At 29.7% G+C, this 72,089-nt stretch overlaps 5 protein-coding genes and 1 long non-coding RNA gene across 6 annotated transcripts; 1 reads left to right on the top strand and 5 right to left on the bottom strand.

Moving 5' to 3' along the window:
• Positions 1-16,116: 16,116 nt before the first annotated feature.
• LOC125858218 (kunitz-type serine protease inhibitor DrTI-like) lies at positions 16,117-17,563 on the top strand. Its single transcript, XM_049537934.1, has 2 exons — positions 16,117-16,552; positions 16,974-17,563. Exons 1-2 carry the CDS (start codon positions 16,322-16,324, stop codon positions 17,391-17,393), a joined length of 651 nt encoding a protein of 216 aa, XP_049393891.1. The 5' UTR covers positions 16,117-16,321; the 3' UTR covers positions 17,394-17,563.
• Positions 17,564-40,117: 22,554 nt separating this feature from the next.
• On the bottom strand, positions 40,118-40,986 carry LOC125858210 (kunitz trypsin inhibitor 5-like). Its single transcript, XM_049537925.1, has one exon. The coding sequence runs from the start codon at positions 40,940-40,942 to the stop codon at positions 40,205-40,207; it is 738 nt and encodes a 245-aa protein (XP_049393882.1). The 5' UTR covers positions 40,943-40,986; the 3' UTR covers positions 40,118-40,204.
• Positions 40,987-42,413: 1,427 nt separating this feature from the next.
• LOC125858225 (kunitz trypsin inhibitor 5-like) lies at positions 42,414-43,136 on the bottom strand. The gene has a single exon (XM_049537939.1). The coding sequence runs from the start codon at positions 43,077-43,079 to the stop codon at positions 42,483-42,485; it is 597 nt and encodes a 198-aa protein (XP_049393896.1). The 5' UTR covers positions 43,080-43,136; the 3' UTR covers positions 42,414-42,482.
• Positions 43,137-49,962: 6,826 nt separating this feature from the next.
• On the bottom strand, positions 49,963-51,043 carry LOC125858235 (uncharacterized). Its single transcript, XR_007445722.1, has 3 exons — positions 50,887-51,043; positions 50,725-50,768; positions 49,963-50,247 (listed from the first exon to the last, which is right to left on the bottom strand). It is a non-coding gene; the product is annotated as an uncharacterized LOC125858235 (long non-coding RNA).
• An 11,710-nt stretch (positions 51,044-62,753) lies between these two features.
• Positions 62,754-63,949, bottom strand: LOC125858226 (aspartic protease inhibitor 10-like). The gene is made up of 2 exons (XM_049537940.1): positions 63,664-63,949; positions 62,754-63,176 (listed from the first exon to the last, which is right to left on the bottom strand). The coding sequence occupies exons 1-2, from the start codon at positions 63,941-63,943 to the stop codon at positions 62,869-62,871; spliced, it is 588 nt and encodes a 195-aa protein (XP_049393897.1). The 5' UTR covers positions 63,944-63,949; the 3' UTR covers positions 62,754-62,868.
• Positions 63,950-68,704: 4,755 nt separating this feature from the next.
• LOC125858219 (serine protease inhibitor 5) lies at positions 68,705-69,595 on the bottom strand. Its single transcript, XM_049537935.1, has one exon. The coding sequence runs from the start codon at positions 69,479-69,481 to the stop codon at positions 68,840-68,842; it is 642 nt and encodes a 213-aa protein (XP_049393892.1). The 5' UTR covers positions 69,482-69,595; the 3' UTR covers positions 68,705-68,839.
• Between the last annotated feature and the right edge of the window lie 2,494 nt (positions 69,596-72,089).

The following is a 72,089-nucleotide window of genomic DNA, read 5'->3' as shown; positions in this document are numbered from 1 at the left end:
GCAGGTTCGAGCACTAGTAGCCAGTGTTGATCGAGCTTGGAGTAGACTTATCCGGAGACGGGGGTGAGCACACGGCGTTTTGTACTATTTCAGTCTCCATCTGTATATATAGACTTGTCTTTTTCCTTTCGAGACAGTCTAGTCTTTGTTGTCCAGTTTTGGGACTTGTACTCATTTTGTAGTAGCTCTGTACTGGTGACTTCCAGGTTCTGGGAGGGATCTTTATTTGTATATATGTTTTGGGTTGCTTCCGCTTGTTTATATTGTTATTTGCCTACTCTTGTTTAATTTCTACCCTCAGACCAATTACTTGTTGTTCCGGGTTACGGGTTGGTTTACCTGCTGGTAGGTTATAGTAGGTGCCATCATGACTTGATAAATCGGGTTGTGACAGAACAGCACATACCATACTAAACACAATTTTTATAATCATCCACTCAAAATCAATACACCCACTTTATGGTGAAATTTAGAGAATTTGAGAAAACATGGGTTCATGGGGATTTCTTTCTAAAAACTATTAATAAATCATTAATAACAATATAAACCATCATTTAAAACCCTTTTTATGCAAGAACTCATGCTAGAATCGAAATTAGGACTTTAGGATTTTTGAAGAACTCTGAAAATACTTTGAATTAGCTCTTTGATTGAAAAAGGAATCAAAGATAAAGAGCCCCCATACCTTAACTAAGAATCCCCAAGCAATTTTGAGAAAGAACCACCTTAAAATCGTCAAACCCTAGCTCCTAGTTCTTGACCTTCTTCAATGGAGGATTGCAGAGAAAGATATTTGAGAGGAGGTGGGTTTCTTTCTTTATTCTAATTGGAGTGACTTAAATGAAAGAATTTTGGTCAAAAAATGGGGCTTTATAATTGCTCGGAAAGGCAAAGAATAATAGGAACTCAACTTAGGAAAAGAATTAAGGACCCACAAAGTTAAACTTAAAAGTGTTCACTAAACCCGTCTAAATTCGTCCTTTTGGACAGTGCTTCACTATTTCGGGTATAACTTTTTACTCCAAAGTCGAAATTGGGTAAACTCGGTAGCGTTGGAAAGAGGACTCAGAGACCTTTAATTGGATAGGTAAGGGTCCACCTAATTCATTTTGAGCTAAAAAATATGACCATTTAAAGTTGACCCTTACAACTCACTGGTTCAAATGACTAGTTTCCGGACGTCACGGTCATTTCTCATCATTTCATCAAGTTCTGAACTCCAAACTCACATGTGAGGCTCTATTTTCACTAGTTTGTTTTTAGGGTCGTTACAGGTTTTGCCCTGATTTTTCTTTTTTAATCATATTTGAGTTTTAGTTTTATCTTGAATGAAAGTTAAAGCATTATCATAATTGTTTTTACTTTTCTTGAAAGGAAAAAAATATTTCTCTTCCATATAAGGTTATTATTTAATTTCCTTAAAATAAAAGTTTGGATATCTAAAAATTGAAGATCCCTATTCTCATAGCATAATAATATAGAATCCACAATGTAATCGTTTAGAGACTTTTGTTTATGGAGAAACTCTCTCTATGGTTTTTTATGTTTTTAATTATTTTTTAAAATAAGTAGGCCAATTGGTCGTATCATATAAAAATATATGTTACTTTTAGTATATTTTGTGTCATCTAATTTATCGTCATATGATTTCCAATTGTAAGTTTTTGCGTGACGCCCCAATTACTTTTGAACCCAACAAGTGATATAGAGCCCATGGTCCACTGGTCCAATGTTTGAACAAGATTGAAACAAGTTCAAGAGGTTTCAAATCAATTTGCAATCAATTTGATGATGAAGAAGATTTTTGTCCAACTACACGTGGAAGAAGTTTAAACCATATTTTTAACATTCTTATTACTGCAATTTTTAAAAATAAAAATAAAATATTTTTAAAATCATTTTTAACCCATATATTTTAAACTTTATTTTTAACCATGGCAAACAACAATGATGAAAATTATGTGAATAACGAAGATTATCATGCATGTGTAGAAGACAGATTTATCAAGAAAATCCAGTTAAAAGGGGAGATTTGTTAGAGTTTTGATTTGATTTTATTATCATATTTGAGTTTTAATTTTACCTTGAAGGAAAGTTAAAGTATTATCATAACTGTTTTTACTTTTTTTGAAAGGAAAATATATTTCTCTTCCATATTTGATTATTCTTTCCTTAAAAGAAAAGTTTGGAGATTTATAAATTGAAGATCCTTATTCTCATATCATAACACAATAGAATCCACACTTTTGAAATATATTTACCTTCATGTACTTTTTTGTTACATGTTAGTTAATTTACTAAAAAATATGATGAAGAAGAGAAATGATAATCTTGAATGTGATCTGAAACTAAATATAAATTTATATAGGCAAAATAGAGGAAATAAAAAAATAAACACCTGAGAATGAAATGAAATATTTCTTGCCGTCATATACTTCTTTTTTGTTACTTGTTAATTCATTCACAAAACAATATGATGAAGAAGAGAAAGGATAATCTTGAATATGAATCTTCATGAAACTAAACATGAATTTATAGGCAAAATAAGGAATACCATAAAACATTATAAACTTACAAATTTAAGTTTGGAGGTTATGGACAAAAAATTATGGGAGTTATGAATACTATTAAAAGTAAAAATTAATGAGATGTAAGTCATGGATAATAAATCCTTACGAATAAATAAAAAGAGAAAAATACTTAAAATATAAAATAATATTTTCATTTTATGGTTTGAAGTGAGGCAAACAAATAAAAAAAAGAATGTGAAGAGTTTTTATTGTAAATGTTTCTCCATTAATATAATATTTATTTGTAATAAATTAAGTAATTTACTTTTACAAAACGATAATTAATTTAAATAAGAAAAAAATGTCAAAAAAAGGAGAGAAGAGATGAATGCAAATGGAGGCCATAGAGAGGTGTCACAGCACGCTGTCTATGTTTCTCCTTTATTATATATAGGGAAAAGGGTCTGAAAAATACTTCAACTTTGGTCGAAATTGCTGTTATGATACCAAATTTTGGAAAGGACATTGTATCCCCCTGTACTATTTAATAGTGTATTTTAAAGGTATATATGTTCTACGTGGACATTATAAATATTGCATCATTTTAAATAGTAATGTGTCCACGTGGGCACATATATACCTTTAAAATACACTATTAAATAGTGCAGGAGGTACAAGGTCCTCATAAACTTTGGTATCGTAACAACAATTTCGACCAAATTTGAAGTATTTTTCAGATCCTGTTTCCTTATATATATATAGATTATACGGGCTAACATTTTTGCCATCTTCCCTCACACTTCTTCTTCTTCTTCTTCTTCAAATTTCCATTCACCATTAAATTATCTTAAAAGTCTAAAAAATCACAAAAAAAAAAAAACTTACATGATCTAAAATTAAATTAACCAAAATTTGTTTCAACTACTTTCCCAGCACACCTAACTTTAACTCTTGGGTCGTTTGGTGTGAAGGATAATACCAAATAATTCTGAGATTAAATTATAGTACCACTTAATTTGTTGCTTGATTTGCAAGTCCAGGATAACTTATCCCGGGATTAATAATTAATACCGAGATAAGTTATACCTCCCCTTGGGTGGTATAGTAATTCCGTGATAAAATAAGTAAATGACAAAAATGTCTCTTTCAACCCTTTTTACACATCGCTCTTTACATTCATGAAGGATTTTTGTAAACAAATAAATTGTTCTTAAAATTTATTATTTTGAATACAACAAACCAATTACACTCAATAAAAAATAATCTTAGTATAACTTATCTCATCCTAACTTGAATTTAAATCAAATGACCCTTAAGATCTAGATAGCCTTGGTGATGACAATTTTATAATAATAATTTATTTTTTTTAAAAAAAAAAAGATGTAGATAACCCCATAATATAGAAAAATAAAAGAATAAATTTTTGCTCTAAAAATTACACAGCAACACTGTAGATAAGTTAAATGTATGGAGCAAACGAAATTCAAATTAAACCTATTAATTAGCGATTGAGACGTAATGATTTTTTATATGTACATTGTGAATCACACGTACTTAATGGTCCCATAAACTTTAATGGTAGTTTGGATTAAAGTCACGTGGCCCCTTAGAGATTAAATGATGTATTTTGGATGGATTTGATATTTTCCCTCGAAACACCTTTATCTTTACTCCCGCTCCTGATAGTCCCACATTTTTCTTTCGTTCACTGTTTGAACGCACACCTTGAACAACCACAAAATATTTTCTTTCGTACTCCATCCTGTAGCTATATAATGAAAACAAAAAAATCTCAAAATTGTTACTGAGCTATACAAAAATAGATCTACATCAGACATTACTCAACACTTCTACATATATAATCAACTAGCAGCAACAGTGAAAGGAAGCTACATTTTGGAGCAGCTGGGAATGAAAAATTTCAAGAGGAAGAAGTTGAAAATAATTAAGAAACTACCTTGAGGATATAATCAGTATAGATGACAACAATAACATTAGACCAGTTCTTAGATGGAGTCTGAAAGAAATTTATGACTAGGTTAGATTGATTTAGTGTAGATAGATTAAGAAACACCATGTCTCACCTAAGCCGCTAAGCAGCAACATAGTCTACTGCATTAAATGAACGAAAAAATGCCAAATTTGTATGAGTATCATATGTCAATCTTGGTAACGAAAAAAGAAGAAGAAAACAGATAACAAAGAAACATATTGGACGTACTAACAATCTTGTAGAATGATAGATACTCACAATATTGACGCTAATTGTTCCAACAATTCTAAACCAAAGCTAGAAGATACACCAGCCAAAGTCCAAGATACAACAATGGAGAATGTAATAATAGAAATAGGCATACTTTGCATCCATGTTTTTCTGATAGTCGACTGAGAACATTCTCACACTTGTCAGATATATCAGTCGAGCTCTCTTGTGAAGGGAAATTAGGTACACAAGGGAGGGACTGAAAAAATAGAGACATATGATTAAATTACCGAAACAGAACTTCTGATCCAGAATGATGTCCAAAATCAATAAGTGAAAGCTAGGACATGAAGCTCCTTAGGCAATTTATACACAGACTAAGAGAACCGAATGCAAACATTAAGACATGCAGTTCCTTAGGCAACTTATACACATGAAGTTACTAGGAAACATATTAGTGAAAGCTCCAATTCTACATCCAACAGTTCAAGAACATAATGCAAAATGAAGTTTTGCATCCAAAGTAGAAAACAATGTCTGCAGCCACCACTACAATGAAGAAGGAAAAGATGCACGATCTTTGCTAGGTGAGGCACGAGGTAGAAGGACTATAGTTCCCATAATTTGAAGCCTCTGTATATTGATATATAAAAAATATAAATCTTCATGTAGCAGGTATGTTGTAAAATCAGTTGACACTCCAAGAGACCTAGAGAAAGTAGCAGCTATCTTATCTGTTAATTTACTACCAAGTTGAAACAAAATGCATTAGCACTAAACAGTATTAACAACTCCACCATCAAGAAATTAACTTATCACCAAAGATCATTAACAAGCTCCACAAACAAGAAATAAACCCCTTTATGTTTTAAGGATGATAATTGAATAGCAAGAAGGTAGTTACATAATTCTGAAGAGCAGGAAAAGATAAACGGTAGGAATCAAAACTAGATCCCACAGGCACTATACCATGAGGTTAGAAAGTTAATAATTACAGGGTACAATTCAAAACAAAGCATAGTTGTTGGGGAAGTGAAGTCCAATGATCATAAGACATTAAAATGATCTACACACGCCATACGACCTAATCTAAGTGAATCCAACTACCTATACTGCTTTTACTTTAGCTTACAGCCTTCCAGAACCATACTCTCTCTGACACACATGTTTTGCTTGCTAGGTGCAAGAGCAATCATTGCACAAGGGTAAAATGTATCAGGAAATTTTCACAAAAGTTTCCAGAAAAACTAAAGAACCTTACCAAAATAGGAAAAAGAAAAAAGAACTACAAGAACTTGAAGTAAAATGGCAAAGTTCCTTTTGAGGAACAAAGATGAGATCTTTTTTTTATACGTTAGCAAAACAACCAGCTTTATACCAAACAATAAAGTAAATTGGGCGCAGGCATATACATTCTGCTTCAGAAACAATTCATAAAAGACGCATTTTGAGACACAAATTACACTCCAAGCAAGATAGTTCATGCGTGCATACCCACACAAGATACTGCCTTTTCCACAGTTTACAAATTTTGCATAGTAACTATACTCAGGAATCAGGATAACCTAATAGCAAGGGTAAAACATATAGTGTTGGATATTGTATATATATTAGGATGATTATTTAACTACATAAACAACTCTTATAATTTATTGTGTATAAGAATTCACCTATATATTTTTGCTTCAAAATTACTCCAAATCAACTTTTTATCCATAACTAAAATATGCCAATGAAGTTCCGATTAAACCAAAAAAAAAAAGGAAAAGTAGTTGTCGTGCAAGCAAATCAATTGGCTAGATTTGAAAATTCCAAAACATCCCATAGTAGAATATAATTATTTTTTTATTTAGAGAGAAATATTTAAAATAGTCCGGAACTTGATGTAATTAAATTATTTGTTTCATCCTCGAATTATTGACAATTTTAAAAATATCACTTTATTTGACTAACTCATCTTAAATACACCCCAATCTGTCACATGGCATAAAAAGTGGTCTCAAACTCTTGTAGGAGTGTGAAACTCTTAATAAAAAGTCGAGAAAAGGGTTGAAAACACCCTAAACTTCATGAAAATTTAAGAATGTATTTCACCCATGTAGCAAGATCAGAAATGTATTTAAGTTCAATTAATCAAATAAATGAATATTTTTAAAATTATTAATAATTTAAAAAAGAAATTAATAATTCACATCAACTTTAGAAATATTTTCAATACTTCTCTCTTTTTCCTATTCTCAGCTTTTAATTTGACTGCTCATAAACAATATCATGTACTCTCTGCTTTTAAATTCCTTCAACTTCACCGTCCCGTAGTGAAATTAATTCAATGCTAATTGCTCCTACTATGACCAAGTCCTAAATTACGTAAGTTGAAATGGAATAAGTATACAACATAAAGTCCAATACTAAAAAGGAAAAACTATCTAACTAGACACAATTTACTAGCATATATACTTAATTTATTTTTAGATTAAAAAAACTACATACAATATCACTTTTAATAGTTATATCATATATTTTAAAATATTTACTCAGAAACACAAATTCCTTAAATATGATATTGAACGATTATCTTAAAATTTAAACTGCTTAATTAATGCTAAATTATCAATTCAATTTATTTTTTCTCACCTCAATGGCTCAATCTGTCGTTTCCCTCCCCCAATCCGTATCTCTCACCCTTGCCCTCCCCCCCACTCCCCACCATCTTCAAACACCTCTATCATCTTCCTTTCTTCCTTAATCCACTCAATACATATCTGCATATTTCAAATTCAAAACTAAATCTTGATAATCACAAATATACAAAGAGGTAAAATACTTTTTTTATTATTTTAATGAATCTTGATTTTACATATCATACATGTAACTGAGATAGAGTTCATATTTCTCTAAAGTAAGATTGTAGAAACTTTTATAAATTAGGCTACGACATACATGTATCGTTAATGGCGATATACATGTATCCAGTAATTTTTAAAGCTGAGATACCCTTCAACTAGATTGTTGTACGTTAGAAGGAACCGATGAAGAAGATGAAGAGTACAATAAAAAAAATTACTTAGGTTAATGATTTCATTATTATTTTAGGAAAACTTGTTGGAGTTGATATTCAAGGATCCTGTAAATCTGTTGGGTTGTTAATTAGTCAGCAATTAATCTTTTAATTAAGGAAATAAGTTACACTCCCTTTATTTCAAATTAATAAATCGTGTATCTCGACTTTAAAAACGGTTGGATACATGTATCTCGCCATTACTGATATATGTATCTCGAAGTCAAACTATGCATGGTACAAAAAGATACATATGCAAACTTTAAAGGGAAAAAGCATAGATTTCCTCCTAAACTTGTACCGAAAAGTCAGTTACACACTCAAACTATCATATGACCTATTACACCTATACTATTTAAAAGTGAATTTATTTATACCGCCTAAAACTGACGTGGCAAAATAAAATAAAATAAAAACAAATCATGCGCGTCAGATAATTATTAAAGTAAAAAAAAATTAAAAAACAGAATTCTCCTTATACCCCACACCCCCCATCTCTTCTTCTTCATACCCCACCCTTCTCATTTTCTTCATACCCAAATAAGCTTAAATGAATCAGTAACAAGAAGTAATGTAGTAACAAGTTACTTCAAAAACATCACTTTTTTACCCATAAACCTCCCAGCAAGAAATCAAAACAGTACTAGGTGACTTAAGTTTTGTGGGTTTTGATTTGTGTTTGTTCATGTCATCGTCGGGGTAAAATTTTGGGGGTTTCTCAGTCATGGAGCTATGGTGAGACTTTTTTAGTAAACACGATGAGCGATCGATTGAAAAGGAGAAGAAAATTATTTTCCTATTATTCCTATCTTTTAAGAAACCTCCATGAAGAACATAGAAAAAGGAAAAATAAATGTGTCCGGATCTGAAAAATATTTGCAATTGAAAGCTCAATTTTCATGGTCAATCAATGGAAGAAACTGAAGCAGTTTTCTTGTGGTTCATTTTGGAATGGAAGAAATTCTTTCACTATACTAATCAATTTTGAATTTCGGAAAGTTTTCTTGGCGGCCATTTTAGAAAGCTTCTTCTTTGCAATTTTGCTATGAAGAAGATATAATTATTTAGAGAATTTTACAAATTAATTAGAAACTAATTAATGTAAAATATAGCTAGCAAAAGAAAAGTTAATTAAGAAAAAAAAACAAAAAGAATATAAAAAAAATTATAATTTCTGACATATTGTTGATGTGGCAGCGAGTGTAATACACCACATACTGTGGGAGTGGTGTTACACCTCTTAGGGTGGTATTAAATTCACTTTTAAGTAGTAAAGGCGTGTAATAAATCGTCATAATAGTTTAAGCGTGTAACTAATTTTTCAGGACAAGTTCAGAAGAAAATTTATGCCTTTTCCCAACTTTAAAATACATTTTTTACACACCTCAACATATAATTATAATACATTTTCATACATTTCTCGAACTTGGCTCTCGAGTTTCTTTCTGTTTTTGTTTATGATTAGGAGGCGGCTATTGATATACTATAGATTTAGGTTTTAAATTGTAAAAACTTTGCTGCATATTAGTTGTTTATTTTTTCTAAAAATTAATTTACCCTCTTATTATTCTATTTTATTTTTAAATTACAAACTTATTTACACTTTCTAAAAAAAAATTGTAAGGTTAAAATGAGAAAAAAAAATTAATTCTCTTTTGATTTTATAAATTGACAAAAAATTAGAGATAACTATTTTTATAATATGATCAACTAATATCGAAAGATGGCCAACATGGGTTGTAGTGCAGTGCTGAAACTGGTCCACCATTAATCAGAGGCCTCGAGTTTAAGTCTTTGATATGGAGAAAGTCTTGTTGGAAGTGCTACCCCCAATAAATTTTACAGTGCACAATTCAAATCTAGTCCCAAATTTTCCATTCTTATCACCAACTCTAGTTGCAGTAGAACTGTTGCAGGCCAATAATGGATATATTTTAATGTGCCGACGGGACCATTAGAGACTAGCCATAACTAAAACGTTTTTCCTTTGTACCAAACACACCCATAGGGTGTGTTTGGTATGAAGGAAAACATTTTCCGGAAAATGTTTTCCAATTTTCTCATGTTTGGTTTGGTTAAATGTTTTGGAAAATGTTTTCCAAATCAACTCATTTTCCTCAAATTTAAGGAAAATTACTTCCCTTCAAAACTTAAGGAAAACATTTTCCTTCATACCAAACACACCCATAGTCTCAACTTATTTTCTGATCGACAATGTTTGAATAATTTATATCCACCATTAAAGATAAACGGTGGCCAAGTTTTTTCCAATTTTATCATGTAATCTAGTTAATGTCCAAAAATGAATATTAATGTCCTGAGGGGGACCGCATCAATGAGACAATCCCATTACTAAAACGTACCAAACAAATACGATATACGATGGCATATTTTAGTTGGCAAGCACGTCAATTTCTATGCAGCTCTTGGTGTTTTTTGCGTAAGATTTTTCAATTTTCTCATTTTCTCATATTCGTTATTTTAAAATTTTTGAAAAATATTTTTAAAAGAAAATAAGTTTCTTAAAAGCGAGAAAAATAATAAAAGCACATCTCTTTCTCACTCTCGCTCCTCTCTCTCCATATATAACTGCGGTCCAAAAAACATTTTACATAACTATGACAATTGTATTTTGAATTATGTATTAAATATTTATATTTCATATCAATTATATTTGTGTTATGTATCAACTATATATGTACTTTGTATTAATTGTATTATNAAATTTTTTTTTAAAAAAATTTGAAATATTTTTCAAAACAGTTTTTTTTGTGGGGGTAGGGGTAGTAGGGATTGGGTGGGCTAAAAGAAATCTTGAAATTTGAAATATTTTTCAAAAATAATTTTAATTTAATTTTTTTATGAGGAGGGTCGATTACGGGTATGGGTAGGGTAAGAATGAAGGATGGAGTAAATCTTGTCCTTTGGAATATGTTTTCCTTAATTTTTGAAGAAAAGTCATTTTTCATAAAATTTGGGGGAAATGAGTTGACTAGAAATTTTCAAAACACATACCAATAAAACATGAAAAAATTGAAAACAATTTTTCCTTTGTACCAAACACACCCATAGTCTCAACTTATTTTCTGATCGACAATGTTTGAATAATTTATATCCACCATTAAAGATAAACGGTGGCCAAGTTTTTTCCAATTTTATCATGTAATCTAGTTAATGTCCAAAAATGAATATTAATGTCCTGAGGGGGACCGCATCAATGAGACAATCCCATTACTAAAACGTACCAAACAAATACGATATACGATGGCATATTTTAGTTGGCAAGCACGTCAATTTCTATGCAGCTCTTGGTGTTTTTTGCGTAAGATTTTTCAATTTTCTCATTTTCTCATATTCGTTATTTTAAAATTTTTGAAAAATATTTTTAAAAGAAAATAAGTTTCTTAAAAGCGAGAAAAATAATAAAAGCACATCTCTTTCTCACTCTCGCTCCTCTCTCTCCATATATAACTGCGGTCCAAAAAACATTTTACATAACTATGGCAATTGTATTTTGTATTATGTTTTAAATATTTATATTTCATATCAATTATATTTGTGTTATGTATCAACTATATATGTACTTTGTATTAATTGTATTATGACAATTCGTATTCTACCCATTGTATTTGTCCATACAAATTGTGTTTGTTAATACAATTGATACAATTATATTTGATATATGATACAAATAAATTGTATCAATTATATTTGTGATTAAACTTGATACAACAAATACAATCTGCGTTTATCCTCTCTCAACTGTATTCAATCAAATATAGGTGAGAGATGTATTTAGACAACTATATTTGCATTTTGTATCAATTGTATTCAGACAACTATATTTGCATTTTGTATCAATTGTATTCGTGATACAACGAATACAACATGTATTCATCCTCTCTCCACCTTCTCTCGATCTAGCTTGCCTCTTTCCTCCAAATGTGTAGCTAAATACAATAGTTTTTGTTTATACAATTGTATTTATTTTGATACAAATGAGTTGTATCAATTATATTCGTGATACCACCCGATACAACAAATATAACAAGTGTTTAACATGTATTCAACTTTTCTCGCCTCTCTCTTCTCTCTTCTAGATCTTGCTCGTTTCTCTCCTCCGTCTCCTAGTCTCTCTCGTCTCTCTCTTCCCCCAAACATGTAGCTATAATTCGTAATTATACAAATTACAACTATAAATCTCTAATTAAGTCCAAACTAAAGTCATTTTTCAAAGGGGAACTTTCACAAATAGCCACTATAATAAACTTAATTATGCTTCATATCTATAGTTTGCATATTTACGGGTTGTAGCTACAATTTAAGATGCCTCGTTTGTATAATTCGCAGGTTTGTATAATTCGCAAGTTTGTATAATTCGCGGGTACATTTGTATAATTCAATTATTTTTGTATCAACTCAAAATAACGAATTTATACAACTACAAACATTAGAAGTGTAAACAGTTATACAAATTATATTATACAAATTCCGAATTAAACCAAAGTTAATACAAATTATATTATATATACAAATTTTGAATTATACAAACGTGCGAATTATACAAGACTAAAAAGCTGAGTCGCGTAATTATGGCTAAAAGTAGATCTCAAACTGTAATTAAGGCAAACTATAGCTATATTAATTAATTAACTGGTATATGTTTGCTTATACACGTAATTTTCCCTTAGATATATACATTTACTTATATATGCATTAATTTTGTTAATGATTAGATATATACATTCACTTGATATAGGTGTCTTTTGTGGAAGCTTAAATCCAAAAAAAAAATCACTTTATTTGAAATTTTTAAAATTGAAGTTGTCTTTGAAAATTTTGTAACATTTCTTTAATTTGTTGCTGCTTAATTTTAAGAGCAGAAATCTATTCTTTTATTTTTCTGTATTTTGGGGTTATTTAGAGTTTTTTTAATTATTATTATAAAATTGCCATCACCAAGGTTATCTAGATCTTAAGAGTTAAATTTAGGTGTGTTGGGAAAGTAGGTGAATCAAATTTTGGTTAATTTAGTGGCTATTTGTGAAAGTTTCTCTATATCTAATCATTAGCAAAATTAACCCATATATATATATATATATATATATATATATATATATATATAAGCGAAGATATAGACATTATAAATGCATCTTAACCATGGTTATAGTTATTAGGATTTTGCCCTGATTTTTTATTTATCATATTTGAGTTTTAATTTTATCTTGAATGAAAGATAAAGCATTATCATAATTGTTTTTACTTTTCTTGAAAGGAAAAAATATTGTTCTTCCATATAAGGTTATTATTTCCTTACAATAAAAGTTTGGAGATGTATAAATTGAAGATCCATATTCTCATAGCATAATAATATAGAATCCACAATGTAGTCGTTTAGAGACTTTTGTTTATGGAGAAACTTTCTCTCTACAGTTTTTTATGTTTTTAATTATTTTTTAAATAAGTAGGCCAATTGGTCATATCATATAATAAAATATGTTTCTTTTAGTATATTTTATGTGTCATCTAATTTATCGTCATATGATTTGTAATTGTAAGTTTCCACATGACGCCCTAATCACTTTTGAACCCAACAAGTGGTATAGAGCCCATGATCCGATGGTCCAATGTTTGAACAAGATTGAAGACAAGTTCAACTGGTTTCAAATCAATTTGCAATAAATTTGATGATGAAGAAGATTTTTGTCCAACTATACATGGAAAAAGTTTAAACCATATTTTTAACATTCTTATTACTGCATTTTATTAAAATAAAAATAAAATATTTTTAAAACCATTTTAACCCATATATTTTAAACTTTATTTTTAATCATGGCAAGCAACAATGATGAAAATTATGTGAATAACGAAGATTATCATGCATGTGTAGAAGACAGATTTATCAAGAAAATCTAGTAAAAAGGGGAGATTTGTTAGAGTTTTGCCTTGATTTTCTTACCATATTTGAGTTTTAGCTTTACCTTGAAGGAAAGTTAAAGTATTATCATAATTGTTTTTACTTTTCTTGAAAGGAAAATATATTTCTCTTCCACATTTGATTATTCTTTCCTTAAAAGAAAAGTTTGGAGATTTATAAATTGAATATCCTTATTCTCATATCATAACACAATAGAATCCACACTTTTGAAATATATCTTACCTTCATGTACTTCTTTTTTGTTACATGTTAGTTAATTTACTAAAAAATATGATGAAGAAGAGAAATGATAATAATCTTGAATGTGAATGAAACTAAATATGAATTTATATTGACAAAATAGAGGAAATAAAAAAATAAAGACCTGACAATGAAATGAAATATTTCTTACCTTCACGTACTTCTTTTTTGTTACTTGTTAATTCATTCACAAACCAATATGATGAAGAAGAGAAAGGATAATCTTGAATATGAATCTTCATGAAACTAAATATGAATTTATTGGCAAAATAAGGAATATCATAAAACATTATAAACTTACAAATTTAAGTTATTGGAGGTTATGGACAAAAAATTATGGAAGTTATGAATATTATTAAAAGTAAAAATTAAAGAGATGTAAGTCATGGATAATAAATCCTTATGAATAAATTAAATAATATTGAGAAAAATACTTAAAATATAAAATAATATTTTCATTTTATGGTTAGAAGTGAGGCAAACAAATAAAAAAAAGAATGTGAAGAGTTTTTATTGTAAGTGTTTCTCCATTAATAAAATATTTATTTGTAATAAATTAAGTAATTTACTTTTGCAATACGATAATTAATATAAATAAGAAAAAATGCCAAAAAAAGAAGAAAAGAGATAAATGCAAATGGAGGTCATAAAGATGTGTCACATCACCGTGTCTATATTTCTCCTTTATTATATATATATAGATTATACGGGCTAACATTTTCACCATCTTCCCTCACACTTCTTCTTCTTTCAAATTTCCATTCACCATTAACATATCTTAAAAGTTTAAAATATCACAAAAAAAAACTTACATGATCTAAAAATAAATTAACCAAAAGTTGATTCACCTACTTTCCCAGCACACCTAAATTTAACTCTTGGGCCGTTTTGTGTGAAGGATAATACCAAATAGTCCTGAGATTAAATTATAGTATCACTTAATTTGTTGCTTGGTTCGCAAGTCCAGAATAACTTATCTCGGGATTAATATTTAATACCGAGATAAGTTATTCCTCCCCTTGGGTGGTATAATAATTCTGTGATAAAATAAGTAAATGACAAAAATGTCTCTTTCAACCCTTTTTATACATCACTTTTACATTCATGAAGGATTTTTGTAAACAAATAAATTGTTTTTAAAATTTATTATTTTGAATACAACAAACCAATTACACTCAATAAAAAATAATCTTAGTATAACTTATTCCATCATAACATAAATTCAACCCAAATGACCCCTTAAGATCTAGATAACCTTGGTAATGACAATTTTATAATAATAATTTATTTATTTTTAAAAAAATGATGTAGATAACCCTATAATATAGAAAAATAAAAGAATAAATTTCTGCTCTAAAAATTAAGCAGCAACACTGTAGATAAGTTAAATGTATGGAGCAAACGAAATTCAAATTAAACCTATTAATTAGCAATTGAGACGTAATGATTTTTTATATGTACATTATGAATCACACCTACTCAATGGTCCCATAAATCTTAATGGTAGTTTGGATTAAAGTCACGTGGCCGCTTAGAGATTTAATGATATATTTTGGATGGATTTGATATTTTCCCTTGAAACACCTTATCTTTACTCCCGCTCCTGGTAGTCCCACATTTTTCTTTCGTACACCATTCGAACAATCACAAAATATTTTCTTTCGTACTCCATCCTGTAGCTATATAATGAAAACAGAAAAATGTCAAAATTGTTAATGAACTATACGAAAATAGATCTACCTTTCGTTATATTTTGGGATAAAAAATGTCCCCACCATTATATATATACCAAGAGACCATAAATATCCTCAAGACTTAACCNATGGTATTTTGGATTAAAGTCACGTGGCTGCTTAGAGATTTAATGATATATTTTGGATGGATTTGATATTTTCCCTCGAAACACCTTTATCTTTACTCCCGCTCCTGGTAGTCCCACATTTTTCTTTCGTACACCGTTCGAACAACCACAAAATATTTTCTGTCATACTCCATCCTGTAGCTATATAATGAAAACAGAAAAATGGCAAAATTGTTACTGAACTATACGAAAATAGATCTACCTTTCGTTATATTTTGGGATAAAAAATGTCCCCACCATTATATATATACCAAGAGACCATAAATATCCTCAAGACTTAACCATCCAAAATTTTAATGATGTGGTGCCACGTGGAACTAATCCCTCCACCTCAGCAGCGTTGCCAACTAGATTTTTCACTAAATTTGGATCATCAATTTTAACTCAAACCCTAACCCATTGCTTCCGACCCAACCCGTTAAAATTAATTTATGAAATTCTTGTCTATAAATTGAGAGGTCGTGTATGAATGAAGTATGTATAGGCAGAAAGCAAATTAGGATAAAAGAAAATGAAGTGCGTTGTTTTGCTAATTTCATTTCTCCTTGCATTTTGGTGTTCATGCACTAGTGCTACAACAACTCCTAATCCAGTGTTGCAGGTGGTGCGTGACATTCATGACGATATTCTCACACCAGACTCCAGGTACTTTGTCGTGTCAGCGATAACCGGAGCCGGAGGTGGCGGAGTATTCCGTGGCTTTGGAGCTGGTCATGATGCTAACTTCGTCTGTCCCTTTCAGGTTTGTTAAACTATATATAATCGATCATCACTATTAAAAATTTAAACATTGAGTATATTTTTAATAATTATTTATCTCTTATTTGCGTGAAAATGTTCTGGACCTAACTCAACTCCATAAGCGATGAGATATAAGGAGACCCCAAGGACTGGACATCTAGAGCATGAATCAACAGTACGGGTTCTACATCCAATAAACCAAGAAACATAAGTTGTAATATCATCATGATAAGAACTTAAGAGTTTAGTCGTCATAATTCAACCTAAAAAGTTAAGTCATAATTAGAAATTCTCAAGACCGTAAAAGAGATTCTTTTCTAATTTAATGTGAAATATCTAATGCATCCATTCTCCCAAACCTCCACTCGTGGTATCACATTGGAAATGTTGTATATTCAATTTTTATCTTTTGTTTGTTACAGGTGTTGCAGTCTGGGCGAGATTTGTACAGAGGTATGCCAGTGATTTTCAAACCAAAGGCAGCGAAACAAGTAGAAATAACTGAATCGAGCGATGTTAACATTGAGTTCTATATTGACAATCCAAGTGGGATTTGTAACAACACAGTGTGGGAAGTAGAAGGTTTCCCAGGACATGATATGCCAATGTACTTGGCAACAAATGGGGTAGCTGGAAATGTTATGAATGTGGCCTCATGGTTTCAAATTAAGAAAGCTGAAAGTTACTGGTATAAGTTGATGTTTTGTCCTTATGGAGAACACATCTGCACTGACATTGGCATCGACTATACTGCGGGAAGGCGATTGGCCATAGGAACAGGCAATACCTTCAATCTTGTCTTCATTAAGGATACTAACATTGGAATTAAATCGATTGTATAATTTGGTTAATTTCGACCAAATAATATGTATCGATCCTTTTCACTGTATTATTTTCATCATGTTTGTACCTACTTGTATTGTCTAAAATAAAGCTACGCATGTGTCATGTGTAGCCTCTATCGTTGTAAAAGTATTGCTATCTTAATATATCCTTGTGTTTGTTTTTCTTCCTTCTCGACTCAAAATAATACATAAAAAAATGTACTTGATATGAGTAGTAGTTGGGAGGACAATGGGTTAAAGTAGTTGATGAAAAGGAAACAAACAGAAAGTGGTAAAATGGACTTCATGTTGGAGAGTAGGGGTGCAAAATGGGTGGGTATCCGTTCGATTAATACATTTTAAAATGAGTTAATATCACAAAAGGTCACTCAACTTTGAGAATTTATCTAGTAAAGTCATTAAACTTTATTTTGTATCAATAAAATCACTCAACTTAGGTGTTTGTATCAATAAAATCATTCAACTAAATTTATAATTAATTAAATATATGATATTACCTGCAATTAGATCCAAATTCATTCACAATTCTATCAATCAACCCAATTAAAAAACCCAACACTTGTTTACTTAATTATATCGTGCTCATTGGATTGACAGATCTCTTAAACTTGTCTTTGTTTTCATCTTGATCTTTCATAGCCTGAGTGAGAGTGGATCCAAAGAAAGATAACTAGCAGTAATCTGCAATGACAGGGCTGGCAATAAGCTAATAAACTTGCCCCCTTTTAACCACCGTTTGTGGGTTTGTAGATTGATTAGTGGACATACTTGGTAGAGCAGAAGCTTATACATGTAATTGCACTCTCTTTAATAGGGAAATATCATGTAATTGCACTCTTTTTAATATATGTAAGGGTGTAGCAACCTCTATAAATAGCACTTTTTTTTTTTCAAAAAACCATCTCCAATTGGTTGAGTCATTGAAGGGGTTAGGTTCGATCCCTACAGGAAAATATTTTTCATAACTTTCCTTAAATCCCATCACCTGAAATGAGTTATTCGGAATCCAATTTCTGACCCTAACTGTGACCTTGATCCAAAACCCAAATTTTGACTTCTTGACCTCGATTTAAGACCTCTCATTTTCAAGAAAAAAAATTCAACAAAAAATAATGAAAATATTGTCCTTCATACGCATTTTATACTTCATCTCTTTCTTCCTCCTAGCTCCCCCTGTCTTCTTCCCCCAAAACAACAATAAACACTAAAACAATTTAAAAAAAGAAAAGAAGAAAGAAACAGATCTGAAACGGGAAAAAAGAAGAACAAATTTGAAAAAAAAACATATTGAAAGTGGGAATGAGACTTTAAAATAATTTTTTTTACATAATTAAATGTCACATATAATCAATTAATTATGTGTTTGTCACATCATTAGTGAATGTATTAAACTCTTCTTAATGTTTTTGCTAATTATAAAAATGTGTTAAAATAATACGATAAAATTTTACTATAAATATTTAAAATGAACAAAATCTACTTGAGATGTATATAACGGTGTGAATTATACCGATCCAATCCGTTTATTCGCATCCTAAATTGGAAAATTGTTATACAAAAAAATTTCTACAACAACAATAAACAAGGACACTTCTACTTCAATTCAATATACTACAATTCATGACTCCTAGTCAAACCAACATATAATACACATTTGCATTCATTACAATAGTATTCTTGAACGTTTTTAGATCTTTCCTCTTCAACTTAATTATGTCTACTGGGCATGACTAATAAAAATTAATATGCAATTGATTAAATTGAGAGACATCAGAGGGAGTCTGCTATGAATCAGTCCAAGCCCAATGTCGATATACATAGGGATATCAGACAACCAACTAGTGGGCAGAGAAATAGAATCAGAAGACCTTCACAAAGGTTGATTTGAGAATTAGGTCCAATTAACAATTGGTTTAGAAGGTCACACATTTAGAAAGAATAGTTAATGCTTATTATAACCATGCTTAGGCAAAGTATGTATCGCTCATTCTGGTTTCTCTAGGTCTAGTTCCTCGCCTCCATCGATTAGAAGAAGATTTGAGAAATGTAATTTTTTTGTTAGCTAATTATTTGTTGTACTCCCAGAAAGGAACTTGTATAGGCTACTTCCTTTCCTTTAGATTATTTGATCAATCTCTTTTGCTCGTTAGAGGCAAGGTCCATGTCTAGTATTTCTACTTATATTTTACATACTCGTAGGCTCACAACCTATTGGTGATAACTTTTGATTAAAAACAAAAAAAAAGTCCATCGATTAAAATGAGTTCTATCTTTACAATCCAACTATTTGTAAGAACAATGTGTGGAAGGTGGAAGATTTCCAAGGAAGTGATATCCCATTAATGTTTTGTCAACGAATGGGGAGGCAGGAAATTGAGTCCGGCTCCAAAACACAGTTTTTGAATTCTACAAATCAAAACGGATTCTCTAAAAATACATATCAAAACAGATACTTCGCTCATTTATGAGTGAATTGTGACTAAAAAATCTAATTCTGATGGACGGATGCTGTAATAATTTTTTTTGATTTTGGAATAACTGACAAAGTTAACTTTGTTAGTCACAGTTCATCTATAAAGGAGTGAAGTGTCAGTTTTAATCTGTATTTTTAAAGAGGATCTCTTTTGATTGGTAAAGTATCAAAATATCCATTTTGAAGACGAACTCAATAATATACTACATTATATACTGGAAGAAGGGAGCCAGCTATATCATTTACTAAGATTATCTATTTAATTTTGGTTGGTAGAGTTATATTGTAGAAAGACACTCCAATAAATGCACGTGAATTACCCAATTTAAATATTTACAGCCTAAATTGGACCACTATTAACTAGAAATGTATAGTAATGTCCCGGGACCACATGGGATTATCCCACGAGTAAAATATGCCAATTAAGAACCATCACAAATTTGTTGTCATGCAACCACATCAATTGCTACCACTTATTATTTTGGTAGGTGCAGATCGAGAATAGTTCTTAAAAATAATGGTAAATCATTATTATTTATTTTGAAAAATTCATGATTGTGAGATGGGGATTTGTTTAATATACATGATATATAAAACTTCAATTTTAAATATAAGCTTATTTAGAGTAAATTTAAATGTTGAATTTCAAAAAACAAAAAAATATTAGGCGAAAAAAAAAAGTAAGAGGGTAGGCCTCCACCCTTCCATTTCTTGAATAGTTAGATACTCGAGATAACTATAAAAAAAAATAGAGGCCTTTGGTGTCCCCTTCAGTTAAAAGAACCTAGCTTTTTTATTCATAATCATTAATATTACGTGGAATACAAGAGGATTGATAGAACGACGATCCACATTATTTAGAAAGCGAGGTTATAAGCATAGATAATAATTAACTATGCATGATCAGTCTTGTTAATTTTTTTGAAACCCAATGGATAAGGCTTGTTTTTGAGAGCTAGACGGCTAATTCCACTATCGACGGTTAATCCGATATATGCACAATCAAAGTGGCCACATTCTAGACGCATTAATTTACTAGGACAATACCTTAACTTGTAAGAATTAGGTCACATATTTCTCAATCTTAAACCAATTCTTTATGATTTCAGGTCCTGGAAATCTTAAGTTACAACAAACCTAGCTAGGTGGTCCTAGGAAGTAATCACCGACTTTCCAAACAGTTTCGTTAACACATAGCTTTGATGTTGGAGTTGAGAACATTATATTAATATGTCTACATTTTCTTCGACGATATCACCGGAAAGAATATGTTCGATAGTAACAAATTTCACGGGGGTGCCTGATCCAAATTTACCAGAATTATAAGCGGCAACGCCGTTTGGGCATTTGGTATTTCCAAGATCAGCCAAGTATACGTTTCCGCCTCCTTTGAGAACACTCACAATTATGTACTCCTCGTCAATCTTGAGTAGTTTGCCGTCCATGTCTAGCACAAGAGGGATATCTTCTTCATCATCATAATTAGTGGTGGCAAATGGGCGGGTTGGGTCAAATTTGGGCGGGTTGAAAATGGGTCAACATAAAATGGGTAATAATTCAACCCGCTCATATTTGATATGGGTAAAAATTGATTGGGTAATAAATGGATTGGGTAAAATACTAGTTTACCCATATTTTCATGATTGAATAGTACCCTACTTAAGAATTCAACATGGAAAAAATATCTAGCACAAGAGGGATATCTTCATCATCGTCATCATCATAATCATCATCATCGCCGTAATGAATAGTTGTGGAGAGGAGAATCGGATTATTGTCGGAAGTTAAAGTGGTTGATGATTGACAAAAGGAAACTAAGGGAACCAAACTAAGGGTAGTTGAAAGCAAGAGCAAGCTCAAAATATTGATGGACTTCATATTGTTAAACACTTGTGTATTTTGCTTGATGTTAGTATATCTTCAATTTATAGACCACCACATTGCTACAATACCCTAGTTACATGTGATATATAGTTATAATATATAAGTACTCTCTATGATTTGAGTCTCCTTTTGAATACAAAATCGTCTTTGTTAGGGAGCGTTTCACCCTCAATGTGGAACTTTTCGATGCAAAACTGAGTTTAGTCGAAGTCCAATATGAATACCAGATATAGGAGGAGAAACTAAAAATAAAATAAAATAATAATAAAGAAATAAATAAAGTTTTGTTGGTTTTACTTTGGTAAGAGTTGGATGGGTTAGTTTATGATCCATTGTTTAGCTATCTTAAAACTCAGTTCGTCTCAGCCTAAGTAATATTTTGACCTATCCATTTATTCTGGTTTCTAGCTATCAAATAATACATCAATTACAAGGAGGTTGACATTATTATAGTTTGAGAAATATGGAATTACAGAGAAATTAAGAGAGAAATATCATGGGAGGAACATAATTGTATCCACATGATTTATTACGTTAGTATAATTTGATACCAGTAAATTGAACTAAGCCTGCCTATATTTGACAAATGGATCACGCATACATACACATACAAATTAAACTTTTGATTAGAATTAAAGGAAAAATGGGGGTGTGTAACCGTGCAAGAATCTTGTATTCCCTCTATTTCTAATTACTTGTCCACGCCTGTTAAGAAAACAATAATCGACATAGCGAGTTTACCATTTTACTCCTATTAATTATGAAGTGGATAAATTAAAAACTTAAAACTTTCAAAAAAATTTATCTTTTTTCAAAGTAATTAAGTGAGAGTATAATAATTTAAAAAAATTATCCTTTTTTAATTTATCAATATAGACAAGTAATTAGGGACAATTAAAAAAAATTGAAGTAATTAGAGACAAGGGAATACGTACCAATCTTTTTGTTTGCTAATCTATTCAATATATAACGAAAAGAGAAGCATGTGTACGTAGCTGCTAAGGGCATTTTTGAGAAACAAAAAAATGGCTACCTACCTACCATTTTAGATTTTTTTAAGTCCTTCGGGGCGTTTGGTGGCTGGATAAAATAACCCTTAATCATGTATTAGAGTTTGTATAACTTATACGACGTTTGGTAGGTAGATAAGAAAAAAATAATTTATGTATATAATTAATACGATGTTTGATAGGTAGATAAGAAAAAAGTTATTCATGTATATAATTAATATGATGTTTGGTAGGTGGATAAGAAAAAAGTTATTCATGTATATAATTAATATGGCGTTTGGTAGGTGAATAGGAAAAAAAGTTATTCATATATAAAATTAATACGACGTTTGGTTGGTAATTTTGAAATTCACATAACTAATGCATGTATAAGTTATGAGGAAATTTGTTTATTATTTATGCGGAGTAGAAGGTGGAATAATTAATACGTGTATAGCTAATACATGGATAAAATGTTAAAATGAGAATGTTACCCTTATCACTTTCACTTAACCACTTTCTTCTTTTACATAATTAAAGAAATGTTTTACTTTAAATACAAAGTTAAAGAAGGAAAAGATATAATTGTGAAAAAATGTTATACTTTTAAAAATATATAATTTTACTAATTTTTAATATAAAGAACCAGCATCTAAAGGAATAATTTATGCATAACTAAACTCCACATAATTAAACATTGCATAACTAATACAGTAATATTTGTATAACTAATACATGCACTAATACTTGCATAACTTATACTCAGAGTAATATTAAAGATGTTCTATTTTTACAAGTAAAAAATATCAAATAGAAGAAATCAATTTTAACCGACTCTAATTTCTGATTTTTGATTAAATATTATATGTCAAAAGTTAATCTAATACCTATAATATATGCATTTGTGTTGTAAACAGGGTGGACATTTGGTTATTTGATTCGATTGTGTTAAAATTTGATTTGATTCTTTGGTTTTCAATTTTAAAAAAATGTGCATTAAATATCAAATCATATTAATTTGGTTCAATTTGATTTTTGCAATTTCGATTCAATTTTATTCGATATTTCTTAAATGATTTTTCGATACAAATGAGATATAAAATAAGAAAAAAGTTATCAAAATATTTAACTAAACATAAGAGTTGAAATAAATACGTTGAGAAGCACCAACTTTTGTTGGTGATAAAATGAGAATAAACCTAAGTATATTTTTGGCTAGCAGTAGCAACCAACACACCCTTTTTTTCTTTTCATTCACTAATATATGTTGCATGCGCCTGTTGGCTGCTACTTCTAGCCAAAAATAGAAGTTGTGCTTTTATATTTAACTATAGTTTGGCTTTAAACTTCTCAAATATCTTTAATGAAATAATTTAATGACATAAATATTAACCTAATTTGTGGACAAACAAATTCCAAGAATGGTCACACCACCTATCGAAGTTAAGACGTCCACACACACATAATATTTAGGCTGTTAAAATAAGGCCTAGGGTCTAAAAATTGACATTAGAGGCATTTCAAATTCGATGATAATTTTATATCAATTCACATAATTTAAAGATATTTTAAACCTTTTTGTATAGCTTTAAATTGACGGTGGTACAATTTTCTTTTAATTTCCACTTAAACTTTAGCTCTCTCTCCTTTTGGTTTTAATTACAGCCTTAAAGGACAATCTGGGCCCCACAATTTACATGTCGAAAAGTTAACGGATCCAACAAGTTTTGTTGGTTGTATCTAGGGGTGAGCATAGTATGATAAGGTATGGTATTTGAAATTTTTGATACCATAATTTTGATATTCAGTTTTTAAAATATTATATCATTACCATATCAATTTAATTCAGTATATTAAAGCTCGGTTTCAGTATTTTACGGTATGGTAATCGGTAATCATAATTTGTTCAATTTTGACTAATATATACTCATGTAATAGAGAATTATGACTTTGACAATTAAAAAAAGATCCCAATTGTATCATACTAACACATTACACAAGTAGAAATATATATGCAAAATAAAGTACAAACAACTTCTTTTGTTAATCAATTATAATTCAAATGCATTTCAATTCAATCAAAATAGAGTAGTCAAAATCTTAACTTTTAAACATTTAGTTTATACTAATACTAGGTTGCATATTTATTTTTTGTTAGTATTTTAGAGTGTGTGTGTGTGCGCACGCGCACGCATCTGTGTGTGTGCGTGTGTGTGCGTGTGTGTGCGTGCGTGTGTGTGCGCGTGTGCGTGCGTGTGTGTGCGTGTGCGCGTGCGTGTGTGTGCGCCGCATGTGCGTGCGTGTGTTCGTGTGTACGTGTGTGCGTGTGTGTGGGTGCTAGTTATTTATGTAACTATATACTTCGGTATGGTATTCGGTATTTCGGTATGTTATATTGAAATACCAAATACCGTATTGAATACCTAAAAATATTAAAATGTATACCATTTATTTTACTCTGTCAGTTCCAATTATGCAGTACGAGTGAAATTTTGAAAGCTAACCAAATTTTTAATATTTTAAATTGATTTTTAGTACTATTTTTGCAAATGCATAACATATAAAAAGAAAAATAAGAATAAAATACTAAAGGTAAATAGAGGAAGTTGAAGGAGAAGGGCAAACCGGTCAAATGACAAGCTAACCCTAAGTAAAATGTAGGTTTTTTTTTTTTTGTAAATAAAATTTATTTTCATTCTCTTATTATATGAGAGGGAGTTTGAGACGAGGGAAATTTGTTTATGTATTTTCGATACATGTGAATTCACTTGGATATAGTATATTTAAAATAACAGAAAATGGCCAAATGACCCCCCATTCTATTAGTGGATTTTCAACTACACACTTATATTTTAGTAGGGTCCTATTACCCCCTTGAACTATTTTATAGTAGAATTATTTGCTCCCTAATGCTGAGTTGGCAAAGAAAGTATAACTCACTTTCTCAAAGAGAGTGAGATGCAAACTTTCTTATTTTTCTTTTTCATATTAAATTTCTGATTTTATTAAAAAAATTTATGTATGCTACTTTTTACTTTTATTTGTCTTTACCATTTTATTTTCTTTCTCTTCTTTCTCTATCTCTTCAACACTCCGTCTGATTTAAGTTGTCTGAAAAAAATATGAAATCACCTCACTGTTAATAATAGTTACTACTAACGCTATCTCCTTTCTTCTTCTTCTTTTCAAAAGAAATAGACTTCACTTGAAAAAATTAGGAGAATACGAGATCAAATTAAAAATCAACATTTTTGCATAGCTAAGTGTTCATAAGTTGAAGGACAAAAACACAAAATTAAACAATATAGAGGAAACTCAGTTGAGTAAATAAAATAACAAAGCATCAAAGTCAAAATTAGTATCTTTTACAGCTAAATTTTTACTACTTCAAGTATTACAACGCACAAAATTGAAGAAACTCAGATTCAAATCAGATCTGAAAGTTGATTAGTGATTACTATACAAGTATATCAACATCAAATTCTTTAACATGAACAACTATTAAATTATTGTGAACCAAATCAATATGTTTACGACTTCGAAAAATCGTCACCTATCAAAGTCATATCTCATTCAAATATACTTCATTTTTTAGCTTCCCAAACTCCGACAATACTCTCATTGGAGAAAACCCATTAAATACCAAACCTAGATATTCAAGATCGACTTGTATAAGAAAATTGAGAACTTCTCTAAAAATAATTCAAACAAAGATTAAGAAACTAAATTTTTTGAGGTTTTAGAAATGGAACTTGGAATTTCCACTTTAATTACAGAAAATTTATAGTCAAAGAAAAGGAAAAAGAAAAGAAGAATGGGTTGAAATAGAAAAGAAAACAAACTTAAAAGGGAAATAGAATAATAATATTTTGATAAAAAAAAAGTACAATATATTTACATGGCATTGCGCGTGCAGCCCACCACTTACTACAAATCTGGGTGTGACCTTTTAAGGGGTAATATATTCCACTTTTAAAATGTCTAGGATGGTAATAGGACCCCCATAAAGTATAAGTGTGTAGTCGAGAATTGACTAATAGATTGGGGGGTCATTTGACCATTTTCTCTTAAAATAATTATACTTAATTTTGATCTCATGTATTTCGAGATACATATAGCTGAGATACATGTAGCTGGTTGTGTCAAAATCTAGTAAGATCCACAATATTACAAACTATAATATATCAAATAATTAGTTCCTAAACTAGTGAGATTTCTATAAGTTTCTCATTATTTTATTATGTGTTTGATTATAAATATTAGTCTCAAAATTCCACATTTGTACTAAATTGGCAAGATTAACTATTCATCTAAAAGACACGATAGCTAATTTCATGAAATATGATCTTTGTCTGTCTCATCTCACCAACCAAACGATTCAATAATGTTTATAAACTATTTTTAATCAAGAGAGAAGTATTGAAAACACCCATAAACTTAGCGTAAATTATTAATTTCACCCCTGAACTATTGACAGCCTTAAAAATACCTCTCTAGCTACTTGACTAACTAAACTTTGATACACCCTTGATCTGCTACATGACATAGCAAGTGTTCTCAAACTCTTGTAGGAACATGAGATCTTAATAAAAATGAAAAAAAATGTTGTAAATAGTCCACCAAACTTGACGAGTATTTTGGGGTGCATTTCACTCATTAGTATGATTGGGGGTGTATTTAAGTTCAGTTAGCCAAGTAAAGGATGTTTTAAGACTGTCGATCAATAGTTGAGTATAATAATTTATGCCGAAGTTAGTGGTGTTTTCAGTACTTGTCACTTTTATCAACAGATCCAAATGAAAGAATTCTAAATTACTTCCTAATTCCGTTAAAATATACACAAATTGATCTTGTCTATAAATTGAGAGTTCCTGCATCAAACTAGTAGAATAAAAGAAAATGAAGAGCGTTGTTTTGCTAATTTCACTTGTTGTTGCATTTTCCTCTTCATGTACTGCTACAACAACTCCTAATCAAGTCTTGAAGGTGGTGCGTGACACTGACGGCAACATTCTCAGATCAGACAACAGGTACTTTGTGGTGTCAAACCGGGGGTGGCGGAGTATTCCGAGGCTCGACCGTAGAAGGGTAGTTCAAGGTGTCCTTGAGCTACCCTTCAACATTCTCAGATCAGACAGCAGGTTTGTTAAACTATATGCATGACCGTCTGATCTTTTAAAATATTAAACTGTTAAAGCATTGAGTACTATATTTTTAATTATTATCTCACTTATTTCAAAAAAGAGATATCTTTCTCTACTTGAATAGTAAGTTAAAATTGGGTGTCATAATATAATGTATACATAAGGAGACTCCATTTTTAAATTTCTAACCAACATTCATCTTTTATCTTTTTTGTTTTTGTTGCAGTACCGCGTGTTTTACTCGAAAAATATAGATAAAGGAAAAATGACTATATTTTCGAAAAATTGATCAAACTTATGGTTTAAGAGAAATCGAATTTCCAAAAGAACAGAGTCGCCACTTAATTTTTTTAGTAAAAATCAAGAAAAAAACTTAAGGTTTTCAAAAGATTTAAAAAGATAAAATCAATTAAAAATAAAAGGGTTCGAAGTTCAATGTACATTCCGAGAAGGTGTTAGGCCCTCGGAATGCCCACTAACTCGCGGTTGACCGGCGATTTGACTAAAAATGATTTTGACTAATTTTTAGAGAAAATATTAACCAAGTAAAAAGAAAATCGCTTTTCATTTATTTATTACATCTTTTATGATCATTATTCTATATATATATATATTTAACTAAGTAAAGAACTCTTTTTTTTATTTTTTTATTTTTATACTTATTACTATTATTTTTCTAATTAATTATTTTAAGGGGACATAAAAAAGAAAAGAAAAAAAAGGGGGGGGGGGGGGGGGGGNTCATTCTAAAGGGAAACTACTTAAGTATCAACAAGACTAAAATAAAGCTAAGTAATAAATAAGTTATATATATAAGAAAGAATAAATATTTTAACCTTTGAATATAAAGAGAAACAACTATTTTCGAAAAACTAATTAAGTTAAAACTAATTCATATAAAGAGTTAGTCACTACAATAACAAATAAATATAAGAGGAGAAAGGAGAAAATTTGAACTCGGGCTTTTGCCCAAATTCAGGAAAAAATAGACTTTGCAACTAACTTTGAAAATTAATTCGAAAAAAAAAAGGATGTAACAAAAATAAATCATTTAACTTAAACGCTTTGAAATAATTTAGAAAGAAAAGTAAACTTTTTCAAAATGGTCAAGTAAAGAAAACTAATTAAGTAAGACGAAATAAATTATCATAATCAAAAGTGGTTCATCTTTAGGGGATTTAATTAAGCCAATTAACAAATCACATAAAAAGGGTTAGAGAGTTAATATGAACAAGTGAATAATGGTAATAACAGGAGAATGCCCGAATTTGGGCCCAATCTATTGGACTTTAAGCCCATTTTCGCCCCAAAGACCTGTGTATACAAAAGGTATATATCGATGTATATAGGCAGTATGTCGACGTGGACAGCCTACTTTGAATTTCCAGCACCTGTATATCGCTGTTCTTTCTATATACACTTGTGTATACACCGTGTATACTGCCTTTTTGGGGCTTTTGGGATCTGAAAATTCAGCTTCCAGCCCTTGTACTTCCCGCAACCTGTTCGTCGGCTATTTTGGACTCGATGGAGATAAGCATTGGGCCGATTAGGCCCAATCCACAAAATGCAAAGAGAGGGGATGGAGTCCGAACGAACTAAAAAAGATTTTCACATGCAACGGAGAAAGAGAAGCATAGTTAGTAAATTCAAATTTTAATGACATGAGAAAAGAATGCATTTAAAGAATAACAATACCAACTCAAATAACGAACAAAGCAAAGCAGGAAGGCAAAATCGCATGAATTAATGTATTAAGGTCTTGGGCAGACAAATAATGCACTTAGTATATATAGGGAGAGAAGCAAAAATGACGTAATTAAAGGATTGTTATCTTCTACTACTCAATGCATTCAAATGGTGAAGAAAGGAGGAATATGTCTTTACGGTGAAATGGACTAGCAACGGACTTCTTATAATATGACAAGTATATAATCCAATGCATGAGTAAAGTAGCAACTAATGCTGATAACTTGGAAAATGGAAGGACTAGAAACAAACTAGCAAAAAAAAAAAAAAACACTACCTCACATTCATACTTCACTGTAAATGGTGAGCAACTCTTAAAAAAAATCTTATGAAATAAAATGACGGCAAAAACTCGATTCAAGCATTTCATACATTAACAAGTCATGGCTCATAAATACCCATTACTGATATTTCAAAGACTAGCATGGTTCATGATGTGACTAGTGAGAAAATACGAACAACAAGTTTACTCAAAATGGCAAAAATATGTACTATTAAAGTTAAACTAATTAAAAAAATTCAAGTTTAAGTTCATGTCATAATTCAAATGAATCAATCAAGTAAATGTAACCACTAGCATTTTCATATTGAACAATATTAACCACAAATAAATCATGTTCAACATATCATCATTGTCTATAATAACATTTGTTAACACATTATCAAATTCAAATAAGCATTCATTCAATCTTTTTTTTCACAAATCCATAAGCATCAATCTAGCACAAATATTAAAATCATGTACCACCTCAAATAATGTCAATATTTTCATATGTGAGTTTCATAAGAAGAGCTTTTCCATTGTAAGAACTTGAGTAGTTCTAGAATCACCAACATATGTAAATTTTTCTTCTTTTCTAATTTGGGAACACAAAATAATTTTAGTTAGCATAAATGTACTCAACATTACAAAAATCTAACACCAAAATTCTCACTTTCACATATTAGTCACAAGATTCGCTTGATAAATGACCACAACAATTTACATCATCCACTTAGTCACATTTATTTTTACTTAGCGGGATTATCATTTCTCCGAATCTTCTTAAATATAGAAAGATATGATGACTTAATTTGCCACACACAAATTCAATAAAAATATGAACATATAATATCATCACATACCTTATTAGCTTGAACTCACAAAGATTTAGTCATTCTCTTATAATAATGATTTATTTGTCTTACCTCTTCAATCTAAAACGAGCAACATCCAAGTGAGATACATTAACCTCAACTAAGTGGGCACCTTTGGGCCAACCAAAATTTTCACTTGGAATTCCACTAAACCTTCTTTCTCTTCCTTTTTTCTTTTGTTTTCATTGCATACATTAACCATCTTAGAAATTAACCATAACACAATTGCTTTATCCAAATTCAACTTTCAGCCTCCTTTTCACTTTCTTTTTTATTTCCCCTCAAATTTTCAAGTAGTATTTTTCGTAAAATTAAAGTATAGAATATCCTTAAGATTGTGGTAAATCTTACGGAAAATACCTTCTGTTGACACCCAATTTTTACCCTCCACAATATAAATTAATCATTTCGAGCTTCTCCAATTTCAAACTATTTAAAATAATTAGTTTTATAAAATTTCAAAAAAAAAATAATAATAATAGTAATAATAGTTTGCAAGTTATTTTTTTTTTAATGTTTTGTCGCCTTTTTATAATCTTTTAATAATATACATGTTTTACATAATTAAGTATATAGTTGGTATATTTTATGAATATTTGAAAATCGTTTCCAAAAGATTTTATTTCTTACTTAAATATTTTAATTTAATCCATGAGTTAATATATAAGTTAGGTTTATATTTTGGGTTAATTAATTTTATAATTGATTTAATTATTTGTTTCGTCATAATTAAATAGCTCGTTAATTAATTAATATAATTCATCTTACTTTATTTTATGGTCAAATTCCCTAAATTAAATTCAATTTGTCTAACTTCTTAATTCCTATAGGCAATAATTACAATTCATGTGGCCATTTTCTTAATATGATTCTAAGCAATTTTAACCTCACCTTAACTCAATTTGAGACCACTTTTTGGGCCAGCATTTCAGCCAAATCCAAGCCCAAATCCCCTCAATTCAACCAATAATTCCAAAGGCCCAAAGATGGGCTGACTTTTCCAGCCCATTTCCTTTTGTTTTTCCAGCAGTCTCATTTGTTTCCCAATTCGCCCAGCCCATTCCTTTTCTCATACATTACAATATTCAGCAACAATTAAAAAAAAAAAAAATTGAAGAAACTCAGAATGTACGACAGTAGCCGACAGAGACCAAATAACCCCAGCTCGTCTTCTTCTTCTTCACGTGACAATCGACGCAACAAGCAGAACAAACCCAGAAATCACGCTGCAAAAATCCCATCCAACTACCCTGCAAAACCCATACCTTAGTAGCCTCAATGTCAAACCCTCACGTCCCCTTTTTCCCCTTTTCAGAGATTTCCAAATCTCTTCACTGATGGCTTTGGAAAAAGGGAATTCGGATTTCAAATTCAATTTCTCACCCGTTTTCCTTCCGAAATTGACCCCATAATTCCTCTATATAACCACCCTTACCCATCGGTGTTGGGGGGGAGAAAAAAAAAAAAAAAGAAGAAGGTGTTTTTGAAGTCGGATTTTAAGGGCAAGAATCTACTGAAAAAAGATTTTTTTTTAAGCCACAGGAAGTTACAAAAGATACACCTAAAATACGATTTCTTAAATTTTTTTTTTTTTTTTTTGGCCTTGTTCGTGGTTTGGCTGGATTTCTCAAAGTGTTGTGTGGTGGAAGAACTCGTCCCTGCTTGTTTCCCGTCCTTGTTTGCTGCACTTTGAAAGGTAATATCTACTTTTTTTTTTTTTTGCTTTGTTATTTGATTTAGAGTAGTATAGGATGAACTTGCCTCTGTTTGTTTTTTTTTTATTTTCGTGAATGCAATGCGTTCTTCGTTGTTTTCACTTCAATATTCTTGGTTGAGATTAGATTTTGTTTGAATACAAGCTTTTCAGCCTGTTTTTCTTCACTGTTTGGACTCCTAATAGGTCATCATATTATCTATTTCATTGCCTTATGTAAATGTGTAAAGTCGGGTTCATAAGTATCGAGCTTAGATTTCTTGTTGTTGCGAATCGCCTGCTCGTCCTGCCTTGATTCCTAATCAATACGCCCTTAAGCATCTATGTTCTTCGCTGGCATGTCTGTGTTACTCCACGCTCCCAAATCTGTTTAATCGAGTATGTTTAAAGCATGGCTCATTTTTTCTTTGTTCCGGTTTTAACATTTCCTTCCATTTTGCTTATTGTTACTTTGATAAAATTTTGCTGTTTTCCTTCTTTCTTCTCTACAATCCCAAAGTATTTGTGTCACTATGTTGTTCTTTGGCTAAATACATGTTCGTAAATGGTTCCTCGAGTTTCATTTTAAAACCTAAAATTTTCTTCTCTTATTTGCTTCGATCTTGCTAAAGATTAAGTGTGTTTTGTGAGTTAGTAAAGGTTTGAAGTGTGATTACTTGGGAGGGTGAAATATGATGGTTTGAGTTGGATTTAATAAAAACGTTAGTTTAGCGATGTATTCACTTTTTCCTTAAATCAGAAAGTTTCATTTATTTATTTTTTGCGAATGTTTAGAAGTTGTTATAAAATAATTACCCCCAAATGTTTAATATGTTAACAGAAAGTTCTGTCAATTATGCTTCTAATTTCAAGTCAACTATAGTGCTAAATGTATGTTTTTCTTGATATTGGTTTCTTTTTTTTTTTATCCTTTTAGACTTTCATGTCTTAGTTTAACCCATTTCGCAATTTTGGATTTTTGTGATCTTAATTATTGTGGAATATTATAGGATTCGAGTTTTGTTTGTCCTCGGAACTATCTCATGCTCTCGGGCTCGTAATTAAACATTTAGCCATAGACTTATTTCACTTGTAGCTAGTTTGTCCCAATCTCTTATCAAATTTGCTAAATATAATAATAATAGTAATAAAATAAATAAATAAAATAAGTTGAAAATGTGGGGTCTAAGCTTAAGAGTTTGTTTATTCTGTTTCTTTTTATTTTTTTGGGGCAATTTATTTGTATTCTGCTTGGCTTATGGCTATTGTTAGCTATTTGTTGCTTTTGTTGAGTTGCAATTGGGCTGATCATCATTATCATTTAGTATTTTTATTTTTATTTTGAGACATTATTATTGACTACTAATTCTCGCCTTTGTGTTGCACGTGATACCGCCCGAGTCGTCTCGGACTCACATCTCTTCTCCTCGCATTTTCCTATCGGGCCATAAAGGCCCAATACCTTGTTCATCGAGTCAGCTAGCAAGAGACTAAAATACAGGTTCCCGGAGGTATAAACAAGGCTGGAATTTGAAATTTCAAGATCGGAAAGCCCAAAAAGGGGGCTGTGCACCCGCTGTATACAGTGGTATACACTGTATAAATGGAAAAAATATCGATATACAGGTTCAAAAAATGAAAATACAGGGTTGAGACGAAATACAGGTGTTCGGAAGTGAGAAATACACGAAAAGAGCTGATATACATGCTCATATACACTGATATAAATGAGCTGTATACCAAAAACGGGTTTTGTTTAAACTCCAAAAAAGTAGCGAATTTGGCCCAAGAAAGGCCCAAATTCAATTTCTCCCTTACGCTTTAATTATTTAATTGCGATTACCTATTATTTGTTGTTTAACTCTAACTTTAGAATTTTTAATTAACTTAGTTGAATTCCCCAAAAGACGAACTATTCATCTGAGTTGTTTTGTTTCTAACAAAACTTATTTTATCAACTCTTGTATTTTCATTTGTAATCTTTAGTCAAAAAATAAAAATAAAAAAAATAAATAAATAAAATAAAATAAAATTTACTAGTTTAAAATAGTTTTTTTCATAAACCAAAAAATGACTCAAATAAAAACCAATTAATTTAGTTTCGTTAAAATTCTTATTACTTGTCTCTAAATCAAATATTTCAATTAAGGTCCCATTTTTCCTAAAAGATAAAATTTGCTATTTGTTTAACTATTTTTTCAAAGTTAATCTAATAGTGTAAATAAATAAAATTTACTTACTTAGTCAATTTCTCAAAAAAGGTTAGTCAATTAATTTAAAATGATTCTCATATTATTTCAAAATGAATTAAATAAATTCTAGTCAATCTAGCTTCTTTGTAAAATTTTATTCACTTGCATTTTAATCCAAATGTTTCATTTTAAGGTTCCTTTCTAAAAATAAAAAATAAAATAAAATAAGATGTGTCATTTATTTAATCATTTTCTCAAAGTTAATATCGTAAGGTATTATTTTTATCATTATTAATAGTCAAAATATATTTTAGTCAAGTCGCAGGTCAACTGCATGTTAGCGGACACTTCGAATGCTTAAACCCTTCTTGAAGTGTAAATTGAACCCCGAACCCTCTTTGGTATTTTCAAATGATTTTTCTGTTTAAATCTTTGAAAATTATAAGTTTTTTTAATTTTCTTAAAAAAATTAAGTGGCGACTCTTTCTAAGTATTTCTCAAATTGTTTTATACTTAGAACATTTTCAAAAGTGATTTTTCTAGAAATAGTCAAATTACGGCACAACACCTTCATCACGAACACTTGTACCGAATTCACCAAAGCATGTACTTCACCTATAACTCTTATAGGAAATTCTCATAGCTTGAGGCGTGTCAAAAGACACTGTCCTTAAGGATATTTCACCCGGTATGGGTGTATCCCCCATGATTCAACAAGCTCTTCTAGTATAAAACTAGGAGCCAAAAACTAACAAAGATTCAAAGAACAAAACCCAACACACCAACCAATAGAATATAGAAGGAAAGATTTACTCTCAAAATATTGTGTTCTCTGCCACTTTGTGATAGAGGAAGCCTAGATTTTTATAGAACCATACATTAGGCCAAAGCCTCCAACGGTTAGACAAAGGAATTAAAGACAATAATGAGGAACAAAGGCAGAAGTTTTGAAGGCCAATTAAGACGAAAACTGCCATATTTTGACCAACATTAATATTGATTTATAGGATAATTAATAGAAAGTTAACACCCATTTAAAATGATGAATGTAGAAAATAATATGAACACTTCTTTTTGAGCTACTAGAATCATTTTCCAACAATAACATCATTGCATAATATCTTTGCGACAAGATCGCAACCCTGTTCGGAAAGGTTTCGGAGTTGATACTATCATACATATAAGTTAAGTCGGTGCAGTGATCCAACACTTGGTCATTGCGTTTCTTAGCAACTCGCAGTTTAAATGTAAAAATATAAGATGAAATTAATGATATTAATAAATATCAAATTTTGTATGGAATATATTATAATTCTTACTAAATTTAGAGAGTAGTTTTCTAATTTCAATTGAATTAACTATGATATTTGTTAATTTAATATAATTTTGACCTTTAAATTTTAAATAAGACATATGTCTCTCATATCTAGACGTTACTTGACGAAATTGTAACACCCCGACTTTTCAAAACGTCTAAATTAACTTGTATCTTCGTGGAAAGATAAGGAGGGTAGGTAATAAATTAAAAATGATATGGTATGTCATATTTTAAGTGTTCAAGGGTTGTATCTCAAGTTTTGAAGTTAAGTAAGTGGAAAAATAAAAGTTGGCGAAAGTTATCGTAAGTTTCTTTTTAAAGATTTCTCTGAAATTTGGGTCAAATGTATTGGATGTTTTCTCCCAATATATAAAGGGTTGGAAGGCCTATTACCCATTAAATCGAAGGCTTACAAGTCTAGTTTGCAACGCACAAAACCCCGTATCAAATCAACATCAGAGTAAAAAGTTATAAGGGTTTTACTAGGGACTGCCGGGGCAGAATTCGGGTCGGATCCGGATCGGATAAAAAATATGGTATGTCGGCTTATTTAACGTTTTAAGCCATGAAAACATTTCATTTCAGTTCCAAACCAGAGAGAAAGCTTAAGAGAGGGTTCCTATGGAGTTCTAGAATGATGAAGGTTAGTTTTTGATGATTTCTACCATTAAACATTGCCCCCGTGCCTAGAAAAGTAATACCTACACGTGGCAATCGTTTTTCCCTTCTATTAGCTGCGTTTGGAGCTGGTTTTTGAAGATATAAATTTGTAGTTATTGGTGTTTCTTCAAGTTTTAAACTTGGTTAACTAAGGTAATCATCTCGGGACTCTTTTATGATTGTTTTTTATGAATTTCTACGGATGTTTCGACAAGTTAGGGCAATATGGCAAATCTGTTGATTTAAGATTAATTATGAACTGTTTATAAGTGCATACCAATTGTGTATATATAGTGTTTGCGAAACTTAGGATATAAGGAACTACGGTCTTTCGAGCGTTCATTGGAAAGGTATGTTAAGGTTATTCCCTTCGTTCGACATATTTCCTTAGAGGTAGTTAATGTTGGTGATCTTGTAGATGTAATTGTTAGTGGTTGACTGATTTGGTGGTTATAAAGCCTCATTTAGGGACTCATGCTCTATTAAGAAAGACCCCAAGTTAGGAACGACTTGGAAATTATTCATACATATTGTTTATAGTTAAATTGATCGCCTTTAGCCTATTCAATTGTTTGTTGTCGTCCTTGGGGCTATTGTGGTTAGTTGTTGAGCTATGAACTGTCTATGGGGGCTATGATTTTGTCTAATAGGACTATGTTATTGCCAAAAAGGGTTATGTGTTGCCCACGGGGCTATATTGAGCCAAAGAGGGTTATGTGTTGCCTACAGGGCTATTTTGACGCTAAAGAGGGCTATGTGTTGCCTACGGGGCTATTTTGATGCTAAAGAGGGTTATGTGTTGTCCACGGGGCAATATTGATGCCAAAGAGTGTTATGTGTTGCTTACGACGCTATTTTAATGCCAAAGAGAGTTATGTGTTGCCTACAGGGCTGTGTTGATGCAAAAGAGGGTTATGTGCAGCCTACAGAGCTATGATGTTGCCTAAGAGGGCTATGTGCTGCCTACGGGGCTATATCGTTGCCAATAAGGGCTATGTGACTTCTTACAAAGACAAAGGGCTATCGATATGGGTATGTAGATTGATTTGGCACCTTCTGGGCTTATTGGGGCCTAAGTAGGTGGTATGTTATTTGTTCCTGCCGAGCTTATGGGGGATTGGTTAGGTTGATGTTTGATCATTCTTGTATTTTTAGATTCAGTAGTGGGTTAGCATGCTTATTTAAAATTTTGGTTTCCTTACGTGATTGCTTTTGGTACATTATGATACTTGCTCATTTAGTTTATAACCTTTCATACTCTCTATAATATTTTGTATTGATGCTCCATTGCCTTGGGGGAGCTGCATTCATGCATCCAGGTCTCGACAGATAACCTCCTCAGTAGCAGGATTCACCTTTATTTGATTTGCTAGCCCCTTTCCTCCGGAGCTGCCAGAGTTGGAGGTTTGTTACCTTTTGTTGTATATATCTTTAAGGGTAGGCTGGAGTCCTGTTCCGCCAATCTTTACTACTCTTAGAGGCTTGCAGACTAGTGTATGGGGTGTATAGCTACGTTATAGCCATACTGGCGTAGGTTGTTGCTTTGCTGAAGCTTGTGGATTGTTTGATGTATTGTATTGATATATTCCTGCTTTTAGTTTTGGTATAGACATCATGGTGGCCTCGACAACCCAATCAGGTTTTCTTTGCTAGTTGGCTATTTCTTTATATGAATTCTTGGGAGTAGCTGTTTCTTTTATGGATCTGTTTACAGGGCCCTTGCCGGCCGAGGGCTTAATTTTAAACTGAGATATACTTGTTTGTCTTCTTGACTGCGTATGGCTGTCATGCGCTAGTAGCAAATGGTTTAGCAGGGTTGGCTCGAGCCTGAGTTTTGGCATTAGGAGTCAGTTGCACCCCTTGAATCTGGGGCGTGACAAAAATTGAGGGAAGGGGTAATGAAGGGGAGCCGAATCCCCAAATATTAAATATTACATAGAGCGAAATACAAGTGATAGAACGCTAATTTAGAAAGCGAGCTAGGTTAGGGAATTATTAACTATTTATGATTCTTGTTTACTTTTGTGAAGCCAAAAAAGGTTCATTATCATCATGATTATCAGTTGTGGGGAAGACAATGGGATTATTAACGGAAGTCAAGGTGGTTGAGGATCGAGAAAAGGCAACAAAGAGAGGGTAGTTGAAAGCAAGAGGAAACTCAAAATATTAATCGACTTCATGTCTAATCAGAGTGTGTTGTGTACTTTGCTTGCTATAGTTCAAACCAAAAAATTGGTCATTTATCTATTATCCACTACTCCATCTGTCTCTAATTACTAGTCAACTTTTGAATTGACACATCTATTAAGAAAATAATAATTGATATAGTGCGTTTACTATTTTACCCATATTAATTATGAAACAGATGAATTAAAAACTTAAGATTTTCAAAAAGTTCTACATTTTTCAAAGTAATAAATTGAGGATATAATAGAGAAAAAATATTATCCTTTTTTATTTATCAAAATAAACAAGTAATTAAGGACAAAGGGAGTGTTAATTATTATTATCTTCTTTGCTATTATAATCTAACTACGAAAACAAACAAAATTCTTGTTATCGGAGAACATACAGAGGAAGATTATTCCGGCGAAGAAAGGCATCGACACATGCAGAGCTTCAATTTTAATGGAGTACCTCTTTAATTAGAGTCCAGTCGACCCTAGAGTATGAAATCCTTTTTGATAAGGAATGTTTTATCAAAATAAGACTTATGATGAGCAAATTCAGACTAGTCAGAGCAGCTCCAATCGAACTGAATATGGTCGAGACTTTAAAAAAAAAAAAGGGTAAGGGTTTGAAAAATATCTCAATTTTGGCTGAATTTGTTGTTGAGATACTAAACTTTCACGAGGACCTATTACCTTCCTAGACTATTTAATATCGTATTTTAAACATATATATTTGCCCACGTGGACATAAAAAATAATGTAAAATTATAAATAGTAATGTGTCCACGTGGACACATATATACCTTTGAAATACACTATTAAATAGTTCAGGGGGTAAAAAATACGGTATTAAATAGTCTAGAGAGGTAATAGATCCTCATGAAATTTTAGTATCGCAAAAGCAAATCCGACCAAAGTTAGAATATTTTTCAGATCCTTATTCCAAAAAAAAATTAGTCTAAAGCAAAATTATATAAGAGTCTATTTCATTATTGGACCACTTGGACACGTGCCTAAGAATGAATCCAGCCAACTATTACTTGATAGGAGTACTATTCTATTCTAGAACAATGTACCTACCTAGTTATAAGGGTAGATAGCATTTGTAACTTCTAGAGAAAATTTATAATGGTAGAAGCACAATCAATAATATATAGTTGTGTGAGGCTCTTACCATTGTAAAAATTTTAGTAATTTGTATATATTTTATTCCTGTAATTTCTTTATTCAGTTAGTTAGTAAGTTTGTTAGATTAGTAGATTCCTATCCAACTATAAGACTACTATATAAATACAATGATAGAAGCACAAGCACAACCAACAATATCTGCAATTTATTAAATATAAAACAATCTTTATCCATTCCAACACAAGAATAATTACACTCGCGTAACTCACATCACATCACCTTTGTAAGATAAGCAATAACAATACACATTACAACATTAATAAAAGACATGGTTGGCAGTCTATCTGGATAATTGCTAGCACTTGGAGGAGCTTTAGTTACGGTAATAACCGACGTAGTATTTTCAAATTTAACTTTCAATGGTTTATCAGAACCAACAAACAAAACCCTTTTGTTGTTAGGTTCAACAATTATTCCAATATCTCCACAAAACGGTCTACATGTTTCACAAACACCAGGACAATACACAAACTTGTAAGCATCCTCGTACTTGTCAATCTTAAACCAATTACCCAAAGTGTCACGCCCAGGATTTCCTTCAACTCCACCAACCGCAACCAAATAACGTTGTGGAATTAATGTTGTGTTAATTGTCCATACCGTGGACATATTATAGGTAAATATAATATCCATAAATTTAACATTCAGATCAGTCGATAATCTGACGATGTTTTCGTTCGAGTCCACCGGTGTAAATCGAAGGCTATTGCCCACGGAAGATTGAGGATTTTGGGTAACAACGAGAGGATCAACTGTGTTCCTAATCCCTGACACATCAAGTCCACCTTCGTTGCTCCGACCCGACACCGGTACGATGAAATACTGCGATCCTTTTACAAGAGCTTTACCAGAAATATCGAGAACCGGTTCAGAAATGTTTTGAGCTTTTACTAGAAAAATATAACTTGTTGACAATATTATTGCAACAAGAAAAGGTCTTAGTGCCATCGTAGTTTGTTGAATTGACTATGTATTTTTAATGGATAAACTAAGCTCAAAGAAGAAAATGTATTTATAGAATAAATTAGTGGATGCAAAGTTTGACATCAATGGTTTCAAGATAAGATTATTCATTTGAATATTCAACTGTCTTTGCAAGTTGTAGCATGCTGTTCAAAGATTTTTTTTTTAGATGTGGAATTGACTGGTCCCTTGATTCATTTTTTTTTTTTTTAAGGCATCTTAAAAAATAATTTGACAAATGTATTTTATAATATTAATTAATGTTATTTTATCATTTCAATTTCTTTTTATATTTATTGAGTGAGAATAAAATTAATAATTAATTATATTTTAATTTTTAATAAAGACGACAAGTAAAATGTTGATCTGAATTTATAATTGTTCATACGGAATTGAGTTGGGCACGATGACGCGTTTCATTGCACGTGTACATGTGGCCGCATTAATTTCATTTGACTTGTTAGTCGTTACTACAATTTCTTCGAATTATTAAAGTTCAGTGGTTTATCTCCCAAATAAATTTTCTGCTCTTTTTTATCTTTTCCCTTTTTAAAATATTAAAATAAGTACTAAGAGAGAAAACCAATTTAATTAGAAATGTGTGTCATTTATGTTTTTTAGTGGTTTTTGGGATATTATATTTAAGCAAATTTAAATGATTTTTTGAATTAAATAATAATTAAAAACTGGTTTAAGTTAATTTTTAAGAATTTTAAAATGTTTAAAGATTAAATTTGAAAATTTATAATTATAGTCCAATAAAATATTTAAAATAAATTTTGTGAGATCTATGATTAAACAGTAGACCTTTTCATTGTATAGTTAACTACAAATCTGTGGGAAGGCAACTAGCTAGTATCCTCATATAATCTTGCACGTCTCAAAGGTTGATTTTGAAGTCATTTTCTTGCACGTCTCGATTTCGTATCTAATTGAGGTCGGCGGAATATATTTTATTTTACTATCTAATAAGAGGCTACAGACACTAATTTTTTTGTTAAAATGTGTGCTTGAAGCCTAAAGTTTTTTTCTTAAATTGTATGAGGTTTATTTCGGTTAGAAGCAAGTAACTTTTGATCGACATATTTATTTTTAGTCGATGGTATTTATTAAAAAAAAATGTATTCTTTTCCTTTTCATTTATTTGTCTAATTTTTCTTTTTAATTTGTTATATATGTAAAAATTATATAAAAAAATATTATAAATTACAACAATAAACCGCTTTAAAATATTTAATTATATATTAAAAATTACAATAATTAACAACTTAAAATAATTTTAAATCATATGAAAAAATTGATAACATCATTTTCTTCACTTTATGCTCACTAATACCATACATTTTAATATTGAAATACACATATAAACCAAACACAAAGGTGAACTACAAGAAATATATATATCAAGGATTTATTCTTAAGAATTAAAATGACAAATCAATATGAAACACCTCCCATAAATTATAACATCATTATTTATTTTCACTATGTTATTATTATTATTATAATACTATGAATAAATTTCTTATGCCTTCCTGAACACAATCTTGAAAACCGGCCGGTTCACGGCCAAATGCCTCGATCCATTTTCAGCTGGTAAAATACCAATATACCCACACAACAATCTTGGACAAATAAAAGAACACCCTGTAGCTCTTGGACAATATTGTAAAGCATAAGCATCTTCATATTTCTGAATCGTAAATAAGCTTGTAGATGTGCCATTTTCCGATCCACCCTTAATTCCACCAGTAGTCACAATCCCATCTTCGATTTTCCAAACAGTTGATACATTACAAATCGATACGTACCTTCGCGCTGCGAATTTTATATTTATGTCCTCATTTTCATCGATTACTAAGCCCGCGCTAGAATTCACCATCAAGAATTTCAACGGGATGCCTACACTTTGCGAATTTTGTGCTTGGAAAACGTCGAGGGGGCAGCTCCCATTTTCCCCTTTGGCTAGCGTTAGGCCACCACCATTGCCCGCGGTAGCGGGCAATATGTAGTAGGTGTACCCCGGACGGACTTGTTCATTATTAGTATCAAGAACCGGTTCGGATTTTATGATTTGAAATAAGGTAAAATAGAGGAAGCAAGAAAGTAATAAAACCTTCATATTGATCAATAGTATGATTATAATGTTATTAATGGGGAAATTGTTTACTATATTTATATAGAGGTGGCTGTCATCATTTTGAATTTTGCCTTTTCATATGTTTGAAAAATTGAATGTCTAATTTTAGTTATGTTGGTAAAGAAAAGTCAAAAGAATTGAATTTTACGGTGCTTTGAACTTTCTAAATATTTGGCATTCCGTAAGGAAAACTACATTTGAATAGTTTTAGCTACGATAGAAAGTCGTATAAAGATCTAGAATGTACATGGATTTAGAAAATAATCCTATGTGCTTTTTGAATTGTCAACTAAAAGATGGAGAAGCAAAAAAAGGAAATTCAATCGGTAATACTTCTTGACTTTTAGGAGTCGCTTGGAATAGGTTTGAAATAGATAAAGTAATTATTTCAGATGGTATTTCAAAGGAATTAGTTATCTCAGTTCTCATTATGTACATAGGATAACTTAACTTATTATTAAAGTATAAATGCAAAAATCAATAATTTCACTATTATCTAATATCTCTAATCAAACATAGAACGAAATAATTATCTATTTCTTATGTTAAACGACTCCATAGTGTAAGGGAAAAGAATAAGACAGTAATATTACTAGATGACTATTCGTACGCACCACAAATTTTAAAAAAAGATAAAGATTTCTTGAACTTGTGATTTAAACATTCTGTTACATATATTTATGTAGTTATACTAAAGCAGAGTCAATTCAATACAATTATTTGCCAAAAGTCAACATATATAATAAGAAATCATAAATATCTTTAACAAATTTCATTTACTTTTTTTTTTTTTTTTCAGAATTCACTCTTTTAATTTCTTTGAATTGCAAAGCTATAAAGTTTTTCTTATAAGGATTGATTCATTCAATATTTCTTTTCGTAAATTTAAAAGAGTAAAAATAAATAAGTTTAAGCTTTAAAATAATATATAAGACCTTCATAAATTATAATAATAATTATTATTATTATTAAAAAAAAAGAGAGAGAGAACAAATGTGTGCGGTAACAAGAAAAAATAGAACCAACCGGATAAGTATATGTAACTAATTAATGAGAAATAAAAACTTAACCTAATTTGCTCACTCATTTTAACGACCCACGCAAAAATCTAAAGAAAAAAACTGAAAATTTTCATTTATGATTATTAAAAAAATTATTTATTATATAAAATTAAATACCATTTCAAGTCTTTTTAATATAGGGATGTAGTTTTAAAAATTTTAAGGTTTTAGTTAAAAGATAGTAGAATTTTGAATTAAATTACTTAAAATTAATTATATACCAATAAAAAAATTTAAAATAAAAATCAAGGTATTGTATTGCAACAAATGTCTTAACATTGAAAGAACATTTCACCAATTATATAATAAAAAAGTACGGCAATCTTTGGCTACAAAGTCATAAACTATAAACACATAAATAATTAATTACATATTTAAATTAATATTTTGGGATCTTTAAATCAAGTGTTATTATCCAGTAATTATAGTTATTAAATATTTCTTACCCATATCACCCATTGACACATTTTTTTGAATCTTTTCTATATACTTTTTTTTCAACTTACATATTTTCCTGTATATGATTTTTGTTACTTTAATTTTAGGTTAAAATTTCATCAAAACTCACAAGAAATATAATTAGCAAATTAAATTGTTATGTTTACCCTATTATTGGGGTTTGATATTAATAACAAGCTATTATATTTGTTTATTTTTTCAGTAAACTTAATAGGAACCTTATCATATAAATATTGTATGAATAATAGGGTGTGAGATATGTTAATTTTCATTTAGCACATTGCATGATGTTTTTCTACTAACGGTGGTGGATATCATATCAAACAAACTATCGGTGATCCACTAAAGTTTAACTATCACGTGATAGATCCATTGGAATTTGAGTACTATAAGGGTGCACATTAATGTAGAGTTGGATTAACGAGGAAAGTTGGATAAATGATGGACATTATAGTGACGATTAATTGCAATAAAGTATAATCAAAACAGTGTATTTTTACTAAAATGGTTAATATTGTAATTTCAAATTCTTTTATATTATTGTAAATCTAATAATTGTCTGTAGCTATTTCAGTTTAGGTATATTGGCTGCTAAGTCTACATCATACCTATGAAATAACCAATTTCTTCTTCTTTTATTTGTATTCACAACTATTTATTATTGATAAATACACGAATTCTCATATATTTTCTTAGAGGACAATATAGGCTAATAATTTTATTTCAAATCTTTTTATTTTACTATTCTAGTTATGAAGGTTTTAATTTTCATTTTTTGCTCAAATTCTTTGAATTTTCTATTTTAATATAGAAATTAGGGATAAGGGTCTGAAAAATATCCCAACTTTGGTCGAATTTGCTGTTGCGATACTAAACTTTCATGAGGACCTATTACCTCCCTAGATAATACCGTATTTTTTACCCCCTGAACTATTTAATAGTGTATTTTAAAGGTATATATGTGTCCATGTGGACACATTACTATTTATAATTTTACATTATTTTTTATGTCCACGTGGTATATATGTTTAAAATACGATATTAAATAGTCTAGGGAGGTAATAGGTCTTCATGAAAGTTTAATATCGCAACAGCAAATTCGATCAAATTTGAGATATTTTTCAGACCCTTATCCCTAGAATTAAGTAATTGAGTGCCTCTAAGGGTGTGTTTGGTATGAAGGAAAATGTTTTCCTAAAAAATGTTTTTTTGGAAAACAAGTGGATTTCTAACTTATTTTTTCATGTTTGGTTGGCAAGTAGAAAATATTTTCTAATGTTTGGTTGGTGAATGAAAAATATTTTTCAGAAAATATCTGTTATTTTTTACTTGAGACTAAAAAATACTCTTTAGGAAAATACTTTTTGATCTATAATCAACCCCGATAATTGATCTAGGACCCGACCCCAACACCGAAACTAGGACAAGACTCTGATGACCGTTACGTTCCAAAATCCGACCTTGAGATTTGACCCAGGACCTGACGGGGTCGCGCACGCGGGGGAGGGGGGGGCCTTGGGGGGTAGGGTGGCATAAAAAAAATGACAAAATTGAAATATTTTTCAAAAATAATTTTTAATTTCTTTTTATGGGGATGGCGGGTGGGGGGGGGGAGGGAGGGGAGGGATTGGTTGAGGTAAAAAAACCTTAAAATTTGAAAAAAAACTCAAATATAGTATTTTTGAATTTTTTATTTTTTTGTGAGGGGAGGGGAGGGGGGGGGAGGGTTTGGTGGTAGAGATAAAAATATATTTGAAATTTAAAAAATTTAATTTTTTTTGAAAGGGGACGGTCGGGTACGGGGCATGGGTAGGGTAAAAAAAAAAATTAAAGGATAAAGTAGAGTTTTGAAAAATGATTTCCTTACTTTTGGAAAGGAAGTCATTTTCCTTAAATTTGAAGAAAATGAGTTGATTTAGAAAACATTTTTTCAAACATTTAAGGCCAACATGTTTTCCTCCATACCAAACACACCCTAAGTTTTGAATCAGAATAATAATCTACTCTCTCCACCAACAATTCCCTCTTTTTCTCCGATCTATCAATACTTTCAACAATTTCAAAAATAACATATATTTTATCTTTTCTTTTTCCTCATTGTCGTTTTCTTTTTCTCATCTTTTAACATATTAAAAACAAATATTCATCGTATTTTTATTTGTCACTTTTAACACATTAAAAAAGAACAAAATTTATCCTTGGACATTAATGTCTTAATTTCAAAATCAATTTTAAGACTTAACAATAAATATCAATTAATATTAATATTATGACAAAATATTTATATCAACCATTATTTCTTTAGCAGTGTGTAAAGATCATAGTAGACTAATAAAGTGAAAGGAGGAAGTAAATTCATTTTGTGTTTCTCAGACAGAGAACTTTATTTCTTTGCTTTTTCTTTTTATTAATGTAAATGTATATATAACTTAATGACTGTATCATGCTTTCTTGAAAATATTAATTATTGTGACTTATTTACTTTTTATGTAGTTTTAAAATATGTAAATTTATTTCAAAAAATAAATAAAAATTTGCATACTCCAAATGAAGTCAAACAACTGACAGAGAGGGAATAATAAGTTTGCAATTAGCTCAACTTGAATCCTAATTTTTTTTTTTATCGGATGTCCACGCCTATATATATCATATAATGTGCATGAAAGAAAAATTCGATTAAAAGGCACAGAAAGGAGTAGCTGATGTGTCGCTTCAAAAAAATTTCTTAAATTTTGTATTCAGTCTATCACCGTCACATAAATTAATATGAAGGAAGTAATAAAAAACAGTTTTTTACGTACACTCCAAAAAGATTAAATGTGTAAATAATCATCTGTGATTGACATATATTTCACATTCATTTGAAATAAAGATCTAGTAATATATATAATTTTAATCTTATGTGTCTTTAGAAGATGAGGCCCAATCCATTAATCTTGAATTGGGTTTTGTCTTTTCGAATTTGGTCAAGTGCACAATTAGCTGTTTTAGGACCCTATTTACATAATAATCAAATTTATACTACTAAATCTTAAAGTTTAACCACTTTAGAGGCACTCAAACATATATATCTTAAATTGAAATTGTCCATAATTTAATGTTAGGTTCTTCTAATTTAAGAAGAAGATAACAAACCAAATTAGAAATCCCTTTAAATCAAGGTTGATTTTTTGAATGTTGTATAATCTTTTTGTCTATCGTAGTCATGTAAAAATTATCATCCTCGTCATTTTTTTTCTTAACAATGTTTTCTTATTTTTAAGTGTTGGAATCAAGATTTTTACTAAAGGAGTTCAAAATCTGAAAAAGTAGACACACAAACTAGTCAAAAGGAGTTCGACATCTATTATATACTATACATAAAAAATAGTTATTTTATATAATTTTTCGCCAAAGGAGATTTGAATGAACTCATGACCATAAGATAGCTCCACGCGCTGCTTATTTAATCCTAACCTCATGTAGTCATACTTATTTTTAGGTCCCATAAATTAATTTTCGTCGTGTAACTCGTGACACCACTTGTTAGGTATAGTAGACCGTAGGTATATAATCAAATAAATTCAAGAAAAAAGTTCTTTATTTCTTTGCCTATCCTTTCATTTATGTATCACAATTGTATCATGCTTTCACATAAATTTTAGGACTTCACGTTTGTTTTTACTTCATCAACGAAATTACCGACGATTTGGTTAATATTTTTTCTGTTTCAATTTATTTGACTTGATATATTCAAAGTAGGAAGGTTATACTAATTAATGTTTGATGTGAATTTAGAAATAAAATCCTTAACGTTTTTGAAATAAAACTTACAATACATATTTAGAAATATATGATAATTAATTACTATAAGTCACAACAGTTAACAATTTTAAATATATTTAAATTATTTGAAAAAAATATGAAAAACTCTATCTCCGTTCATTTTTACTACATATAGTTACATTTGAACTTGACACACTAAAAAAAAAATAATCGATATGGTTATTTTATCATATACCTCTATTAATTAATGTTTGGTAGTAGGCTTTGTAAAAAAATAATCAAGGAAACAAGTAATTAATGCTAAAGGTATAATATTACAAAAAAAAATATTTTTTTAATTATTAAAAGTGACAAGTAAAGTAAAAATTTATTTTTGAAATAATGAATAAAATAAAATGAACCGAGGAAATACTATTTAACTATCTAAATGCTAATAACCAAAACAAATAAATTGAAATAAAAAAATAACAAGTAGGTGCTTTCTTGTTCCCATGCGTGGTCAAAACAATCATTTTAAGAATCAAAATACTTAGTTTCTTTTTTGGAGGTATTCATGACAAGTAGAGTGTAGTAAATTAGATACTATGTGAACCAAATCAAGGTTGTTTTATTTTAGAACACATGATCCTCACAAGATAAGTCCAACTACGAAATATTTTAATCCATAGTGTGGCAATAAAAAAAGAAGAAACAACTAGCTAAAAATGCCGCTACATATAGTGTTTCATCTAGATCTCTTCTTTTTTCTTTATGTTATATTTTCTTATCTATTTATTTCAGAATATAAATATCGTCCTTAATTAATTATATAGAAATATTCAAATACGCAATCGATGAGAGGCAAGGGAGTGAAGGAGAGTTGTTTGCTATAAAAATAGCATATTACTGTTTTATAATAATATCTTAAAACTATAGTTGTTTTCCATAATTAAGTTGGAATTTTTGACTTGTTCCATAATTTTTTCAAATTACATACCTTACACTATGATTACAGAAGAAAAAATACATAAAACTGTTAAATTAGATTTTGAGTCTAACTTACACTCTAAACGCTAGCTTAAAGGGAAGAGAATTGTCCAAACCTTATAAGAAGTTCACTTCCTGTCATTCTTTAATACCCAACTTTGAGTGTCAACATTGAGTGAGATAGGTCTGCTTTGATACCATGTTAAGTTAGATTTTAAATCTAACTCACAACACAAAAACTAGCTCAAAGGAAAAGAAATTATTCAAGCCATTTAAAGAGTCTACCCGTCATTCTTTAACATAATGAGATAATTTTTGCTTGCACACTTATTACATTCGAGATCCACCTAGTTTTTCCTAGAATGTTTATCGATCAAAAGATCGAGAGTGTAGGTAATAAATTGCAGTGAGTTAAAGATTCATATTGATTGAAAAATAGAATGATGGACTGCTTATATAAACTTGAAAAATCCTTCCTCACAAGCTAATTTTTTGAAATTAAGTTAGACTACACTGTCGTATTGTTATAAGTGTTATCAATAATGCCTCTTCCTAAAAAGAAAAAAACATTATGTTCACACAAACACTGTTACATGAATTAGTACGAAGGAAGAAAGGACAATAATGTAGTTCCTAATAAGAATACAAAACAAGCAACATATATAATTACATCTACTTGAGTAGAATAGTACTGCACATATATCCTTCCTTGATAATCTTTATTTCATCTTTTTGTACACATAAACATAATCTTAAAACGTAATTAATTAATTTAAATTTGACCATTGGGAGCCAGGAGGCTTTGGGTCATGATGATTATTTGCACCTGTTCCTGCATAGTCATCTCTTTCCACCAACAATTCCCTCCTCTTCTCCAACTCATGATCCATTAATACCACCTTCAACAATAAATAAATAAATAAATAAATTACTTGGTAGAAATTTGGACATATATAAAATCATTTACAACTTAATCTGACTTAAAATAGATAATTTAGAGTTACAACAAAACATAAACAAAAAAAACCAATATAAGGAGTATTTTAAGTGAAATATTCCCTATGTCCCCAATTTATTTTTAAATTTAAATATTAAATTAAGATGCTTTATAATCACTTAAGTGACTAAAGTTTGTTTTTAGACCATAAATAAGGAAAAATATATCTTTTTAAAATTCTGTATCAAACCACGACAGGAAAAATAAAAAAAATTCAAGTGAAACTCATGTGTTGATACAAATTTCAACTTTTTCTATTATCTTCAGACTTTTTAATTTTATTTTTTTTTCCAATTTCACCCAATCCTTTCCATTTTACCCTATTAGGAAATTAACAAAAAAAAAATAAAAACAAGATTGAAGAGAAGAGAAAGAGAACCTTGTTATGAGAATCTTGATTTTCAGTACTTGTCTTAAGACTTCCTGTGAATTATCACCACACAAGACACATATATATATTAAGGAATTAAAATTAAGTAACATATATGAAAAGAAATTAAAAGCTGATTTTTTTTATAAAAAAAAGGGGTTTATGACTTACTTGAAGAAGGAACTGCAATTGTGGAGATTAGAAGAGAAAATCCCACAAATATTAGCAACAATAAGCTGAGGAAAGAAACCTTTTTCTCCATTTGTTTTTATGACAGGAAAAAGATAGATCTGAGAACAGAAAAATATAACACCTAAAGGTACTGTCTTTTTATAGGAGGAGGCTACTATTTTAATATCTCTAATAATTTTGTAATATAAAAATTGAACTTTTACTTACCTGTCATAATTAATGACCTTTTATGTAGTAACTTTTTTATAACCGCGATTAAATTTGAATCACGTATTATAAGGATCATTTGATAATAACGCTTTCCATATTTAATATTTGAATAAGAAATATCTGGTTAAAAATGACACAGTCATACATAATAACTTATGTGGTACTTCATTAGCAATTACTGTTTTGTTAAGTGTTGTCACCTTATGTAGTAACTTTTTTATAACCGTGATTAAATTTGAATCACGTATTATAAGGATCATTTGATAATAACGCTTTCTATATCCAATATTTGAATAAGAATTATCTGATTAAAAATGAAACAGTCATACATTATAACTTACGTGGTACTTCATTAGCAATTACTGTTTTATTAAGTGTTGCCACCTTATCTGGACAATATTCAGTTTTTATTCTGTTTCAAGCTTAGATAATTAGGTAAATATAATTAACTAATGCTAATAAATGATTGACATGGTAGGATTGAATTTGCCCCTTTTAGAAAAGATAAATAAATGAATGGTTTTATATTTTGTGTCATGTCATTAAATTATTAGTTTATTACTGAAATTATACTTTTGAACTAAAAGAATATATTTTGTGTGATATAATAATACTTGGTACTTTTTGTTATATAAAATACTGAATTTATTACTACTATATTAGTTTCAACAGTTATGCCACTTTTCTCTTATATTATACTCCCTCCGTCCCATTTTATGTGATGCAATTTAATTCGGCACGGAGTTTAAGAAAGAAAGGAAGACTTTTAAAACTTGTGGTCCAAAATGAATAATAGAAATTTGTGTGGCTGTAAATCATTTCATTAAGGGTAAAATAGACATTTTATAATTAAATTGTTACTAAATATAGAAATGTGTCATTCTTTTTTGGACTGACTAAAAAGGAAAGTAAGTCACATAAATTGGGACAGAGGGAGTATTATTTTTTACGATATATGTCCCGTTAATTAATTATGTGGAAAATCCTTTAATTTAAATTTGACCAAACAATATGTCCTACTAATTACGTGTCCAAATGGAAACTAATAAGTGAAATTAGTGCATCTGTACCTAAACTAAATGTCAAGCTACGACCGGGGTGCTTTAATTAGTTCGTATCTACCATGTGGTTCATATTCATAGTAATTATTATACGTTAATGGATCAGATCTCTCAAACTTTAATTAATAAATTTGAATTTTGAAAATATTACTTTTTTGTGATAGAGATATTTTTTTAAAATAAATTATATAAATTTAAATTAGCTAGATTAGTAAATTTTAGTTCTGATGATTTTAAAGTGATAGTGTATATCTAAAAATTAGATAGTACTACCCAAAAAAACTAAATAGGAAAAGATAGAAGAAAAAGAAGAAAATGAAATGTTTACTTTATATTATTATTATTTTATTTCTTTAAAATCATGTTATTTTTCATTTTTTAATTTGTATAATAAATTTTGTATAATAATTAATTTAATATTATTTTCTAAATAAAAAAGAAATAATGATTGAGTGGGTATTTGCCTAACATTATCCGGATAGCTGGTTAAGGTTTTAGTGCGAGACACGGAGACAGACACATTTCCACTCACACACCCAACTATCGGATATTACTATATGCTCCTTTTGATCCTCGCGTGATAGTAAAAATTTCACGTACGACAGGAAATTGCTCGGATGAAAATTAAATTTTATCAATAAAATAAAATTTTATATTTTTTTGTTTAATAATAGTTGTTCACAATATTATTTTGTGATGTTTTACAATGTTTATCTACTTTATGAAATAAACGGATAATTTTATATTTAGTTCCAAACTTATTCTTATCATTAATTATAGTCATTTCTCTATTATATTTTTTAAGATATTATATTTATTATATTCAAATGGTGATATAATAAAATTATTCTTCTATTTATAGTTTAGTTAAAAAATGTGCAAAGTCAATAATTCACAAATATTATTGAACAGACGGAGTATAATCAATTAAATCAACTACATCTCCTATTTAATATTTTTCATGAAAGACTAATGTCAACTCTCACCTGTGACTTTGTATTTTAGAGCTTAATTGGTCCCCTATTTGACCCTTCGAAAGGTGCAAAACTCCAAATACTCTGAACCCAACAATCCATTCTTTTCTTATCATCTAATAATTTCGTATTGAAAAAGGTGTCCAATTTATTTCTTTTTATCTTCTCTGATTTTGATGGGAAATTTGTACTCTATCTTTATTTTTATTTGTCAATTTTGAATTTAGCCCACAATAATTAATATAAGTATTTTATTATAATATTAATTAAATTTTATATAATAATTCAAGAAATAAGTAATTATACTAAGGATAACCCATAGAATATATTGAAAACTACAAATAAAGTGAAATTTTATTTTTATAATAATAGACAAGTAAAAGTACACAGTGAGAATATTTATCTATGTTTGAGTTTATACTAACCTAATTAATTTGATTTTACGGAAGAAATTCTATAGATATACAATTGATAAATATAACTAGAACCGTCAAAATGGGCTTTGCCCATGGGGACGATCCAACCCAACCCGTTATTGGGATAGGGTTGAGATAAGATTTCTTAAGCTCATTTAAAACTAGGGCTTATAAGGCCAATCCATATAAGCCCTTGGCCCTTGAGACTTGGTCGGGATTGGGTTTGGGTCGGCCTATGGGCCAAAACTATTTATATATGGTTAACTTACAATAATATCTCCAATATATGAGCTAATTAATTAAATGCACGTTATGTTGTAATATTATGAATCTTACCAGATTTTGCTACGTCCAGATACATGTATCTCGGATACATGGACTCAAAATTAGGTTAATTTGTTCTAGATACACTCGATTCTAGTGAATTCACATGTATCTAGGATAAAAAAGGAAATCTCGCGCCCTCACTTCCTTCCTATCTTGCTCGCCACTCTCTTATCTCACTCGCATATCTATGATGCATCATAATAGATACATGTATCTCACATATCTAGTATACTAGATATATACTAATTACACTAGGATTTTTTTACTAGTATTATTGAAACAATACCATTTTTCACCATATTTGATTTGAAAATTTTCACATTTTCTTGATGTTATAGAATTTTAAGTTTGCAAAGAAAAAAAAATGATAAAAAGGAACAGAAGAAGGGCTAGCCCTCCCTAGCCCTCAATCCTTCTAGGGTTGGGTTGTGCATTTTCAGGCCCTTCCAAATGAAGAGATGGCCCACATTAGCCCTTCAAAATCCTTGGCCCGTGAGGCTTGGGCAGGGTGGGACTGGGCCAGACCTTTTTGACAACTCTAAATATAACAGTAGACCTAACTTAAATGATTTGTTTTTATTAAATGATGGATTACATCATCTTTTGATATATGTATTTCAATGTTTGATAGTAAAGTGCAAAATAAGGCATTGGAAGTTAACTTGGGCTTTAGCATTCGAACAAACTCAAAGAAGTTTTGATGGACCTTATTCTAAGACTTACTAGGCCCAATAAGATTGAATCAGTTTTTACTCTCTTGTCCTCTGTCAAGAGAAGCCCATACCAATACAACTTCAGCCTAATTAGGCCTATTGACATAAACATGCAAGCCCCTAGATAGATGTGATATTGACGTGTACAAATAATTTTACACTATATAATTTTTTTTCAAAACTAGAATTTATAGTAATAAAAAAAATAGAAATAGTCAGCCACGCTTATCTTGTAATCCTTGATTTTCTCCAATTATTTACCTTTCACGATTTACTCAGATTTGTTATATATTCTCTCCCATAAAGAAAGGTTTTTAACAAAAATAAAACTCTCTTTCTTCTCTGATCGACTGTTCAAACATGGATACCAACAATTTTTCAATTCTAATTCAACACAACAGATGATGGAACGTATCCGATAATTAAACAAACAATGATTGAATTGGTGTTTTTTAATATATTTGGGATTTTTTTCGTATGATCGTTTTTCTCACAATATGTATTACGTCTTTTTGGTTAATATGTATTAGGTCTTTTTAGTTTTTAGTCGTTAGTTTAAATTGTAAGTTTTTTGTGTTTTAGTATAAAATTCATATGCTTTGGTACATGGTCTGGTGCAACGATTGGCTGGATTTAACTTTTGAATAAATAATAAATATTATTAATCATTTTTAGTATATTAATGGGTTTAATTGATAGTGAACATGGTGGAGATGATGTTGTTAAATTGGTATTTTGAAGTATGTTTTTTTTAAAAGTCATTATTCATCGTTTATTTTTTGGTGTGAGTGGTATACATTACGTTGTATAGAGAAATCAACTTTGGTGGCTATTAAACATCTGATCCACTGAATATTTTTTGGTATAACATTAGGTTTAATTGATTAGTGCACTTGTGTATGATTTTGGCCATAGATAAACACCATAATTCACAAAATACTTTTGGTATGTGATCTGGTGTAATTGGTATGTTGCATGTGTTATATAAGACACCATGAATCTATAGTTTGTTTTGGTGTGTGATATATTGTTATTTATATTTTTTTATACCATAATTCTCAAATTACTTATGGTATGTGATTAGGTGTAATTGGTATCTTTTAGACATTGAATAGACCCCAACTTCATGTTAATATTTTGGTATATATATATATTGGCGTATTTAATTGTCTGATTTGGTATAGATAACAAATTGAAGAAATGTTAAATTGAAAATAATCCTTATTATTTGTGATGGTATATTGATAGTGTAGATGGTGTAGATGATTTTGGTGTAATTGATATTATTTATTATGTTTTTATAAACGTCATAAGTCATAGCAAGTGTATTATGTAGTTTGTTTAGGGTTGTTTAATTACAACGAAATTCTGGTAAGTTTTTGATACGTGATTTGGTAAAAAATGTTGGTCTATACAAGAAAATCATGTCTCGTCAGACGTTTTTCAATTCCAGCATGATGAGCAATAAATATTTTTGGTATATCTATTGGTGTATTTATTTGTCTTATTTGGTATAGATAACAATGTTGACTAATCGGTTATAATTAATGATGGTGTACATGGTATAGACGATTTGGTGTAATTGATATTGTGTAGTATGCGTTTATAAACACCAGAAGTCATATCAAGTTTATTATGTAGTTTGTTATTGGGTGTTTAAATACGTCGAAATTACTGGTATCTTTTTTTAATTAATGATTTGATGAAAATATTGGTATGTACACTAATTTAGGTATCGTCAACCATTTTGAATGCCAACATGATTACCAATTTATGTTAGGGTACGTCAATTGGTGTATTTAGTTGACTGATTTGGTGTAGATAACAAAATTGAATAAATAGTAAATTGGTAATAATGCTTATTGATTTGTGATGGTAGATTATTTTGTATAATTGAAAGTGTAGATGGTGTAGTGTAATTGATATTGTGTAATATGTTTTTATAAACACCATAATTAATAGCAAGTGTGTCATGTATTTTGTTTAGGGGTGTCTAAATCCACCCATATGATTACCAGTTTGTATATATAAATGCATTGTAAATAGCAATCTGTGTAATTTAATTACATTAGGAACACCATTCTATTTATTTTGAAAATAGATTATTAATTTGTAATTTAACGCAAATAATTACGTGGATTACAATATTGAAGGAGTGATGTTCTGAACAATATCTAACTTCAGAAATCTCTCTCCAACGTTGTCGTTAGATTTTTGCAAGGTGCAACAATTGTCTTTGGATGTTTCTTGTTTGCGGCCAGGGTACATAGGGAAAGGACCCAAATCTACATCACTAGCTTGATTCACCCAAACTATGCCTGGGTGCAAACATTGAGCAACATAGACAGAATTAATGCTGATACACTTGAAACTATAGAGTAAATAGAGAGTTGATAGCAAATATGGAACTGTAAATCATGAACAAATATGTCTATGTGATGACTACATTTTACTGTAAATTCATAGTCTGAAGCCAAGTGCTCTGAACAAATATACTTTGTGATTAAGAAAATTTTGAATAGAATATACTACTGCATAATTGTTCTTTTTTCAAGATAGTGATCGGTCCTTTTTTTAAGAATTCTTATGGGGCATTTAATGGTATAAAAATACCTATTAATATTCTCACTAAAACAACCAACACAAACATTCACTTTCACTATTCTACACCATAATATATACATCTCCACAACTCAACACACAATCTTAATTATAAACAAGAAATCACGAAAATCACCAATATAATAATTCAATATCACATTTAATACCATAACATCAGCACCTCCACAATTTATCAGAACACAAAAAATAGCAACATAATAATTCACTACCAAAAACAATACCATATCAGCACCTTCATATATTAAAATAGATAAATTACTTCTTTTTACCTAGATTAAATTTAAAAAAAAAAAAGAGAGAAAATTAATGTGTACAAAATAGGTAAGTAAAATCGTGGTTGAAAAAATAAAAAATAATATCATAATTATCATTCCCATTAAATCCGTACATAACCCAAAAAAAAAGGAAAAAATACTACTAATAAATTATTTAATTAAATCTCCAAAATGATTTTCTTTTTGTTATGTTTGTAATTTAAAAACTAGTTTTGTAATTAAAAAGGAGTATAAGCATTTATTGTTAATTAAATCTTAAATAGTATATTCTTGTAATTTTTTCTTAAATATTCTATTTAGCTCTAAATTAATACTAGTATGTTTGGTCATGTTTTTGAAACTACCATATTTTTTATAAGAAATAATTTGTGTTTAGCACGTCAATTTTAAAAGTAGTTTCAAGTAGCAACTAGTATTTGACCAATCTTATTAAAAGTATTTTAAGTGTAAAAAATATATCAAATTATTTTTAATAATAAAGAAGATTTTTTTTTAAGAATAGACTAAAACAAAAAAAAAGTCACATAAATTAATAATCCCTTTGTCAAAATTTATATAATTCATTTTTTAGCCGGTATAAAAAGACACATTTTCTAATTTAATAAATATTTAATGATACTATCAATATTTATCTATATGGGTCCCACTTATTTGCCAAACGCTAGCTTAGTACTCCCTCTAGTACAACATAAATGAATGATTAGGACGTGACTGTTGGGATATATACTATTAACCATAAGTTTAGATATAGTATTTATTATAGAATAATTATTTATTCCGTTATAATAAATATTTTAATAGATCATATATTCGTTTATGGTGTCTATTTACTTATATAGTAGATGATTTATTGTATATAGTTTTAGCTTATACACAGAGGAATAAATCATCGGTTCTTATAAGTATAAATTTTTTTGTTCACAATCTAAGATGGAAATTGGACATGCCATCGGTACAATTGTAGCACAAGATTATATATAATTTATCTTGATTATGGGAACGGTATAGTTCCAACTTCTTGTGCTAGTGCATTTTGTATGAATTGAACATGACCGAGTAGAGATAGTTGCTTTAGACTGACTGACAAAAACATATTCTCTAAACTGTTAAATGTACTTATATTCTTAATCCTAATATAACTATTATGATCTGTATATATTAGTTATCATTTTGATTTATTAAAAGGTGAGATTTGAGATAGGTCAATATGCCTAGTAGATTGGATGATAATAATATAAATTGGTGACATAATAAGTTAGTTGATAGAATTCATGTCTCGATATAGAGATTGATGATATGCTTTTTTTAGAAGCTTATAAGTTTTTATCGTATCAAACCTTGCAAGTGGATTTATCAATACGACGCATGAAATAAGTTAAGCAGTGCTCTAAAGGAAATTAATCATTGAATTAAATTCATCAGTAATTTAATTTATTGATTGGTACTGTAAGCTTAACATATGGAATTACATAAGTGTTTAATGGGGAATTTCAAAATATAAATAGAGGAGTGCAATTACGAATATACAGTGGAATGATTTGTAATTTATTATGGTATGAATCATTCAAATTAATTATTTGGAATTATTTCCATAGTAGGAAGCATGAATAATTAATTTCGTTGTCCCTACAATGCCTATATTTAACTAGAACTCAGAATCCTATTTTCTAGAGTAAAAGGGAAGAGCAATGTGTGTTTCTAGATTTTTCAAAAATAATGTGGCCTTTCTTCTCCCTTTTAGACTGGGAAGAAATCTCTACAAGTAGTGGTTCTTCTAACCTAGACAGGGGCGGCTCAACGTACTTGGAGGCCTAAAGCGAAATTTCAATTAAAGGCGTAAAATCTTTTAGCTAGCAATTATTATATAAATTGTTAACATTACTCTATAAGTAATAAGTTGATAAAACTGCTTATAAGTTTTTTTTTTTTTTTTTGGTTTAAAAACACATAAAATAAGTCAATCTAAACAGGCTTGTAATTCACTTTATCCAAAACATGATTTTTAGTATTGATTCATATTTTTGATAGAGCTCTAACTTACATATAGTATAAAAGGGGTCTAGAAAATTACAATGCGAGAGTTAGTGAAGAGAATGTAAGAAGACAAAACAACATTTTTCTTAATTTCTTCTATTTGATTGAGGTTAAGGAGAATAAAATAATATATATATTTTTTAAGAAAAATACATTTATCTTAGATAATTTTTATCTATAAAAAAAATTAACACATAATTTATTGTGGTAAAAATTAAAGGCCCCCTAAAATTGGGGGCCTGAGGCATATGCCTAATTTTTACAAGTATTGAGCCGGCACTGAACCTAGAAAGAGAATTAGTTTTCTATACGATACTGTCCACCCAAGTATTGAGAGAGTTAGGATATGAACTTGGCATCACTGTAGAAGATCGTAGAATTGCTATCTAATTTGTGGAGTCGGTCAATCTAACTTGTGGATATTTGCCCACACTGCTCACGTTTCAAGAGGTAATTCTTGAATTAAAATTCAAAAAATTTATGTGCTCTAGCATAATTATAAGTGTTCTCGCATAAACATATTGATTATCTATTATTCATATAAGCAATATGATTATAGTATGCTTCCGCTATATATATATATATATTGTTTTCCAACAATGACACCCTTAAAAAAATATTTAAATCCATAAATCAGAGAGTAATAATTTGTCAGTATAAAATAATGCCAACAATTCATTTATATTGAGTTAGAGGGAGTAACCCCTAATGTGTAATTTTCTTTATCGTTTTCCCATAGGAGAATAGTCACAAAGCGTGATTGATTTGCATATTAACGATAGGAAAAAGACAGGAAATAGGACTTACCGAAGCAATATACAAAAGTAGATGGTGACTTTCTTATGATCACATAAAGTTAATTTGTGATGATTAATTACTGAATTATTGCTTCTATCACTATACCTTCGAAGAAATTTAATAATTCACTGATTTAAAAATTGTTATTGTTTTAATGAGTTAATATCTTAAAAGGTCACTGAAGTATGTGAATTTATCTAGCAAAGTCATTAAACTTAGTTTTATATCAATAAAATCACTCAACTTAAGACATTTATCTATAAAAATCACTCAACTACATTTATCATTAAAATAAATTTAATATAACAAATTAAATTATTTTTTAGGCTATATAAACATGAACCCCCTAAATAAATAATGTTTTTAAAAACCATTTTATCCTGTTTATCAATGATTCAGTTGCTTGTCCAACCACAAAGGAAAATAATTAAATTTTGGGTGTAAAATACATATTCATAAGAGATCCACAATCATATTACAACCAGCTAGCGCGTAGCAACATAAATGTAATGAAATTTTATAAATCACATCAAGGAATTGAAAAGAAAAAACGCACGTTATTACTCAATAATTGTTTTGGTGTATACACTATTACTCATTTATTTATATTAATATATTTGTATATGGAGACTGGACTCTGGAGTATCTAACCAAAGTAACCAATAGATAATGATTATTTCAGCAAACAAAAAAAAAAACCTTTTACGAATAGTGGCACAAAATCTAGAAAATGAAAATTGAAGCAACGTGGGAAATACGGGTTTATTCGGAGGTTGAATATAAAATTTTGACTTCTGAAATTCATATTTATGTGATATGTAAAATAATTTATATGTCATGTTAAATTTATTTTGAGGATAAATTTTTTTTTTTTAAAAAAAGAGAAAAAGCATAATATGATTTTTGAAATTTATTTATTTGTGGAGTTTTACATGACCTATAAAGTATCTTATTTTGTCTTATTAAATTTATTTTAATGAAAAATGTAGTTGAGTGATTTTTGAAGATAAAAACTTTAAGTTGAGTGATTTTATTGATATAAAATAAAGTTTAATGACTTTACTTGATAAATTCTCATAGTTCAATGACCTTTTAAGATATTACCTCTCGTTTTAATGGATGAAAAACATGGCTAGTACCAATTATTCTTCACTATTGTCTCGCGTTTTTCTTTTCTTTCAACCTAGTTAGTAATTAGTTATTTGATCTATGATTGATTTACACCAAAATTACTTACATATTGAACATTAAATACAAATATTTCTATGAATGGTAGTACGTTAATTTTCTTTCTCGTATAGAGACAAACAATTATTTACAATTTTACATCATATGATTCAATTGTTAGCATTTACTCTCTCATAAACAGATACGATAAAACACACACTGAGGAAAAATTTTCATGCATCTTTCCTCATTGTATACATTGAAATTTTGTGGGATATTACAAGATAAGTTTAGTTTCAGTTAGGATTTTTGGTGACTAATTTATTTTACATTGTAGTTTATATATAATATATTTCTTTTAAGAGGCATCTCAATATATCTCGTAAATTCATAGGATATTCACAAAAGAGCAAACATCAAATATTGTCTTTATTAAAGTCACCGTCTATCGTTCCTAGCCTTCAAATACATCACAAAAAAATGACATAATACATAAACATGACCTTTAACTTGGCTTCAGCGGGTAACTATGCCCTCCAACTTTGAATGTGCACAAGTAGACACTTAAACTTGTATAAAATTGAACAAGTAGACACACGTGTCCTATGTCATAATACACGTAGGACGCCATGTTGGACACAAAATTGACACGTAGGGTGTCATTTAGGACGAATGTGTCTATTTGTTCAATTTTATACAAATTTAAGTGCCTACTTGTGCACATCCAAAGTTAAATGTCATAGTTGCATCAAATATTGTCTTTATCAAAATCACTGTATGTCTTTCCTAGCCATCAAATACATCACAAAAAAATATACATAATCCTAGTTTGAAAAATACACCACTAACCACTCTGGATTACGAAAAAATTTAGAGAAAAACTTCAAGAGAGCAATAAAATTGTACTACACTATTTAATAAGATGTTCTTATTTTTTAAATTTTATTTGTGGTTAAAATTTATTACAAACAATCATATTGTGTAGTGATCCCTAGATCTGTCCAAGTTTGTTGTGGGTTAAATGAAAGCACATAAATTTTGATAATCCGACTTTGCTAGAGAAATATTTATCCTTCAAGGAATTTATACCTCCAAATTAAATCCATATCGCACCACTCCAACATATTAAGTAACTTGTTTCTTATTTGTTACTTTTCATGTAGGATTTTGTTCACACACCTGATATAGTCTTTTTCAACATAGTATTTCTTTATTTATTTTGTACACACACAAAGGCTTGAAATAGGTAGTGAAGGAGAAGGAAAAACAGAATTTATTAGGAAAGCCGTGCTAAATATATAGACATACTTAGCAGGAGTTTATTTTAAAACATAGAGCTAGATAGATGTAGCATTAATTGTTAACTAGTCTCCGACTTTCTCAAAGTCGAAATCAAGTGAGAAGTTATTCACAAGGGCCACACGATTGCCCATAGTACCCACTAATTGACCATCGCAAGTAATTAATTCGTAACCCAATAATCGTGGTGATTTCACAATCTTGAAACATGACTTGCTTTCTTGTTGGCCCGTCTTCAACCGTGCTTCTCTATTGTAAGGTCCCACTTTCCAAATTGTATAGTTACCACACTTTTCTACATTGGAAATGACGAATTGGATGTTGATCTCTTGCTCTTCATACACACCATGACTAGGTGTAATCAATCTGACGGCTAGTCGAATCGAATATGAGTTGATCAAAAAATGAGTTAAATAAAAATGGATAAGTTATTCGACTTGACTCACATTTTAAATGGGTAAAAACGAGTTACCCAATGGATAACCATATTTACCCATATTAAAATAGAAATCTTGTTAAAAGCTTTAAAAACAAAAAAAAAATTAAAGTTTTTTTATCACTTCACTCCACCCCCTACCCCCCTATCCCCAAAAAAATGTAAAAAAAAGTTTCATTTTTTTATAGATTTTTTTTTTAAAGAAAAGACTTTTTTACTACCCCACCCTTTATCACTTTTTTTTTTTTTGTGTGAAGGCATATCTTTTTACCCATTTTATCGATTTAACTACCCACTTTTAAATGAGTAACATAGGTATTACTCGTTTTTACCCATTTTTAAATGAGTTAGATATCCAATCCATTTCAAATGAATAAATATGAGCGAATAGTCATATTAATTACCCATTCTGCCACCCCTAGGCCTATACCCTTAGGTCCAACTTGACCGTAACGGAACACGCCGTCTGGACAAGGCCGGGTAATTGAACCTGGGAAGTAATCTAAGTATATATCACCACCATAGGGACTCCGATTAGTGTAAACCATACGATAACTCGAACGAGGGTCAACTTCTTTACCGCTCGTGTCTAGTACCGGAGTACTGGGTAGATCAATGGGATTTTGGGAAGTGAAAGTTGATGAAAACACCGCAAAGGGAACCAAACACAGACATAACAAAAATAAACACTTCGTCCACATCATGTTTGATTTGTGTATATAGACTCTCAAATTCCTTGCCATGTTTTAAACATAAACATAAATATTGGATTAGTTTAATTAAATCTGAATTCACGTCAAAAAATCCCACCGACAAAGCATTCTCCCTGACGAATGTGTTACTATCTTGTATCAATAAAACTCTCAAGTCATAGTACGTTAGTACTAGTTTATCTAAGAGTCATTATAGCTATTAAAAAAAACTGCAAAAAAAAAAAAACAAAAACTAAAGCAATAATTACATAAATCTCTACCTCCTTTATGGTCGTTATTACAAGTAAATTATTTAAATGGCCACTCAATTATAATAAATTCCTTACCAAACATAATTATTTAAATGGTCATTCAATTATAATAAATTCCTTACCAAACATTACTTATTTTTCTTCACCTCATTTTGTGTTGCATTTCTTTAATTTCGAAAATTCAAATTAATATTTCTTTGTTCGTAAACTCTTTCCTATATGTTTTAAATATCTTGAATTATTAAATATTGTGACCTATACGTACTTTTTATATAGTGTTGGAATATGTATATTTTATTTTTTAAAATTTCATGTTTAAATGTATGGTCAAAATTAATTTTTTTGACTTTCAAAATCCGAACTGTTCCACAAATTGGACCAGATGAAGTATATTTTCTTTTATAAAAAGACCTCGTTAAGTCAGAGAGTTTATCTACAGAATCATTATATCTAGAAAAAAAAGAGAGAAAAATAAAGCAATACTTACAAAAATCTCCCTTCAAATTTGATTTCTTTTAACTTGCCTCGTTTCCTTTGCGATTAGAGATAAATGTCAAAAACAAACCTAAACTATCCCTTTTTTTTGAGTTTCATACCTAAACTATTGAGAGTGAGGGTGAGTTTCATACCTAAACTATTACTTATTAGTTTGAGAAACACACTTCAGTGGTGTGTGTGATGCACTCTCTCTTTTATTTGAAAAACCTTGACACATGACATTTCACATGGATAAAATATTCCACCTTGACAAAAATTAAATAATAAACTATTAATATTAATTAAAGATTAAAGTATTACTATCCCAAAAATAATATTTTTTTTAAAAAATAAAATTTAAATTATTTTTCTTACCCCACTCCACCACCTCCTCTCCGTACCCCCTCCCCCCGGACAATTCCCCGTCCTTTTTTTTTTTTAAATCTTGTATAAAATATTTAAAAAAAATTCATACTTCACCCTCTCCTCCACCCCAAACCACCCACTCATTCTCCCAAAAAAATGATATTATTTTATTTTATTTTAAAATAAAAATTCTACCCATCCTATTTAACCCTCCGCTCCTATTTTTTTTTTTACATTTTTCTCGTTTTGTGTTAGATATGTACATATATTTTTAGAAAAAAATTTCTACTTGTGTATCATATATAACATAAATAAAAAAATTATTTTTAAAAAAGTCTTGCGGCGACAAGTAAAAAATATTTTCGATATGTATATATCTAACACAAAATGAGAAAAAAATTTGGAAGCGGAATGTTAGGTAAAGTGGGTAGAATTATTCTTTTTTAATAAATAAAATAATATCTAAATTAGTATTTGAAGGGGGGGGGGGGGGGGGGGGNGGAGATGAAATACAAAAAATTAAATACTTTTATAAAAGAAATTTAAATAAAAAATACTTTAAAAATGGGCGGGGCGGGGGGATACGGTGAGATGAAACGATGTAGTGGGGTAAGAAAAATATTTTACATTTTATTTTATAAAAAAATATTATTTTTTTTGAGCTAAATTAATTTTTTTATCTTTAATTTTAACTAATACTAATATTTATTTAATTTGTTTCGGCATAAATATGGGATCGGTTGCCACGTTTCGGCATGCTAACTATTTGGGTTCCATGAGAGGACCAATGGTTTGACATAAAATGTGAAGTTGTTTGTTGTTCGTAAATGTTGATGATATTGTATATGTTGATATGTATGGATGTGATTAAAATGTTGGTTGACTTGTTTATGTTGCACTAGTGGGATAGCCGCGTGATCCTACCAGTACACTGTGGTTGTGTACTGATTCTGCACTTGCTCTTATTTTTGTTGAGTACAGTGCATCTTCAAGCGTCTATTGACAGACCTCGCTTAGAAGATCAGTGATCGTTCGAATTCAAGGTTGAGCCAATTCTTCCGGGCTGCCATGAAATTCTCTTTCGTCTATGTCCACCATTTCCGGACTTAGACATTTGTTTTAGTTAGTTCATTAGGATGGGGTTGTATCCCTCTTGTTTAGACTTGGTTCATTGTTAGATGTTTTGGTACATTGACTTTCAGGTTCTAGGTTATTTCTTCCACATTATTTAGTTCGTTGTTAGACTTTTGTTGGAGTTTATGGGAACTCCCTATTTATCTCCTTAGTGTTTGATTTAAATGTCTTAGTTTTTAGATTATTTGCTTGGTTGGGTTGTAGTAGTGGTTCTCCCACCGGAGTGTTAGTGTGGGTGCCAATTATGACGGTCTGGGTTGTGACATTTTTTTAGTCATGTGGCAAATTAGGGACGTATCTAAATTTAGTTAGTCAAGTAGAAGAATGCTTTTAAGGTTGCCAATAGTTCGGGGCCGAAAGTAATAATTTGTGCCAAATTCAGAAGTGTTTTCAATACTTCTCAAATATACAAGGAAAAAAATTTGCATGCATCATTGTATACATTGAAATTTTGTGGGATTCTTCTAGACAAGTTTAATTTCAGTTAGAATTTTTAGAGCTAATTCATTCTAAACCCTAGTTTATATCTATGTAGATGTTAATATATTTCATTTAAAGAGTCATCTCAAATATATCCCATAAATTAATGGGATAATATTCATAAAGAGACCAAAACATTAAATATTGTCTTTGTCAAAGTCACTGTCTTTTATTCCTAGCGGTCAAATATATATATTGCAACAAGGTCTACGTCATCCTCATTCGAAAAATACACCATCAACCATCTTGGATTTATGATTTTTTTTGAGAAAAACAGTAAGAAGTGAACAAAATTATGCCACACTATATATTACACCAACACTATTTTTAATACTAATTTTTTAATTATTTTTTCATATTTTATTTGTGAAGTTTATTTCCCCTACATCAAAAATTATTATAAACAATCATATTGTGTACTGATCCCTAGATCTGTTGAAGTTTGTTGTGTTAAACTGACCCAAACATACATAATCAGACTTTGCTAAAGTAATTTTTATCCTTAAGGAATATATACCTCCAAATTAAATCCATGTTGCACCTAGTAGGCTTGATACCAATATTCAACATATTATGTAACTTATTTTTTTATTTATACTTTTTATATAGGATCTTATTCACACACCTGATATTTTTATGATAATCTGTAATGGTCCCGTTGGCACATCATATATCAATTATTGGCCTTGTAACTCGAGTTTAGCATAACAAGGGAAATTTGGATGCTACTTTCTTAAATCATATAAAAATCAGATTTATAATTATTTTCCATTTCCAATCGAAATGGTTCCAAGACTTCAATATTTCTTGCTTCGAATATTTCCTGAAATATCCACATCATTCACATGGTAGATGGATCCATATGATATGTTCCTTCGAACAAAAATAGGACCTCTCAAATGCTTTTACGAAATATTTTACTATTATGAGTGTATTTGATATGAAGAAAAATATAATTTATAACATATATTTGGTAAGGGGGTTAAAATTTTTTTATAATGGAGGTGGTCGAATCCATATTATAATCTAATTTAACTTTGTAAATTAGTCAAATTGACTTTTGAAAAAGCGAAATAAAAATGTTTTTATCACTTTTCGTATAGTTTTTAAATATCTATAAATTTTCAAACCTCTTAATGAAAGTCCTAAATTTGCTACTCAAATTATGGAATCATAACTCATGAAAGTCCTAAATTCGCCATTCAAATTATGGAATCATAACTTATGAACTTTATGGTGATGAACGTGGACATTTCCTCACACTAATATTATATATTTCTTAGGGATGAATCTCTTAGTTATGTTTAATACGATTATCCCCGCTAGAATGCGGATATTTTCTTGATCAATAAAGACTCTTCCCTTTTCTGCTACCATTCTCATTTTTATTTTTTCTAATAACATATATATTCCATTATTAAATGATGGAATAAAATAAAGTTATAATATTAAAAGAAACAGATTATAAAGGTAGAACTTGATCCTCCTTCCATCTTGCATAACTACCGACACTGGTTAAGAGAGCAAGATGGATAAACAAAAGAGATTAAAACATCAAATATCGTTTTTGTCAAAGTTGATGTCTTGTTGTTTATAGCTATCAAATAATACATCAATTACAAGAGGTTTACATTACCATAGTTTGAGAAATATGCAATTACGGAGAAATTCATAGAGAAACATCGATCACGGGTGGAACATAATTGTATCCACATCATTTATTAATAAAATATTGTTTTATTTCTTAATTGTTGCAAACAGCATATTGTGTATTGATCCCTCTGTTCAAAATTAAAGTTGGTCGTTGGTTAAGCTGACCCAAACATACTCTTAATATTGTTAGAAAATAGGATTTGAAAGAAGATGAAATTTAATAATCTGACTTTGCTAGAGTAATCTTTATCCTTATGAAATTTATACCTCCAAATTAAATCCATGTCACACCCAGTAAGCTTGTATTCGACATATTATGTACTCCTTATTTCTTATTTGAACTTTGTTCACACACCTTATTTCATTATTAGGTATAAGCAAACGCTCCAGATAAGGAAAGACAATTTATTTAGAAATCCATGCTAAAATATAGATATAGCTTAGCAGGTGTTTATTTTAATTTACAACATAACATATATAGTAGCTGCTAAAACATATAGTCTAGCTAGCAGGCAGACATTTGTTATTACTGGACTTGCTTGAAGGAGACATCAAGAGGATTGTCCTTAACAAGAGCCAAACGTCTTTTTCCATTTTGGTGAACTACACCAACTTTTAAACAGAATTGATCATCAGAGGAAAATGGACAATACAATAAGTTGTAACCAAGTTGTGATGATTTAACAATCTTGAACCAACTGCTATCTGCTTGACCTATGGTTCCTCCAGTCTCCAACAACATCGTCCCTAGAGATGCATCGTAATCTCCCACTTTCCAAATTGTATAACTAACACACAATTTCGATGTTGAAATATCGAATTGGATGTTGAGTAGTTCACCTTCGAAGATATGCGGTCCAAAATGACTAGATGAACCAATGAATCTAACGGGTGTACCGCTAGGTCCAACATCCGAATTGTAACGGAATACACCATTTGCACAAGGGGCATCTGAATTTGGGGACTTACCTAGGTACACATCACCACCTAACGCACCCCAAAAAGTGGAAATAATACGATAACTCAAACGAGGATCAAGTTCTTTACCAGTTACGTCAAGTACTGGAGTAGCATCACTAGGTAGGTTAATGGGATTTTGGGAAGTGAAAGTTGATGAAAACACCACAATAGGAACCAAACACAAACATAACAAAAATAAACACTTCATCTTGTTAAAGCTACTAATTTTATTTGTGTATTGCTTGTTTGTGACTCCTCTACACTAATGAAGCCTTCTATTTATAGACTCATCACACTCTCATATTCCTTGCCATGTATTAAAAATGACTAGAGTTCCTTAGTGTGGTTGTTATTACCCGTAAATTACTTAAATAGTCATTCAATTATAATAAATTCCTTATCAAATATTATTCATTTTCTTCGTCTCAGATTGTGTTGCGCTTCTCGAATTTAGAGGATTCAAATAAGAATTTCTTTGCAAGTAATTATTTTTCTATGTGTTTTAGTATCTTGAATTATTAAATATTTGTGATTTATATGTAATTTTTATGTATTCTTCAAATATGTATATTTTTTATTTTTTTTTTAAAATTTCATGTCTAAATTTACGATTAAAATTAAACTATTTAACAATTGGACACGACGAATTAAAATCATGATGAAATATGTCTTCTTGTATCAAAAAATTCGTCAAGTAAGAAAGTTTATCTACCGAGTAATTATAGCTAGAAACAAAAAGAGAGAAAACATAAATCTCACTTTGATTTCTTTCAACTTACCTCCTTTCCTTTGTGCTTATGGTTACCTCTTTTATTTTAATTTTTTTAATCTAATTGTAATTTATATAAGAAAATATGATTTAACTAATTTATCCGTTATGATTTTTTTAAAAAAAATTAATCTTATAAGATTTTTTTTTTCAAAAAGCACTTTTAATTTGGAGGGAAAAAAAAATACCTTTTTATCTTTAAAAAAAATCTTTTGCTATTCTCCGGAAGCCCCTTAATTATTTTCTTTCAAAAAATTATCCAAACACGTTACTTTTTAAAGATAAATATTTTATGAAGGAAAAGGTCTTTTTACCTCTCGAAAATTTACTAACCAATTTATAAGGCTCGTTTTGAATCATATATTTTTTAAATTTTTTTTCTTAGAAAAAATCATGTCTGTCACTAGTGTAATCTAAATTGAAAGGGAGAGTGAGTGATCTTCGTGTCCAGTTTATCCGGTATAGTTTTAATCTTATTACACATGTACATTATCAAATCTAAGGGTCAAAATCTACTTAAAGAAAATACCTCATGAATCATGGTTAAACTAATTAAGAGATCTATATTTCTTTCTTGGGAAAAGGGTCTATATACCCCTCAACTTTATCATTTAGAGCTGATATACCCCTCGTTATGAAAGTGGTTCATAGATATCCCTACTTATATACAAATGGCTCACATATACACTTTCCCTCTAACGGAAATGAAAAAAAATAATTTTTAATTTAATTTTTTTATTATTTTTTTTAAAAAAAACTATAATCCCATATGGGTTTATTTAATCCTCTTCAAACATATTTTTTTTGACTTTTTTTTTGTTTCAATGACTAATTTAGATTTATTATTTTGATGGTCAAATTTATTTATATTTTACTAATATTCTTGTAAAACTTACTATAGATGACCAATTTTTTTTCTTCAAATACAAAAATTAAATTACAATATAGACAAAAAAATTGTTTTAAATTATAATATAGCCACAAAAAAATAGTTTTAAATTTGTTTCTTTACACTAAGGAATGAAATAAAAAAATAAAATAAGAATAAGAAACTCAAATAATGAAAATCAAAGAAGTCAAAAAATAATTTATGTATGAAAAAAATTGAAATATACCTTGAACTTTGCTAGAAGAATCCTATATACCCCTAAATGATTTTTTAAGTTTAAAATATAAATTTAAAATATAAATTTAAAATAAATTTTTTCACTTCCGTTAAATGAAGGGTATATGTGAGCTCATTTTGTAACGATAGGAGTATCTGTGAGCCGTTTGTATAACGGTAAAGATATATATGGGCCACTTTCATAACGTGTGGCATATCAACTCCAAATGACAAAGTTGAGGATATATCAAACTCTTTTCCCTTCTTTCTTTTCTTATTGGTAGCATATTTGTGGATGGCAAGATAGAAACATCCAAAAATATTGTTGTAGGGTTTTCTTTCTGGTTTTTTTGGAAAGTATTGAATTATATTTTAAAACAAATATATTCAAAAGCTATATATAAAGTATTAAAAGTTGAAAAAAAATTCATATTAGTGATAAAAATATACATAAATTGATACTCCCCAATTATTAAAATTTATTTTAATTTATATGATTCATTTTTTTTCACATTTTTTAAAACAAATAATTAATGTCTATCAATATTTATCCATAGAGTCCCAATTATTTGCCAAACGATAATTTGGTACTCCCTCTAATACAATACAAACGAATTGTTAGGATGTGACATCCTTAGAAAATATTCACGACTTGTAATTTTTCAATATAAAATAATGTCAATAATTCGTTTATATGGAGTTAGAGGGAGTAACCCCTTATGTGTAATTCACTTTATCGTTCCACGTAACCCGTAGGAGAAGTATATAAAACATTATTTTTGTGTGCTACGATAAAGTTTTAACAACAAAATATTTAACAAAAAGAGAATAGTCACGAAACAAGATTTGCATTATTAATGATAGGATAAAGACAGGAAATAAAACTTACTAAAGTTATGATCACATAAAAGTTAATAAAATATGGATAAAATTTAGGAATTA

This window comes from Solanum stenotomum, chromosome 3, assembly GCF_019186545.1.
Source record: "Solanum stenotomum isolate F172 chromosome 3, ASM1918654v1, whole genome shotgun sequence".
Taxonomy (NCBI): Eukaryota; Viridiplantae; Streptophyta; class Magnoliopsida; order Solanales; family Solanaceae; genus Solanum; species Solanum stenotomum.
The sequence above is the reverse complement of the archived record's forward strand: the minus strand, read 5'-3'. Positions and strand labels throughout refer to the sequence as shown.

Bases quoted from the DNA above. Each gene is read 5' to 3' on its own strand.
- LOC125858218 (XM_049537934.1), top strand. From the start codon at position 16,322: ATGAAGTGCGTTGTTTTGCTAATTTCATTTCTCCTTGCATTTTGGTGT. The intron at 16,553-16,973 runs GTTTGTTAAACT...TGTTTGTTACAG, and splicing joins ACTTCGTCTGTCCCTTTCAG to GTGTTGCAGTCTGGGCGAGA.
- LOC125858210 (XM_049537925.1), bottom strand. From the start codon at position 40,942: ATGGCACTAAGACCTTTTCTTGTTGCAATAATATTGTCAACAAGTTAT.
- LOC125858225 (XM_049537939.1), bottom strand. From the start codon at position 43,079: ATGAAGGTTTTATTACTTTCTTGCTTCCTCTATTTTACCTTATTTCAA.
- LOC125858226 (XM_049537940.1), bottom strand. From the start codon at position 63,943: ATGATGTGGACGAAGTGTTTATTTTTGTTATGTCTGTGTTTGGTTCCC. The intron at 63,177-63,663 runs GCCTAGGGGTGG...CGATTCGACTAG, and splicing joins AGTTGGACCTAAGGGTATAG to CCGTCAGATTGATTACACCT.
- LOC125858219 (XM_049537935.1), bottom strand. From the start codon at position 69,481: ATGAAGTGTTTATTTTTGTTATGTTTGTGTTTGGTTCCTATTGTGGTG.